Source organism: Heterocephalus glaber, unplaced genomic scaffold, assembly GCF_053883595.1.
Source record: "Heterocephalus glaber isolate CG9 unplaced genomic scaffold, H.glaber_assembly_v1.0 deba00000122, whole genome shotgun sequence".
NCBI classification, from domain to species: domain Eukaryota; kingdom Metazoa; phylum Chordata; class Mammalia; order Rodentia; family Bathyergidae; genus Heterocephalus; species Heterocephalus glaber.
The window spans coordinates 83477915-83550003 of NW_028258138.1; the positions used below are offsets into that span (position 1 = coordinate 83477915).

At 40.7% G+C, this 72089-nt stretch overlaps 1 protein-coding gene across 1 annotated transcript; it reads left to right on the forward strand.

Annotated features, from left to right (window-relative positions):
- The first annotated feature begins 795 nt into the window (after positions 1 to 795).
- On the forward strand, positions 796 to 40342 carry LOC101702005 (aromatase). Its single transcript, XM_087180689.1, has 9 exons — positions 796 to 1038; positions 5487 to 5637; positions 13447 to 13601; positions 17301 to 17477; positions 20212 to 20326; positions 29181 to 29295; positions 29996 to 30158; positions 32174 to 32415; positions 39006 to 40342. The coding sequence occupies exons 1-9, from the start codon at positions 894 to 896 to the stop codon at positions 39240 to 39242; spliced, it is 1500 nt and encodes a 499-aa protein (XP_087036815.1). The 5' UTR covers positions 796 to 893; the 3' UTR covers positions 39243 to 40342.
- Positions 40343 to 72089: the final 31747 nt, after the last annotated feature.

Sequence of the window (72089 nt, forward strand, 5' to 3'; positions counted from 1 at the left end):
CTGAATAGATATACACAACAGCACACTGTTGAGGAGAAACACATTGCAACCAGCAAATCAAGCTGAACAGCAACTGTCCTGCACAGGATGTTAGCTGATTTTGCAATGGGGCTGCTGAGTGCCACCTGATCCTGCTGTCAATGACATACCCTGCGCTCTGTCTACCTCTCTCCAATTCCTTTTTGTTCTACCCTCTCTTTATTCTTTTCCTTTCTTTCTATTTTGCTCCTTCTAATTCTGATGTTAACCCCCATGGAGACTGCTAAATTCAGCCCATGGTGCAAGAGATTGTAGATCCCTATAAAAGCCACTGGGGAAACACTGTCCTGTTCTCACGTTGAATTTCATAGACAACTCAGTGCCACGCTCTGAGAACATCCAACAATTTCAGAGAAGTACGCAGGAACTTAATATTGGGGAAGTATGTTGATCAGGGAAAGTCATTTCTAATTTGCTACTTTTGCTCTTTAATTGATTTGTCTTCAAGACAATAAGACTTCCTACCAAAATCAGCTGATAAAAGTCACAAAATGATTTCTCCTCTGAAAGGGGCTTCATTTTCTTATATTTTGGTAAGTGATTCAGGTCTCAACTGCAAATGCACGTCACTATACCCATTCAAGGGCAAACTGATAAACTTCTATCACATTGTGTGGCTAAGAAAACCTGAGACTACCAAGGACAGAAATATGGGAATTCAAGCCAAAGGATGTTTGGGGTTTGCTTGTTTTGACTTGCAACTGCATATCTGTCTTGCCTTATTGCATTATAAAGCACAGGATCCTCAGAAGCAACAGGAGCCACAGAGAAACCTGATAAGGGTTCTCTCACTTTTGTGCCTCTTGATTTCCACAGAACAGTAAACTACTGCCTCTGATGCCCAGCAGTGCAGCATGGTTTTGGAAATGCTGAACCAAATACACTGTAACGTCGCCAGCATGGTGCCCGAAGTCCTGCCTGTTGCTGCCATGCCAATCCTGCTGCTTGTGGTCTTTCTCCTCTTGATTTGGAACTGTGACAGCACAGCCTCAATTCCAGGTCAGTTGCTTGTTTATTTCTGTGTTTAAGGATGTTGTTTACATGGGCATTTGGTCAATGATGACAAGGAAAATTGGACAAAAGTACAAAAGCAAACCTGGTAAGATCTCTGAAAATCACAGCCACGATAGCAAAATGAGAATTAGGTTAAAAACCTGTCCCAATTATCTACACATTTTAAAATGTCTGAGAAAACTGCTTCCTGTCTTTCCAGCACTTTGGTAGATTTAGCACAGCTTCAGTTGGGGTGAAGCAAGATAAAATTCTAGGGAATTAAAACTTTTGTAAAAGATTCAAACAGGCGGAAATGTCTTGGGATGTCTTCTATCCCACTGTGTTCTCCTCCCTCACTGCCTTGACCCGCTCTTCCGTTCTTGTATATATTCCTTCTCTTCATCTCACTCTTCATCTTCTCACAGCACCAGTGTGGCAACGGCAGGATCGTCACAGGGTCGAATGGGACCTGGGCAGTGGGAGAAGTGTGGGGGTCCCTTCCATTCCCTTGGGAAGTCACACCCCAAAGGAATCTTCAGCCAGCCCTGTGGGTCAGTCAAAAGTGGGGAATAACATAATGACACAGATTATTCCCTAACTTTCCACTCTTACAGCTGGAATTACTTGGTATCAGATTGGTTCTCAATTATGAGAAATTTCAGACTGTTCCTTTAGTTTTCGGTGTCCATCCCTCACGGCAATCACCTGTTCCCACTTCCATAAAATCCCATAAGCCTTGTTGCAAGAACATATTCATTAGACACGTCTATGTGTCTAGGATAGGGCGATTGGGTGTGGGAGCAGAGCCTGGTACAAAATGCTCTCTGGCAGGATTCTTCCAAGACATTTCAAGAACACTGCCTGTCTGCTGGACTCAGCCTGGAAGTATAGGTTCTTTGAATGCTTAGTGGAATGCACTATGTAGTAAATGACCTCCCTGGGGTCATCTCTGGAGAAGGAAGCACAGGTTTGAGAAAACTGTTCATCATCTTTGACTTGAACTCCTTTTCCCATTGCTCATGTTCCTCAATCAAGGTCTTCTCCCTGCAGTGGACTCTTCAGTCAGGGTCAATGAATGTCAGGGTAGAGAAGGGTGGAGGAGGTGGTAGAATGCTTCTTCCTTCTCTTTCCTATCACAGGCTCAGGTGCTAAAGTCCAATCTACCTGTATTATCAGAGGATCTCACAAGGAGATGGAAGTCAGCACTGCCCATAGGAGGAGTAAGCCAGAGGTTCTCAAACTTTTAGAATAAGAATCACCTTGCAGCTAGGGGCTGGTTATCCTGACTCCTGGGCTCTGCTCCAGAATTTTGAATCAGATGCTCCAGGCCCAGGAACGTCCGTTTTTGTTGTTGTTGTTTGTTCAAAGACCCACTCTCCCCATCCCCAGATGCTTATGCTGCAAGCTCTGGTGGCACTGCTCTGGAGCCCCGCGTGAGGAGTGGCTGGGATTGGGAGGGGAGGCCACCCCTCCCCTGTCCACCACTTCTGGGCAAGGACGTCATGCTGTCACATAGTGTCAACTAGATCACATACATATACTACAGTGGCGCTTGGCCATGTCTAAGAATCTGGAGTTCTTAGAAGGCCCCCAGGTCGATATTTAAAAAACTTTTCCCAGAGGGTTTTTCCTAGAAGACAGGGTTGGGAGCCACAGAGATGAGCCCACAACCTTCATCTGAGACACAGGGGAACAGACCCACGGAGGAGATCTGCTGTGACATGAGAAGGCTGGGGGTTCAGAGTGAGGGGTTCAAGTGCAGAGAAGAGAGATGCCTTGTCAGCACCCAAGCAGGAACGAGGACAAGAGCAAAGGGACCACCAGCTCGTCCTCAGGCCCAGGGTGATGAGCATTTTGCTGGCCAGGGAGTTTCTAGCTTCCTTTCACTTTGAAAATCTGGGGTCTGGCCAGCATCCTCTAGGGGCACAAACTAAGTCCCTGCAGTTCCTGGGTGGGGTGATAAGAGGAAAGTCGTTTTGGTAGGGTGGTTCTTGCTGTCTAGTCTTCTGAACTCCCACTATGTCCCTTGAATCACTGCTTCTTGGCTTCTGGGTTTTATCGGGATTATAGCTCAGGGTCATTAAAAGTCAAAGGGCACACAGAAGGGACAGCAATAAAAAGCCTGCACTTGCAGTTTGGAAGGCAGTTTCCTGCCTGTTTTCTCTGCTGAGGCTGGTGTGTGTGCCTGTTTTCTCATTGAAGAACCTGAGGCTCAATGGAGGCAGGGGCTGCACAACTAATCTGTAATAAAATGGGGACTCAGATGGAAGCTTGTTCACCCCTGTTTATCGGGCTGGAGAGTCTGGGGTGAGAGTGTCTCACTCGATGGGAAGGGGTGTTGTAGACTTCAGGTGGGAGAAATGCCCCAACTGCACTCATCTTTGTCCAGGACGCACATAACTGGGCACTTGGCAGCTCTCCCTCCCCTGAAGTCACACCCCCATCCCAACCTTGAAACTGGGTCCTCTGCCTCTGGATGCCACACTCGGGCCTGGCAGCACATCCCCACAGGGGGAACCCCGGAGGAGGACATGGCAACATGTTCCCCTTTTCCTACTAAGGAAGCATTTCACAGCAAAGTGCAGTGTGACGCCAGGTTTGCCACCATAATCCTGACCAAGAAACAGGATGTTAATAGCAGTCCTGGAGATGCTCCTTGTGCCTCTCAGGCTGCTCTCTCCCTCACCCCGAGATGTGAATCGCTTCCTGGATTTTGTGACAATCCCTCTGGCTTGGTTATTGGTTGGCCACCTAATTTCACATCTCCAGACAATATAGTTTAATTTGCCTCATTTAAAAGATTTCGGCAATCAAATCATGCATTGCTTATTCTTCTCTCTTGTTTCTTTTACTCAGTGTTGTGTTAGATTCATCCACACTGTGATTGTGGCATGCTGCTGTAGCTCATTTTCATTGTCATGCGGTCTTGATATTGTCATGTGGTCTTTCATGAACACCTACAGTTCTGTGCTGAGGGGCAACTCGGATGTGTCCAGCCTGTGTCCGGTCTATTTTGGACAGTGCTGCTGTGAACACATGTGGACTCAGGTTTCTGTGCGGTGGACACGGAGATGTGGAATGAACCAGCTTCTTGATTGGGACTGTAGGTGAGAGATCCCAGCAGTTGTCTTCAAGAAGGCTGTGTCTGCACAAAAATGCAGTGAAGGATTTACCTCTTTGGGTGTGAAAGAGGCTACGGTAATTGCTGCATGCTTAGATAAGCATTCCCAAATCTGAGAGGCAGAGAGCAGCTTAAGCTCAATGCAATGGGAATTATTTCTCTACTGTTGATCTCAAGTCCCTATCTTGGAGTCAGTGTCTATATCTAGTAGGGTCTTGACAAATGTTTGTTGGACAAAGGTGACTTACGATTGCTCACTAAGGACCCAAACCACGGTTCTCCTCTGTTAGAACATCCATGTTCTCAACCCAAGCCCACGGTTTATTGCAATCTCCACTCATACTTATTTTTTATTTTTATTTATATATTTATTGTTTTTGGTACCGGGGATCGAACTTGGGTCCTTGCGCTTGCACAGCAGGCGGCGAAACCACTGAGCTAAATCCCGGCCCTCATACTTTTTAAAAAGATTTTTACTTTTATAATTTTTATGTGTGCCAAGCTTTTTTTTTTTTTAAGAGACTGATGTCAGAAGTTTGCCTGGGCTGGGCTCAATGCTCAGGACTCAAAGTTACCTCCTTCCCCCCAGCCTCCCAAGCTGGGACTAGAAGGCAGAATGTACCAGGACACCTGGTACACTGACACTGTTGCAGTCCGCCACTGGTTGTAACTAGCCATGCACTGAGCTAGAACTAGGTCTCTAGACTCAAACAGTAGTCCAGATACTTACTCAGTGCCTAATTCCTTAGCTTTATTTTGCCACTTGACCTTTAGGTGTTTGTTTTTAAGCTGAGTTCTGAGACAGAGACAGAGAGAGAGAGAGAGAGAGAGAGAGAGAGGCAGAGAGATTGATTCTCACATTGGACATTATCTTTGCAGACCTGCTTTCTCACAGTTAAACGGATAACTCCAAAGCAGCCCAGTTCTCATCCATTCATTCCATCAGCAGGGCATTTAAAGCAAAAGCACTCAAACAATTCTGTCAGTTTGACACTTTTCATGGTTTTCTCACTTGTTACCACACAGACCTAAGGACTTGTGTTTGAAATGCACTGACACTGTTTAACTTGGGAAGAAATGAGTACACATCCCCAGGTCACTGAGCCTGAAATGACTGAGAAAAGAGAGCTAGTGTGATGTGGCTACTGGACGCTTTTCACTTGTGGAGGGGTGAGGAGTCTCTTGTCAAGCTTGGTTTGTTCTCGTGTTTGTAAATCATTTTGTTACTGATTCACAGATAAACTGCAGAAGACGTAAAGAACATTTAGATGAAAAGAACAAGTATTTTTGGTGTTGCAGAGATGCTGATTATGTTTTCTGATGACTCTCCTAGGTCCTGGCTACTGTTTGGGAATTGGGCCCCTCATTTCCCATGGCAGATTCCTGTGGATGGGGATCGGCAGTGCCTGCAACTACTACAACCAGATGTATGGAGAATTCATGAGAGTTTGGATTAATGGAGAGGAAACACTCATTATCAGCAAGTAAGTGTGTTAATAATCAGAGAAATTGGGGCTGGGGTATAACTCACCGGTAGAGGATTGCTGACCATTTTCAAGGCTCTGGGTTCAATTCTCAGGTCTTAAAACAACAGCAGAGCACAGAAATACTTTTAAAATCAAGGCTAGGATTTTTCCCATTTAAAAAAAAGATTTTATTTTGAATCCTTGACATCTTTTAAGGCCATTTTTCACAGTTAAGTAAAAGTAAGCAATTCTGATGTAGAAATCTAACTCTGCAGATATATGGATTAATCTTCTCTTGAGTTGAATCCAAAGGTACAGAGATAAAGAGCTCTGAAAAACTGGGAAATTATTAAAACATCTCTTAATGTACAAACTTGGACTCCAGATGCTTTGATCTTGAGTCCCCTCCTTTAGGGAAAGGCATTATTTTTTGGCTTTTCTGAGAAGGACCTTATCTCTGTAAGTAAGTTTAAACAAACAAAAAGCCCCACAGAAAACAAAACCTGAGAAACAGGTATGTGACTAGTAATTTGCTAGTTTGTTTCTAATGGCAGGTTACTGAGTACCTCTGAGACAGAAGAGAGTAGAAAAAGAAGCGATTTGCTCGCCTATCTAGCACTGTTTGGGTGAATCAGCAATATTGCCTGTTTAAAAAACTGATGTTCTCTCTTCTGCATCACTATTTTCTGGATTGCTGAAGCAGATTGAATTCACTCTAGGGACACCCCAAAATGTATTGCATGAGAAGAACAGATGTTATGAAATACTAGTTTTCTTCTTTATTGAATTTAGCTCTTAGCAAAGCCATCTGCCAACACTGTCTCCCTAATAACCTTTCTAGCTACAATTCCTGACAGAACTTTACTCACAAACTAAGAGACCATGACTTGTTAAATTCCTTCATCCAGATAGCTAGACTTGCTCAGAGAAGCACTTCCAGAAGCTGAATGAATTTTCTCAGGGCAAATTACATACATCATTTCATCAAGTACTGTGGTGTTCTCCAAGTCCAGTGCTTTCAAGCAAATGTTAAAAAGAAGGGAGCAGAGGAGGAAAACGTGTCATACTTCCCAATGTTTCAGGCTATCCTGTAGCGTTGTTCTGAATTGATCCAATACCTCAAGTTTTGCCTGGTGCTTTCCTGTTTCATTAAGTTTCCTGTTGTTACACGTGAAAGAACGGCTGAGGATGACCACATTTCTATAACTACACATAAATGGCTACTGGTGGAAATGTCATTTCCTTGAGTTGCTCGTGAAACAGTCAAACACAGTGGTTCTCAGTCCTCCACTGTTCAGCAGCAGCAAACTCAAGAACATGTTACAAATGCACACTCCCAGGATCCATCTGACCTAAATAAGAAAGCCTGGGGAAGGACCCCCCACCCCCGACCCCTGCCACAGCTGTGTTTTCACCAACACTGCAGGTGATTCTGATGCACGCTGGAGGTGAGACCCACTGCTCTAATCACTAGATCATCTTTACTCTTTGGTTTTACTTGTTCTGGTCTATTGAGCCCAGGCCAGCCACACTGAAGTGAAATGGACAAGTTCTCATTTTAAAAATCAGTAAATTGGTCACTTGTGCAACATACCCTACAATAGAGGAAACTTGGATTTAGAGGACTGGCACCTTGGCTGCTGACTGCTCATTCCCCAGCACAGCGAGCTGCCTTCCAGGCCTCCTCAATTCAGATCCCCCTTCCCCGTCTCCCTGTCCCTGGGCAAACAGTTGTATGGTCCTCAGGACCTTCATCCAAAAGGAGGTGTACCTGCATCTCAGACTCAGAGCAGTGGTTCTCGCCCTGTTTGCCCAGTAGAGTCCCTGTGGAGCTACCTGAAGCCCCAGTCTTCAGGCTCTGGAGGTCAGACTCCCTGTGAGTTCGACCCAGGCATCACTGGTGCTTTAGCTCCCCAGGAGATTCCAGTGGGCTACAGAGCTTGGAACTCTCCCACCGGGACAAAAGGAGCAGGAAGAAGGTTCTGGCAGGAGTGCCCTGTCCTGTGGACTATGGGGAACACATAAGCAGGGAGCATTAGTTGTGTCTCACTGCATTTCTCCTGCATCTAGCCACAGTGGTGGTGGTGAAGAATAGATCTGGGCTGAAGAGTGATGGATTTGAGAGCTAAGCACCAGGCAGGAATCCCTCTTAGACAGTAGATCCTTAGGCCATCAGCTGAATTCCCTGATGCCCAAAGACCATTCCTGAAGCAGGACACTTGTGAATGTCAGGCTGGCATCTGACCACTCTGCCCATCTCAACGGGGAAGGCCATGTGAGGGACTGACCAGCTCAGGCATGGACGCACACACCTGCTGCTGGGCCCCAGCCCTCCCAGTTCTTTTTTGTCCTGTTCTCCTCCTGTGCTCTCAGGTTTTTCGCTTGCTGGAGTCTTTGTGTTCTCCTTAATTGCCTCAGAGCAGCTCGATTTTGTTGTTAAGTGCTGAGTGGGACATGTTGGTTCCACCTCCTTTCCTTGCCTGCTCTCCAAGCTGCTTCCAGAACTGCCTGTACCTCTTGAAAAAAGACCCCATTGGGCCTCAGAAAGCTTTTGATTTGTATTTTAATAGTTTGCCAGATTTCTTTTTCTTTTGAAAAGTTTGAGGGCTGTACTCATTACAACTGTGCAGAGACCACAGTCCAACTTTCCCAACCAGTTTTGTCCTAAAGTGGGAGGGGCCACAGCACCTCAGGGGAGAAAGTCAGGCGTGAGGGCTGCTGGCCCACAGCCTGAACCACATACAGGCTTGGCTTGGAGTCATCTGTAGATAAAGCAGGCACAGTTGCCCCAGGCAGCTGCACCCATAGCTATGCTCTAAATGAGAGCCTACAGATGATAGACATGACCGTATATGTCCACTATATGAGTATGTTTTTATATTTTTATCAAAGACACACAAAAATGAGTCCAATAACATCTATAGAGAGAAATTAGCAATGGACAGGTGAGCCAGGGTTATATTTACCCATCTGTCTTAATCATGAGTAAATCTACAAGGGTTTTTAGTGTTCTGTCAACATATATTAAAATTTATTGCACACTAAATAAGTACTCTGTGCTCCCAAGTCTCAATAGTTAACAGTGCCTCTACACTGACAAGTAAACATTTATTGAGTTCTTACCATGTACGCCATGTGTAGATCTAGACTCTGGGTATACAGTGGTATTTTATTTTGGCAATACAATTAGCTAAGCATTTCTACCCTCATGCAGCAATATATTGTTAGTATACCAACAATAAAGAAATGAAATATATAGTTCCGTCACTGATCACTTAACACTAGGGTACGTTCTGAGAAAGGTATCATAATGTGAACATTATAGAGCAGTTATGGTGACCTTTCTAGAGCTTTCAATGATACAAACATTGCGGCATGCATATCATGGCACCACTTCTGTGTTCTATATCTACACTAAGATGGTTTCCATTTCATGTGGCGATGAAATCTCATGCAGCACTGTCACATATGCAGTCCATCACTGATGAACAGGACATCATACCGCACCTACATCAAAAGGGTGACCAACTGTCTCTGTTTGCCTGACACTAGGGGCTTTCTGTGATGGGGGACTTTCTCTGCTCAAACTGGGAGTCTCTGGTAAACCAGAGTTCTTGGTCACGCTACTGTCAGGTGGACAGGAGCTACCTAGAAAAAAAGCAGGGAAGCGCTGGGCAGAGGACTACTTGTCCAAACAGCAGTGACCTCTCAGGAGGCAGTCTGAGGCAGGCCTCTCTGAGAAGACAGCATCTGAATAAAGACCTTAAAGAAGTGAGCCATGCAGAACTGCGTAAAAGCATTCTCAATAGAGAGAACGGCAAGTGCAAAGACTCTCGGGTGGGAGCCTGTCTGAAATGTTCAAGGAACAACTGTCTGCCAGAGTGGCTGAGGGGGAGCACCATGGAAGGGACTGTAGAGTAACAAGACACCAGACCATGTTGGGCCCTGCAGACTTCATGGCAAATCTGCCTTTACCCTGCATGACATGAGAGCCATTGAGGAGCTTGAGCAGAGGAGAGACATATCTGGATCACTCATGTTTCCCCCGACTCATAACGGCTGCTATGTTGAGAATCAGTGGAGAGGGGACAAAGGATGTGGGAAAAAGGAACACAGTTAGGAAGAGATGATGGTATCTGGCCCAAATGAGGGCAGTAGAGGAGGTAAGGTGGGATGAAACTGCAGTCACATGTTGAAGGTAGTTGCCACTGCCTTCAGAACACAACAGTTTGGACATTGGAAATGATAGAAAGAAGAGATAAATGTAGCCCCCCCTTTTTGCCTGAAAAGCTAGGAAAGAAGAGGACATTGGAGCAAAGGTGGAGTGGGGAGATATCAGAATTAAGATCATGACATTGGACTTGCCATGCCCAGGGGACACCTGAGTGGGATGTTGAGTGGGAGCAACTCAGCCTGGGTCCCTCCAGGGTAAGCAGTCAGAAGCTAGGGAAGGAGACTGAGAAGGGACAGGGAGACTGGGCAGGGGTGCAGAAGGGTGTGGCAGTCTGACAGCTAGCTCAGGAATGCATTCAGAGAAGGGAATTGACAGGCCAGCTGAATGGATGGAGGTTTGAGTGTCACTTTTAGAGACATGGTGGGTGACCCTGAAAGAACTGCATCAATGGACTGCTCGGGGCAAGGTTTGCCCAGAGAAGGGAATGAGGCTCAGCAAGGTAGAGACAGCAAGTATAGGCAGCTCTTCCAGGAGTTTGCTATACAGGAGGCAGAAGCGGGGACGTGATGCAGGGCGCACGCAGTCAAAGGAGTTCTCATGCTCATAACAGGAGAAACCACTGCATGTGGGTTGTGGAGGTACAACTACAGAGGGAAACTTTGGATGGGTGAAGAAGGCTGAGCTACGTGAGATGTGAAGGGGTCACAGAGCAAGTGGAGGAGGTGGCCTTGAATAGGATGTGGGACTTCATCATCCTAACAGGAGAGAAGGCTGTGAGTCACAGATCCTGGTGGATGGAGCTTCATGAGGTTTTCTTTTAGTTGCTTCTGTTTTCTCTGGAAAATCAGAAATAAAATCGGCTGAGAATGAGGGGACAGAGGATAATCGTCATAACAGAAGAGCAGAGTGAATGCAAAAGGGAGATCGTGCCAGCTACACTGAGGGTCCACTTGAATTTAACTGAGACCTGTCAGCAGGGGTCAGAATATGCGTGTGTGTGCCTGTGTGCATGCGTGCACCTGAATCCCACTGTGCCAGCAGCGCAAACTAAAGTTGGCTTTAGCCAAATTTCATCACTGGGTTGGAGTGGTGATAGCTGGAGCTTTCTGTTGTAAAGATTGTTTTCCTCTTGTAGTGAGCCTAGACTTTCAGCTGGGTAAATGTCAGAAGGGCAAAGGCATTTGGAAAGGTGATATGAATGAGGGGACCTGAGCTGGGACACAGGACAGGTCTATGAGAGGCAGTTTCTGTAGTTTTAAGTGTTTGTCTCCAGTAATGTCATCAACTGCCTCTTCTTTGTAGAACTCATCTCAGCTGGCCTGGCCATGGGTTTGTGAGTCGCATAAACTCAGAACTGACGGGCTTCTTCCTTGCCCCCTCGGAGCTTACTTCCTGGCTGCTCCTCAGTTTGAAGGGATGACAGTTTGCTCTTTTGCACACATCTTTTGACTTCAGTTTAAAGAAGAAGAATGCCCCCAAGTGACCAGACACCTTCCACTGCCTGCTGTCCCTTCTGAGCTTGGGGACTCAGTGCTGAGAAATCCTCACTCTCCACCAGCGGGACAAGTGTCTCAGCCTGTGCTGCTGGCCGACCCACGCAGGGTCTGGTCTGTCTCATGCCCAGGAGTTCTTTGCTTAGAGAAATCCAGCCCCACTTCCAATTGCCCTCTGCGGCCAGGACCTCATCACTGGCTGTGCCACTTCTGCCTAATTGGCTTTCTCTCTTGCCCAGTCTGAGAATAACTGGGATCTTGGCGCCCCCTAACGGACACATGGGTTTTAAAATCTAGCTCCTCATCAACTAAGAAATATTTAGTTTCGTTTGTTTCACATTGGAGGTTTCTTTTTCTGTTCACATTTTGATTAGCAGTTCCTCAAAGAAACCGATGGGACAATCTGATTAATGCAGTGTACAAAAGTTCTAGCGGCCAAAGCACACAGTATTCTCTTTGTACTCTTAAGTGTTTATATTTTTAGATTAATTTTTGTGAGCAAAGAATGTAAACATTAATTTTGTTTTACTATAGAATGAGAAAGGAGGAAGTAAGAAAAGATATTTCAAGTATTTTTAATTAGTAATAATTTAAGTCCTATTTCATGGCTTTTCCATAAGGAACAAATTTGAATTGTTCATCAAATTAATCTGCTGGAATACAAATGGAAGTATGTAGATTATCTCTTTTGGAGTTTATTGTTAGGAAGAGGAAAACTTGTCTAAAACTAAAAGTTCACTTGCTGAATATTATCTGTGGTCAAATGAAAAGAATATTTAGTTTAACAATCTCTTCATTAAAAATTTTTTCTGAAATAAATATGAAGCAGTTAGTTATTTATATAACAATTATAACTTTATTTTCATTCCTTAGCACTGTATTTTTTCAGGAGCATTCTTTTAAACTTTGTATAAGAGTGTAAAACTCATCACAAATGTGGGAGTTTCACTACCATGAAGCCCACAGTCTAACCTATCCAGCCAGAGAGATCTTTGACTTAGCGTTTTCTATGGGAATGTATTCTGGCAAGCATTACTTGAACAACCTTGCTGAAGCAAAGTCATCCTTTTGTAGTTCTTTTTGGTGTGTTTTTAAATTTTAAGTTTTTATTAGTATATGTCTACCATACCTCACGATTACATTCATCCTGGGGAGTGGTTCAGGTACATAACACATCCTAAGTTCCATTTTTCATTCCCTTTCTCTACTCTCCCTCCTCATTCCCTCCCTCTTGGTCCCCTTCCCTTTTCCAAATGATCTGTCTCTCTGTTTCCTACTCAAAGTCATCCTTTTAGGAGCTAAGTGTCAACAGTAAGAGGAAGAAGCAAGTGTTAAGACAGCTTCTCCGATGCAGCCTGACCATCAGGTCCATATACTCTAGTAGCCACTGCCAATTTTTGAGGGTTATATATTCTGAACAGCTTCACAGTAGGAAGATTTGCTGCTGAAACATACACAGCCTGCTGTATTCTGCTAGAGAAGAGAGGAAAGAGAAGGAAGTAGCAGTGAATACATGAAAACATGCATAAACATACAGTTCACTAAATTAAAAGGTAACAACATATGAAATAAAGATAACACCCACGCTATTTAATGCATCTTGAATGTGCACTGTTGAGCACCATGTAAACTCCACTCTCTAATGGCTCACCAGCTCCTGCAGCACCGGAGAACACTGCAACCCCAGAGACCTTGATATGTCATGATGGAATACAGTGCAGAGGCCACAGATAAGTTCTCCTACCAGCACAGTGAGCCTCCAGGCCAGCGCACCCAGGCCCTGGACAGTCAAGGGGTAGAAGTGAAACCCCACTAGAGGGACCCAGACTGACTTTAGGGCAGTGGGAACTTCTACATAGAACTGCCGGATCAAAACTAACAAATCAAGACTTTTCAGTAACTCTAGCAACCCCCAAATCTGTGGCTCGCTCTTGCAGGAGGAGGAACTCTTTGGAGTAGTGGGATGGTGCCTGGAAGGCTGCGGGCTCTCCTTAACTCTGCTTTTCCATTGGATTCAGTTCCATAACAGACTTGTAGCTCTGACCCGGGGGTGGGTTGCTTGTGACTTGAGTTTAGCAAAGTCAGGGCAATAAGGAATGGTGTGAGCACGTTTTCTATCTTTTGTGATGAGAAGATCACCAAGGTTTGCTCTCTTTTCAGGTCCTCAAGTATGTTCCATGTAATGAAGCACAGTCACTACAGCTCCCGATTTGGCAGCAAGCCCGGTTTGCAATGCATCGGGATGTATGAGAATGGCATCATATTTAACAATAACCCAGATATCTGGAAAGCAGTTCGACCGTTCTTTATGAAAGGTAAGCAGGAGTCGCTACATCCTTGCCTTTGGTTTATGAATATGCCAGTTTAAAACCATATTTAAAATTTTGCTGTTTTACTGGTTTCAAATGCTACTGATAGAAGGACTGTATGCATCTACCATATATTAGATGTTGTGCTAAGCACCTGAAGTTTCAATCCCACAGCAACCTCCTGTGGGAACTACTCTGACCACCTGCTATGGCAGATGAGGAAACTCGGGCATAAATAGGTCCTGTAACTTGCCCCAAATCCCACCATTATACATAGGGGCCCCTGGGTTCAACCCAGAGCCTACATTTATAGCCCCAGCATGGAGGTACACAGCACTTTCATGAGCGGGAAGAAGAGAGACCTGTGCCCTTATGGTCCATTCCAACCAAGCATTTCCTATGTTACCCACGTTCATCAATGTGTTTTCTGAATCACTGACTGACAGTGCAGACATTTTGAGAGAAAACAATTTGTGAATGAAATTGATGAATTTTAACGCATGGAAAGGGATGTATGTGTGGCCATCCAGACCCTGAGTTTTATACTTGAGGAAATAATGTGCTACGGAGGTTGTGACTTTCACTCAGGCAGCACAGCAAATAACAGCGTAGCAGACCTAACTCCAGGCCTCCTTATCTAGGGATTTTCAGCCTTTTCTGTATCACACTGGAGATGCTGAGGTGGGGAACAAACATGGTCAAGCTCTGAGGTTAAAGTCAAGCATCTAGAAAGATCGTCATGGCCTGGAAGCCCCGTCAGCGATGCAATGTGGAGCTAGCAGGCTTTGGGCTGACCCTGTCCCATCAGTTTTCTTTCCCCACCGCCTCCACAGTGAGCCCAGATGCCTCCTGCATGGCTGCTCACACAGGGGGAAGCCGTGCCTCTGTGTGCCTGCCCCACAGGACTCAGCCCCACTCTGCTTCAGACCCCAGTGTCTTCATTCCCTTTGGCTGTGGTAACAAACGGCCACAACTAAGCAGCTACAAGTGACACATTTGCTCTCTTGCACTTCTGCAGGTCAGAAGTCAGCCATGGGTCAGACAGGCCCACGTCAAGGTGCTCACGAGGCTCTTCTGCAGGCTTTGCTGGGAAGCTTTCTCCTGGCTGCTCCCAGCTTCCAGAAGCCACCTCCATTCTGTGGGTGTGGCGTGGCCAGGGCCTGCCCATGTCACATCTCTCTGGCGCTCCCTCGGTTATGCCGTCACATCTCTCTCTGTCCTTGACCTCAGTGAAGTTGTGTGTCCGTTCTGGTGAGGACTTCCAGGATTCGTTCTAGCCCACCCTGAGAATCCACACTGATCTCATTATCTCAAGGGCCTTCACCTTAATCACCTCTGCCAAGTCCTTGATTACACACAATGTATGCATAGCTTGAGAATCAGGACCCAGAGAACTCTGGAGACCAATTTGTCTGCCTACGACTGATGTGGGGGCAGATCAATCTCCCCACTCCTTAGGAACTGCAGAATGGATTAGTGAAAAAAGTACATGAATCAGGCTTCCAGGTTGTGGGATCAAATCCCAGTACTGCCCCGAACTAGATGTGCAACCTGGGGGCCACTCACTTAAGCTCTTTTCACGTTAGTTACTTCCTCAGGAGTTGATAAATATCACAGGACCTGCACTGTATTGTTATGCGAACAACAAATGATATGATGCTGTAAGACCCCATTGAATGTAAATTTTGACATTTGACCCTGGTTTATTTGGAATACGTGAACTAGCATTTAGGAGTAGTTAACTTCCACATCCACATATACCCTCTACCCAAGCTACTGTGGCCATCATCCAAACAGGTGCCAAGAATACAGTGACAAAGAAGACACGGCCCCTGGGAGGTTCAGGCCTGTACATCACCAAATGCTGGCCTAGGCACAGTAATGCTGGTGAGGTGCACAGAGCTGCACGGCAAAGACAAATGGGCCATGTAAAGTCACTGAGGCATCAGGGAAACTTTAAGGAAGACACGCTAGAGGTATAGCATAGGTGATTCAAAAGCAGAGGACAGACCAGCATCACCGGTCAGGGACCTGTACCAACCCACACAGGCGGAGCGCCAAGGTGAGGGCAGAGCCATGTCACCAAAGACTCTGTCTGCTAAGGCGAGGAGTTGAGCTTATTCAAGAGCTATGAGGTCTTGCTCAAGATTTTCAGCAGAGTGACATGAACCGTGTGTCTCAGGAAATCTCCCTCTTACCTGAGTGCATGGCCTAGTGCACGGCAGCTGAGGGCTTGGTGGGTGGGAAGAAACCGTGACTGTGAGTGGTGAGGAGCCACGAGCTCCTGCAGTGATTCGGGGTGGAGGGAGGGAGGAGGCCTTGGTTGTAAGAAATGTTAAAAGAGCTGGGCCTGCAGTGCTTGGATTAATCAAAACATCTTTGTGAACTGTTTAGATTAACTCTATATATGCTACACCACATTTTCTAATAAAAATGTTGCAGAACTGGACTCAAATTAAATACCAACCGTAGAAGGCTGATGGCTTACTGAATGTTCACTCCATGCCTGATAAGTTTATAATCAATGAGAAGTCTAAATATTTCTTGATGAATCTCCCTTTGAAGTCAGATTGCTCAATGGGTATATCATGATATGGTAGAAATAGTGGGAAAGGTTTTGGCCTTTCAACCGGGAGCAGCAGGAAAGTACTGACTCACTGGGAGTGTGCGTAGTGAAACAGGTAAGTGCAACTTCGAGGATGGCTCATCCTCAGAGGTGGGGAGTGGGGTGCAGCAGTGTGGAAACATAGTATGTCCTTCTTGACTATTTGAAGTTACTTGTCTATACTGATGGAACACTGAGAGATTATTCCTAATGCAAGCTTAAAGAAATTTAGAGCAAATACAGAACTGGGGACTGTAGGAATTAAACTCTCATGATAGAGCACAGGACTCGCTAGCCACTGTCCAGGTGGTCCAGAACAGAACAAGTGGGAGGTCGGACCGGTTCACTAACCTACCTGTTTTGTTCATTCATTCTTCTACTTTGCATTCCACTACTTTGTATTGAGGGGCCCTGTGTTTGACTGATTTGATGTACAGTGCTAAGAGGCAATTTTCACTGTCCTTAAAGAGCACTCAGTTCACTGGGGAAGACTGTAGAGCCATCAACAAATTGCTTAGCATGCCACTGTTTGAGTACAAGAAATCTGGAAGTAAGTTGAAGAGAAATTAAAATTAAAAGAAGAATATCTTAGCTCCTTTGTAAGACTAGTTTTTTATACCTTTAGTAGACAAAGCTGGAGCACCTTAATTCAAATAAAAAGAACCAATGTCAATAGTTATGTGATAATATATTGCCACCTGTGGAAACATAGAATAAATATGATGCTAGCCAAATCCAAACTGTCTTTAAAGGAAATGCATACAATAAATATCAAAAACCACTCATCTCTGACTATGATCACAAGTATCAAATATTTCATCCAGAACCTCACAAATGATTTGCCAGAGCATAAAGAAAAGCTTAAATTTGAAACAGTGCCTTTAAAATAATCTTCGTTCATTGACTCATATATTTTTAACCATAAAGGTAAGGATGTATTAGAAGAAAATTGGGAAAAGAACTATAGAATATAAAAAATTCCACGCTTTTCTTTAAAGCAAAATTGTGAGCAATTAAATTCCAAACAAAAAAAAGCCTAAACGGTCTGGTGGTGCGTGCCCTGGAGCTGGTCGTGGCTGATGCTCGTGTGTGTCCTTCAGCTCTAACAGGCCCTGGCCTCGTTCGCATGGTGGCAGTCTGTGCTGAGTCCATCGTGAGGCACCTAGACAGCTTGGAGGAGGTCACCAACACGTCAGGCAACGTGGACGTGCTGACCCTCATGAGATGCATCATGCTGGACACCTCTAACGTGGTCTTCCTAGGGATCCCTTTGGACGGTATACGTGTTTTCATTCTTATGACTTGACATCCTGCCCTTTATTAAACAAAGCAATGAGTGCAACAGCCAGCTAAAGGGGACACACACTGTTATACTGCTCTGGACTAAACATTTTTAATTGTCCTGAAGGTATTTCCCCTAGTGTGTTTGCCCTGTTCTTTTATAGGATGTAAACGTCTAGAACGTAGGGTTGTACTTCTTTTGTCTCTCTCTTCATTGCTCTGGGAAACTGGCTTTTCTCCCAGCCAAACCCTATTGGTCTAGCTGGTCATAAAGATATCTTATCACAAGAACACAGACACATTTAACTCACTCATGTGCAACCTGTGGCCCACCAATTTTTGTCCTACTTTTCTCTGAGTAAAGAGGAATTGTCTTGGGCTACAAATAAAATAAATAATACAGTTAAAGTGTATATGTAACAAAATTTCCTTTAAAAATCATTTTAACGCTTTTAAAAAGAGAGCCGAAAGGAAAAAGAGACTGACACGATTTCCCACTGTTCCCAATGGCGTGACATATACATTCCTACACATATTTATATGTGCACACACATCCTTCCCCAGAGCTACTACATATGAAAACTTGATTTTATCTGTACGTTAAAAATGCTGGTGGTGGTAGTGATGTTGCTTCTGCGGATATAAATGATGATGACAGCTGCCATTACTTTCGTACCCACTGTGTAAAAATAGTTTGAAAATTTGCTTTATGCACGCTTGTCATTTAATATTTGAAACAGCGTGGAAAAGATGTTTCACTTTCTTCACTATGTTCCAGAAATGATTATTAAAACATATGCATGCAACTCCATAAACACCAAAAGTGAACAATCATTAGATGAATTCCAGTCTGCTCTGGAAATCAAATATATCCAGGTTAATGTGCTTTTTCCTGAATTAGTTTATAACAGTGTTCACTGATTCATACATTTATTCAACAGATGCTTACTGGTTGCCTACTTCCTGCTAGGCACTGTTCTAAGTTCTAGGGACAGAGCAGTAAGAAGACAACTAACATCTTTACTTGCAAGGAGCTTACATTCTAGTGAGGATATGGACAGCAAAACAAGTCAATGTTAAAAAAAACTATATATTAGGCAACACTAAGTGCCTTGAAGTAAAACACAAAACAGGGTAGGAGGACAGAAAGCAAGGGGGAACAACAGGAGCGGGTCTGTCTATTGCAGAGTGGGAGGTCAGGCAAGGCCTCTGTGGACAGGACATTTGCACGCCGCCTGAATGAAGTGAGGCCCTGAGCCATGTGCAGACCCGAAGGGAGAACATTCCAGGCAGAAGAACACTGCACAGATTTTAACTCTTGTCAAGCCAGCTGAGCCCTAACGCACTCTGTCTGATTCACCACATTTAGATAAACAGATGCACCACAAGCCCTTCCTTTCTCATGCCTAACGCCCTGCCTTGTCTCCACTACTCTGACCAGTCCTTACAGGCGCTGTAAACAAACTGCACCTGACTGGCTTTTTGATAAAAGCCCCCATTTACTCTGAACATTTTCAGTCACACCCTCTCACCTGATCTCCTTCTAACCTGTTCTACATATACCTCTGCTCAAGCAGGCAGAAACATGACATCACGGCCTCACCCCTTGGTTCACACAAGCCTCTATCATTAGGAAGGATCACGTGAAAACACTGCACCTCTCTCTGTTACCCTGTGGGTTCAGACTCTGACGCCAGAGAACCTGCTATAAGCCCTATGGGGTTCTTCATTTCCCTTTATGCTGAGTACTTGTTAAACTCTTGCCTATGGGATTCAATACAACAAAGGAAGGACATTGCCCCGAGATCAGACAGAACTGGGCTCCAGTCTGACAGCCTACCTGACACACTCGCTGTACAGTGAAGCTCATGTTTCTTAACCTCAATGAATTGCAGTTTCTTCGCCTGCAAAGTGATGAAGACACCACCACTTCCTTGGTAAGATTATAAAGACTAAATTTAAAATCTCTTTTGTAAAATACCCAGCACAGTTAAAGTTCAAAACAAATGTTGGTTCCTTCCCATTTGTATAAATGTGATATAATTTTTTAAATAGCAAAGGTTTTCTTTTCTCTAATATTCAATTTAATTGAAAAGAAATCACTTAGTACTGAACATGTATGAAGCTCTGGAAAAGGTACTGAAGAAATTAAGATGAATTCTAAAATCTTCACAAATATACATAAATATGAAAGCTATGTGATAAGGGCTATGAGACAATGTGTAAAGGACTCTGAAGTGATAATATAATTAGGAGTTACTAATGAGGTGTATAATCCCAGGGAATTGTCCACTTAATATTGGCTCTGCTTACCCAACATCAAATGCAGTGACTGTTTTCAGCGTGACAAGCTCAGCTTTTTGCTCTCCCAGTTTCTAGAATCATGGCCACAGCAGCATTAATTACTAGTACCCTCTGTCCATAAAAACAGGAGAAAGCTGGAGGTTCAAAGGAAGAATGAAACATTTTAGGCTATCTCAAACACAAATTTGAAAAGTCAGAACTCCCTGGTTATCTTGGCCCAATTAGATGTGGAGGGAATAAGTGAGTGCTCGGAATGTCTATTGGCATTCAGGTGCACAAATCACCAATGATGATGGAACTGTGTGTTCTCAGCTTAGAAGCCCACACTGGTCAGTCGGAGAACCTACAGGGTATGTTCGAGCCTCACAGCGCTCTTCTCAGGCTTGCATTTTATTCACTCACTCTGTTTTTGGTTCTGTTTTCTAGAAACTGCCATCGTCGGGAAAATCCAGGGTTATTTTGATGCATGGCAAACTCTCATTATCAAGCCAAACATCTTCTTTAAGATTTCTTGGCTCTACAAAAAGTATGAGAAGCCTGTGTAAGTAGCACACATCTGAACAGTTCACGAGTGCACTCGGACTGGGTTTTGTGTGTCTTTGCTGTGTTGGCCTCTGGTAAGGTTTATGTTCTCCAGAGTCCACAGGACTCTAATGCTTAAGTTTCTGATGAAACACTTAGACCCATGTGGTGGCTTCTGGCCAGACAGCTTCTCACCATGGAGCCCAGTGTGTGGTCTGACAGCTCATCTCTAGAATGAGGTCACTGCTGTTTATTTTAAGCGGAAGAAAAGTGTTGCCTGATGCTATCATTAATGTTTATCAGAGCTTTCTTAGCCTATCTAGAAAACTGGAAGAATATAATCAATTTATAGTTGTGTTGCTTTAATTAATTTACCGAATTTGAGTAACTGACAGTTCCAAATTATATTCATAGTTCCATTATATTCATAATGAATATAATGAACTTCAATAAAAAATGTGGGGATGTTTGTTATATATCTTGTGATTTGGGGGCCCTGAAGCTACCATTAAATAGCTCTGTTTAGTCTTAGACTAGTCCAGTAGAAAATGGGACAAATGACCAATAGCCTACAGAATAGCTAGAAGGTTTTTAAGAGTGTAAGTAGCCACTACACACTGCCCTCTACTCATCAGTGGAAAGCTCCGGGGATCCAGAGGCAGAACATTGTGGTTTGCTTCTTAAATTCTTCACTCAAAAACAAATGGCTTTGGGAAGTCATTTCAAGTAAAAGATAACCTACCTTCCAGAGTAAGGGTATAGATTAAGAAGATCATGTACGCAGGTCAAGTACCCCACAGAGTAACGTACAGTGGCCACTAAATATCATAGTTTCCCCTGTCCCTGTGTTCATATCTTCATGCTGAGTCCCTTGATCATCTTAAACTTTCCACCTCTAAAAGGTCACAAAGTTATATGAAATCCCCACTTTATCCTTTTCATGGATTTGAAATTCAATACTTAATCTCTAGGAAGGAATCCAACTTCACATTGCTTTGCACAGTCTGTGATTGGTATTAGGTAGACAATCTGGAGACCAGTTCTTTATACACTTACTGTTGTTTCCACAGGGCCTGTTTTGACTTGAATCATTTAGATAAAAGGGTTCTCTTTCATTTGGTTAGATTTGGTGGTGGTGGTACTGGTGATCTGAAGAGTCAAATTATGTATTTCTTGGTCATTAGGTTAGCTTTGATCTTAGGGACTGGGCCCACCCAAACTTATAACACAAGACTGTTAACATTTCTCTTCTATTTGTAGAAATCAGCTCAGCAACTTTCGGTCTATATGTGACATTTGCCAATGGTTAGGGTGCTCATTTATATCTCCTATGCCCCAGACTAGTAAAAACCGAGAGAAACCTTTTAATCCCACCCCACTATTCCCTTTTAAAATAATGCCAATACTTTAAAAAAAATATACTTTGAACAGGATACTTGGACACCTGCCTTCATCTCTACTCAATTTTATAGTATTTTGCCGCTTTCAATTCCAAATATAGCAATATCATATTCTTTTTCTTTTAGCAAGCTGAAGACTTTTCAGCCACACAAACCTTAAATAGGTGTTTGTAGAATAAGCTGGTCTGCCAGCCATAATTATCTTAGGGGAAAATGTATTCAGAATTTTAAAAATCCAACTCAAATGCATCCTGTAATAGGTGCTTAGAGCTCAAAGGCTTCCTATTCCCTGAAAACCGCCAGTGATTGAATTCTCCCAGTTTTGAAGAGCATATGAATACAGAGCATGCATCTATGTAGGGGCAACTTTTTACCTGAACAAGAGCATTCACAGGCCACTGCTGCAAAATCTTGGATGATAGCTCAGGGAGGAAGGATCTGCTCAGTAGCGGCTCCAGTTCCATGAAAGAACTTTATGGATTCAGAGTCTAAGGCGATTGTAACACCTCCTGGGCCATTCTGGGGCCAATACTCAGGTAGAAATGCTATCAACACTCCAAGCCTGTGGGAAAGGCGGAACATATCCCAGCAACTGAGTGAATATCTGTCCTTTGTATGTTCAAATTGCTCAAAAAACATGTGCTGAATACCTGAATGGATAGATGAATGAGTGAATGTGAATACATTTTTTGTTAATATCTGGAGGTTTGTGTGTGTGTGTGTGTGTGTGTGTGTGTGTGTTTTGGCACACTCAGAGAGATACACAATACATGTATCCTTGTTTAGCGAAACATAATTGCTATATAGCCTGAAAAATATCTCTCAAAATGTTTAACTACCTTCCTTATGATGCCCTAAGAAACTTTAAAACTGAAGTGGAACAGTTGGGACACTTCTTGAATATTCTTCCCTTACTTCTCCTACTAGCTGCAGTGAGCATTAAGACTATTTGTATCAACAACATCCACAGATTATTTAAGTGTATAGGTGACAATGCAAACAGGGATGTGAAAGAAAGATTTAGTATACATTTATTGTAATTCAGAGTATTTTCTCCTGGGAACATACACACTTAAGGACAGAAAGAAGAATAGCAATTTAGATCTCATGATGGTGCCACTGTCTGTTGAGTCTGATCCTTTCACTTGGCAAGAGGCACAGTGCTCCCAGGCCTAACGAAGGTTACACAGAAGAGAAGGACCTGAGCTAGAACCATACCTTCTGTCCAAGGGGCTCTGCCTGAGATTGCACTGTGCAAATGCTTACTATCTTTGTACAGGCAAGCTCTGTCTCAACAAATACCTTGTACAGAGGTCATATGAGACTAAATGTCAATACCATCAAGGACATTCATTTCACCAAAATTCATTGTCTACAACAGGAATCTCAAACTTGACTGTGTGCCCTGTGCATACCTGTAATCCCTGCTACTCAGGAGGCTGAGGCAAGAGAATTGCAAGTCCAAGGCCAGCCCGGGCAGCTTAGTGAGACTCCGTCTGAAAAGAAAAAATTAAAAGGACTGGAGATGTAGCTCAGTTGTAAAATGCCCTTGGTTTCAATCCCAATCACTGAATAAACACACACACACAAACACACACCCTCAATCTCAATAGCCTTCAGGGCCAGGCAGATCAACTTTTGCTGCTGTATGGCTATAAGAAAACAGGAGATGGAAGTGTTTGTGGTAAACAGAAAAGCATATGCAACCACTCAAAACATCTGGATTTTTAAATGAAAGACTGCACCTGTCAAATCAGAAGTTGCAAGACATGGTTGGATTTAGCCTTTCGTATGAGATGTATGTGACAGGAAGGTTTTAGATTTTATTTAAATCCCCTCAATTTCTTTTTTTAAATTTTATTGGTACATTTTAGGTATTCAATATAATGACATTCATCATTGGAAATTTGCACCTTTACATAATCTCTCTTGGTTCTTAATTTTTCCCCATTCTCCTGCCCTTCATCAACACTTTCATCCCTCCCTATTTTCAAGACTTTGTTTCCATTTTTCATTTTCTCATATTAATTCCATTCCCTTCTTTCCTTTCCCTGACCCCTCCCACTTCCCCTTCCACTTTGCCTCTTTTCTTTTTATTTCACATTATCTATTATACCTTTTAGTCCTTATTTACACTTTCAGTTTCTCATACTAAAGAAACTATTCAGTATTTACACATGTCCTATTTATTTCACTTAAGAGAATCGCCTCAATGTGCATCCATTTAGCTATGTCTCTAATTTCTCGTTTTTTATGGCTGAGTAGTACTCCATTTTATAAAAAAACAACATTTTCTTTATCCAGTCTGCAGTTGATAGGCAATTGGGCTGCTTCCAAGTTTTAGCTATTACACATTGTGCTCCTATGAACATGGGTGCACATATATCACTGTGGTATGATTCTTTTAATTTTAGGGGGAAGATCCCCAGCAGTGGAATAGCAGGGTCAAATGGGACTTCCAGTCCTAGTTCTGAGGTATCTGCATACTGATTTCCACAGTGGTTGCACCAGTCTACACTTCCACCAGCAGTGGAGCAGGGTTCCTCTTTCCCCACAGCCCCGCCAGCACTTGTTATTGGTTGATTTCATGATAGCAGCCATTCTTTCTGGGGTGAGGTGGAATCTCAACGTTGTTTTCATTTGCATCTCTCGAATGACCAGTGATGTTGAACATTTTTTCATATGTTTATTTGCTCTTTCTGTTCGTTTGAGAAATGTCTGTTCATTTCAGATGCCCATTTTTGCATTGGGTCTTTAAATTTGGGAGCTCTGATTTTTTTAAGTTCTTTATAGACTCTAGAGGAACAGCAGGTGAAAATTTTTTCCAGATTGTGGGTTGTCTCTTCACACTGTTGGTGGTTTCTCTTACTGTGCAGAAGCTTTTTAATATGAAGAGGTCCCACTTGTTGGTTGATTGTGCCAGTTCACGGGAAACTGAGATTTTGTTCATAAAATCTTTTCCTACACCAATATCTTCAAGAGTTCTACCTAACCTCTGTTCTAACCAGTTCAGTATTTCTGTTTTGAGATTTAGACCTTTAATCCATTTTGATTTTAGTTTAGTGCATGGTGAGAGATATCAGTCTAGTTTTAATCTTTGGCAAGATGAAACCTAATTTTTCCAGCACCATTATTAAAGAGGCTATCTTTCCTCCAGTGAGCATGTTTGGCTCCTTTGTCAAAGATGAGGTGCCTGAGTGTGTCTGGAGTTGTTTCTACATCTTCTAATCTGTTCCACTGGTCCTCAGTTCTATTTCTTTGCCAGTACCATGCTGTTTTGCTCACAGTAGCTTTGTAGTATGGTTTCAAGTTGGGGGTTGTGACACCCCCTGCCATGTCTCTGTTGCCTAGAATTGCTTTTGCTATTCTAGGTCTCTTCTTGTTCCAAATGAATTTTTGGATTGTTTTCTCAAGGTCCATGAAGTATGCTGTGGGAATTTCAACTGGGATTGCATTAAATCTATATAGTAGTTTTGGAAGCATGACCATTTTCACTATGTTGATTCTTCCTACCCAGGAGGAAGTGATGTCTTTCCACTTTCTGATATCTTCTTTAATCTCTCTTTCAGAGTGCTATAGTTTTCACAGAAGAGGTCTTTGATTTCTGTTAGGTTGATTCCTAGGTATTTCAGTTTTTTGGATGCTATTGTGAAAGGAATTGTTTGCCCTATTTCTGTCTCAGTGAGTCTGTTGTTCGTGTAGAAGAAAGCTATTGATGTTTGTGTGTTGACCTTGTATCCAGCTACATTACTGAATTTGGTTCTTAAGTGTAGAAGACTTTTGGTAGTGTTCCTGGGGTCTTCTATGTAGAGTATCATGTCATCTCCAAATAATGACAATTTGACTTCTTCATTTCCTATCTTTATTCCTTTTATTACTTTCTCTTGTCTGATTGCTGTGGCTAATGTTTCTAAAACTATATTGAACAGGAGTGGGGATAGTGGACATTCTTGACTTGTTCCTGAGTTTATTGTGAAGGATTTCCATTTTTGACCATTTAGTATGATACTGGCTGTTGGTTTTTCGTAGATGGTTTTTATCAGATTGTGGTAGAGACCATCAATTCCAATTTTTTGTAGGGATTTTATCATAAATGCATGTTGGGTTTTGTCAAATGCATTTTCTGCATCTATTGAGATGATCATTTGGTCTTTGTCCTTGGGTCGATTGGTATAGTGCATTACATTTATGGATTTGCATATGTTGAACCATCCCTGCATCCCTGGGATGAATCCCATTTGGTCAGGGTTATGATCTTCTTGATGATCTTCTTCATTCCATTTGCCAGTATCTTATTAAGGATTTTTGCATCTATGTTCATTAGTGAGATAGGCCATAGTGAGATAGTTCTTTTTCGGTTGAGTCTTTCTCTGCTTTGGGGATCAAGGTGATGCTAGCTTCCAGGAATGAATTCAGGAGTATTGCTGCCCTTTCAATTTCATTGAAGAGTTTAAACAGTAGTGGCAGTAGTTCCTCTCTAAATGTCTTGTAGAATTTGGCAGTGAAGCATCAGGACCTGGGCTTTTCTCAGTTGGTAAGTTTTGAATTACATTTTCAATTTAATTGATTGATATTGGGTTGTTTAGAATTTCTAGATCTTCTTGAACTTTAGTAATTGATACGTATCTAGGAATCTGTCCATTTCTTCTCTGTTTTCCATCTTATTGGCCTATAGGTTCTCAAAGTAGGTATAGATGATCCTCTGGATTTCTGCTGGGTCCACTGTAACGTCATCCTTTTCATTCCTAATTCCATGAATTTGGGCCTTTTCTTTCCTTTTTCTGATAAGGTTGGCTAGGGGTTTGTCAATTTTGTTTTGGGGCCGGGGATTTAGCTCAGTGGTTTTGCCTCCTGCTGCGCAAGCACAAGGACCCAAGTTTGATCCCTGGTACAAAAAAAAAAAAAAAAAAAAATCTGAAATTTTGTTTATTCTTTCAAAGAACCACCTCTTGACTTAATTGATTTTTTTTGTATCGTTCTCTTAGTCTCCATTGCATTGATTTCTGCTCTGATCTTTATAATTTCCTCCCTTGTATGAGCTTTGGGTTTGTCTTGATCTTCTTTTTGTAGAAGCTTGAGGTTCAGCGTCAGGTTGTTTAGTTGGGGTTTCTCTGTATTCTAATAGGAGTATTCACTGTTTGCTATTAATTTCCCTCGTAAGACTGTTTTCATTGTGTCCCATAGATTCTGATATATTGTATAGGTATTGTCATTGAATTGTAGGAACTGTCTGATTTCTTCTTTAATTTCCTTGTGATCCACTGGTTGTTCAGAAGTATACTGTTCACTTTACATGTGTTTATGAAATTCTTGTGGTTTCTTTTGTTATTGATCTCCAATTTCATTGCACTATGGTCTGATAATATACAGGGGATAACTTCAGTTCCTTTGCACTTAAACATGTTCTATGAGCAAGTATGTGGTCTCTTTTGGAGAATGACCAGTGTGCAGCTGAAAAGAATGTGTATTCTGATTTCGTGGGGTGGAACACTCTGCAAACATCTGTTAAGTTCCTTTGTTCAAGAGTTTGATTGAGCTCTAGTATTTTGTTGCTTATTTTTTGCCTAGTTGATCTATCTATTTGTGACAGTGGGGTATTGAGGTCCCCCACTACTATTGTATTACTACTTATTTGATTTTTCATGTATGTTAGTATTTGTTTTATATAATTGGGCGCACTAGTGTTTGGTGCATATATGTTCCTGATTGTCATCTCTTTCTCTTGGATTGTTCCCTTTACAAGAATGTAGTGTCCTTCTTTGCCTCTCTTAATCAGTGTTGGTGTGAAACCCACTTGGTCTGCAAAGAGGATACCTACTACTGCTTTTTTTTTGATTCCTGTCACATGGAGTACTGTTTTCCACCCTTTAACTTTCAGTGTATGAGTTTCTTTTTGAATTAAGTGTGTTTCTTTTATGCAACATATTGTTGGATCTTGCTTCTTGACCCATTCTGGCAGTCTATTTTCTTTGATTGGTGAATTCAGATCATCAACATTCATGGTTATAACTGATAAATATTGACTTATACTTGTCATAACTTTTACTTTTTGTTGGATTCTCCCACTTTGTGTTTAATTTCTTGTCCTGCCCAATGGATTCATTCTGCGGGGCTTCCTGGGGTTATGATCCTCGTCTTTTCCTAGGATATTGTCTAACATTTTTCAGAGTGCTGGTTTGGTATTCATGAAGTCCCTAAGGTGCTCTTTGTCATGAAAGTATCTTATTTCTCCATCCATTTTGAAAGACTGTTTTGCAGGGTACATCAGTCTGGGTTGGAGGTTGTTTTCCTTTAGGCCTTGAAATACATCACTCCAAGCTCTTCTTACTTTGAGGGTTTTTGCTGAGAAGTCCACTGGGATTCTGATAGGCTTTCCTTTGTTTGTGATTTGTTCCTTTTCTCTAACTGCCTGTAGAATTTTGTTCTTCTGTTGGGTTTCTGGAATCTTAACTATTATATGCTTATGTGTAGTTTTTTTTTTTTTATCAAGGCTAGTTGGGGTCCTATATGCCTCACTTATGTGTATGTCAAGTTCTTTTCACCTGCTTAGGAAGTTTTCTGCCATCACTTCTGTGAACAGTTTTTTTATACTGTCTGTACTCTCCTGTTTCTTCACTGACTCCAATCAGTCATTTTATTCTTCTTTGCATTGTCTAGCAGCTGCTGGATTGATTTCTCATGGTCCTTTACTATTTTAAAGAAATTTTTCTTTTCCTGGTCACTAATTGCAATCTTATTTTCTATATCTGAAATTCTGTCCTCACATTGGTTCATTCTGCTTCATAAACTTTCAGTGGAGTTTTTCATCTCCTGGAAATCTGTTTGCATCTGTTTTATGGATTCCATTTGTTTCCTATGTTGGGATTCCATCATGTTCCTCAGCTCCTCTATTTTTTTATCTGTGTCCTCTGCAGATTTATTAATTATGTCTTGTACTATGGGCACAATCTCTGCTGTTATCTGAGAAATTATTTCTGATTTCATTTTTTCCACATCATCTTTTGTTGCCAGTTCAGGGGGTCCAGGTGGTTGAGTATCAGAGTGTTCCATCTCGTTTCCCTTTGGGGTTGGTTTAGGTGATCTGGAAGTCTGGTTTTGAGACTTGTCTACGTGTCTTCTTATTTCAAAGGGGGAGGGAATGTGTGTTGCTTGCACAGTTCACCTGCCTGGCACTGGGAGCAGTGGTATGGCGGACCAGAAGGTTTGGTATGAGTTTTTAACTGTAAAGGCACAGCTCTGACTTTGCTACCAGTACCTGGAAATCTTACTTAACTCTGGTACCTTAATATGAAGTATGGTATAAGCATATGTAATTTAAGGATACTTGCGAAGGCATGAAATACAAATTCATCTACCTGTGAGCACTCATGGCTTCAATTATAGCAGAACGCTTCATTCAATAAAGACCAAATGAGTCTGTTTTGCTATCTATCTAAACTGAGTGTAAGATCGTGTTTTGACTTTTTTTTCTAGGAAGGATTTAAAAGATGCCATCAATAATTTGGTAGAAGAAAAAAGACACAAGGTTTGCACAGCAGAGAAACTGGAAGAGTGTATCGATTTTTCCACGGAGTTGATTTTTGCTGAGGTACTAACTAGAACTAACCAGTTCCCCAACCAACATATTATGGTCATCTGTGGATAGGGGAGCACAATCTCCTGTTAAAATAGCTGCATACTTCTCTTTTCAAGTATTTTCTTTAGCAGTCTCATACAAATAGCAGTAAAAATTCTAGTAAGATGGAATTAAAAGAGTGAATCTTCAGTATCGTGATACAAAATAGGAGAGCAGGAAATAGAGAGACCAAAGATACTAAGCACTGTCATCTCTCAATATCCACAGGGCCTTGGCTCCAGAACTCTCCCCAGAAACTAAAATGCAAGGATGCTCAAGTCCCTTGCACAAAGTGGTACCATGTATGATGTAACCTGTGCATGTCCTCAGCATACTTTAATCTCAGCAAATGTAAAATGTTGCTTTAGTATACTGTGTAGGTGAAAATGGTGAGCAAAAGAGTTATACATGTCCAGTATACCCAGTTTAAAAAAAATATTTTCCATGTCCAGTTGGTTCAGTCCATAGATGTGGAACCCAAGGACATGAAGGACCCACTGCATGTAGATAACTGGCTAAATCCTGCATATTTCAGCTGAAGACTGTCCTGTCAAGTGTTCACAGTCAGTGAGACAGACATAATTTCATGTTGTTGATCTCTGAGTGTCACTACTCTTTACTGTGGAAATTTTAACTCAGTTGTCCAAATGTTTCCCCTCTTTCAATTTCTCAGAAACGTGGAGAACTCACAAGAGAGAATGTGAACCAGTGCATACTGGAGATGCTCATTGCGGCACCTGACACCATGTCTGTCACGGTGTACTTCATGCTGTTTCTCATTGCAGAGCACCCTAAAGTTGAAGAAGCAATCATGAAGGAAATCCAGACTATTATTGGTAAGGTTTTATCAGCTCAACAGCAGAGCTTAAGAATAACTCTGAATGTCACCTCCTTTGTCCTCAGAATCTGATGTCAAATACAGAATCGTTCATTATTCACTTAGAGAAAAACAGAGCAAATTGTTGTCACACTTTGACTATGCCACATAGGTTGAGTGATAGTTCTGTGTTTATTTTACTTATAAAAATAAGCCTTGCTCATTGAAAACCTTCAAATATCAAGAGACGTACAAAGCAGAGTGACATTCCCCAGTGCTTTCCACTGTCCTTCCAGCCTCAGTCCCACCACAGGGGTAACCACTGCTCAATGTGTGCTGTGGATTCCACAGGATCATCTCCTTTGTGCACACAAACACAGATGTGTGGGTTTGTCTGTCTTATAAGAAGGTGGGATCATGTACAATGCTCTGCCGGCATCATCAGTCACAACTGGCTTTTGTGCATGCACCAGGAAAACATTTGTCATTTATAGTAGTGCTTCCAGGTTAGAAGCAGCCAGATCACAAATTAACTTCCAGGTGGTGGCAGCAGGAGGGGAAAAGGGTAACAGCAAAAACAGGTGAGGGATGGTTTTCCTTCTTTGCCCCACCAGGGATGCTGCCCCCTCATCTGCTGGGGAGTCAGCCTCTCATCTTCCATGTCCCCCTCCTTACAGCCCTCTGTGTCACCCCATGCCAACTCCTCAAAGAAACATGGCCCCAGTCATCAGATATCAGAATTGCCTTCGGGGAGAATGCAGAAGTCCTTTTAAGTGCTTTTTGTTTTTGTTTTTGCTTTGCACGGCTCAAGCTTAAATCAAAGATCATCATATAAGCTGGACTCCAGCTCTTTTTTGCTTTTCATTGAAGACAGGGTCTCGCTAAGTCACTAAGTTACCTGCACAGGGTTTGAACTTGTGAACCTCCTGCCTCAGCCTCCCAGAGTGCAGGGATTACAGTCCAGGCTTGTGCTACATTGTTTGTGCTTCTTGATGTTTCCAAGACCCTTCAGCACACCCCTGAAGGACGGAGAAACAGCACAACATTTGCACATGTCCTTGCTCCCTCCTGTGCTCAGCAGACAGATGAGGTCCCTGCACTTCAGCAAGTGCCTTTGGTCACTTTGATCCTTTTCCCTTCTGCCTCCCACCCCACTTAGCCACTCTCACTAGATCCTTGGTGCAAGAGCACCACATGGGGGGCAGGTGGGTTCCAATTCTGTAAAAGCAGTGGCCCACTGAGAGTCCTCTGCAGCTCTGCCATGGTTGGTACTAATCCAATCCTCCTGACTGGCATCAACCCAGGCTTAAGCAGAGATGCCCATCAATACCAACCACCTCCCCAGACCTGTTGTGCAGCACCTATTTTGCGCTAGTGTGGGTGGATTCTTGTCACTCCACTGTAACTGGCTGCTCCTGATGTAATACAGAGGGACCATTGGTGACTTGTGTGGGCAATGACTGCACAGATCACCAGAGGAGAAAATTTTGCTGAAATGGACTAAACTGACCGTGCTTCTCTTGACTGCAGCAGCAGCCTGCCCCTGCTTCTCTGGGATGACTGTGGTACTGCTTTTCTCATGAGTCGAGGGAGGACATGAACATTCCCCAGATTTTACAGCAGAGGACCAAAACTCACAGCCCTCAGAGCAGTCAGAAAAGCAACTGTGTGGAGCACACTGTGTGTGTTTGACATGGATCTGTACAGTGGGCGTCCCTCTTAAGGGGTGAGCAAACCCTCAGCGTCAGCCTTTTGCTGCACGTGGTTCAGTGATACCACATTTTCTGATTTTTCATGAAATTTCAGCTTATCTGTGAAACTCCCCAGGTTTGAAGATTAACTGGCTTCATATCTGAGTTTTAATAAAAATCCATGTGGCTCAATGGTTGTGGTTGCCAGAATGCACTGGAAGTATTGACATGATTTTCTTTTTTCAACCAAGAAAACTGTTCTGTGAAAGAAATAGGAGCCTTAAGGCCCACCAGATATCGAAACTAGCATTACCTTCCTTTTCCTTTTTAACTGTGTCCCCAGGTGAAAGAGACATAGAGATTGATGATATGCAGAAATTAAAAGTGGTGGAAAACTTCATCTATGAGAGCATGCGATACCAGCCTGTGGTGGCCTTGGTCATGCGCAAGGCCTTAGAAGATGATGTCATTGACGGCTACCCAGTGAAGAAAGGAACCAACATTATCCTGAATATTGGAAGAATGCATAGACTGGAGTTTTTCTCCAAGCCCAATGAATTTAGTCTTGAAAACTTTGAGAAGAATGTAAGAGTCCTTCCTTAAGATCCATTGTACTACTCCTGACAATGTCTGGTGTTAAATCCTTTCTCGTTCGGTGTGTTTGTACCTTGCACACTTTAAGCCTTTTACTGTTTCCCTTCTGCTGACTCCTGCTCCTTTCCCTAATTTGGAACATGGCACCATATTTGGCCTTGCAGACAGGATGATGGGTTCCCAGCTCTCGAAAATATCTAAATGGTGGCAATTGACTGGGTAAAAAGTGAAAAATCCAGGCCCTTTTTGGCCATGAGGTCTGTTTCATTGAACCTAGGTAATTTGCTTTTCCTTTAAGAAATCTCTTTGTCATCCTCATATGTAGCTGGAAGACCATCTCAGTAGAGGAAATCCTCTAGGCTGTAAGTGGGAATCAAATGAGACCAAAAGATCGACTTTGTTCACTCTGCCTTTGGTTCATGAAATGTCTCCATGTACAGTATGTCTCTTTCTAAATCAGACTAATAACTTCAAGACATTCAGCTTTTATTTTTTTGGATTTTTCCACTTGGAATTTTTATCTTTATTAGTTCATGCTTCCAGCATATAGTAATTATATTCCTCATAGCGATTTGGTACCTGTTCGTAACACATATTGTATTTACTTCCTCTTCCTCTCTCTTTCTTTCCCCCTCTATCTCTTGGTCCCTTTTCATTTGCAAATGTTCTATTTCCCTGTTTGCTGTTATCTATCTTTTATTTTGTTAATTTATACTTTTGACCTCTCATATAAGAGAAACCTTGAGATATTTACACTATGTTTGATTTCCCTTAGCATTATGGTTCAAGGTGCATCCATTTTCCTACAAATGACTCTAACATAACCCTTTTTTAGCAGAGTAGTACTCCACTGTGTATAAGGACAACATTTTCTTTATCCATTCCTGTGTGGATGGGCATATAGGTGGCTTCAAGATTTAGCTATTATGAGTTGTGCTGCTATAAACATGTATTACTGTAATGCGGTGTTTTTAAATCTTTGGGGTAGATACCTAGAAGGGAAAAACCTTGGTTGAATGGAATTTCTACTTTTATTTCTTAGAAGAATCTCCATACTGATTTCCATAGTGGTTGTAGTAGTTTACATTCCCACCAACTATGTATAGTATTTCCCTGAAAATAAGACCAGCTATTTTTTTCTTTTGGTACCAGGGATCGAACTCAGGACTTTGTGCTTGCTAGCCAGGCGGTAGAACCACTGAGCTAAATGCCCGGCCCTAGACTAGCTCTTATTTTCATTTTTGCTCCTGCTGGGCACAGTGGAACATGCCTGTAATCCCTGCATTCAGGAGGCTGAGACAGGAGGACAGCCATGAGTTCGAGGCCAGCCTGGGTTACATAGTGAGTCCAAGGCCAGCCTGAACTACATAGTGAGACCTTGTCTCAAAAAAAATTTTTTTTTTGCTCCAAAAGATGCAATAAGGCTTATTTTCAGGGGATGTTCTATTTCTTCATGTATAGCAATGTACATTTATTCATGTACCAAACTCTACAGTTATTCATGTACCAAAATCTACATTTATTCAAAGACAGTCATGTCATCTTCTTTGAGAACACCATCATGACTCTCTAAATCCTGAATTCTGGTCTGAATTTCTTGTGACTGCATTTCCTGTAGAATCACTGGCACCAGTCTCTCATCTCCAGCAATATAGCTCTCCTTAAATAAGCACTTCTTGTCCATGTAGCCTGCTTGTAGTGCTTTGGCAATACAGCTGTCAATGATTTTACCCCATGAACTCTTCACCCAAGTCACAATCTCTTTCAGGCTGGGCTTCACAGTTTCCATTAAATTCAGTGTTAATTGAAGACTTATGCGACAGGAATGTCAGCAAAAGTGATGACAGTTAAGAATGATGGTCCACACAAAAGTAACAAAAAATTGCAGGCACCAAAATTCAGAAAACATTTCTTTATTTTGCCCAATTGTATGAAGTATGTCTGTTATAATGCACAATGTATTAGATTATGAAGATTCCTATTAAATATAACTATGTCTGTTCATTATCAAATGTGCACACGTTATTTTTGCATGGTCTCTGTACCCCAGTGGTCATTTGGCAGTAAGTCTCAAGTTCACCTGTTTGTATAGGGGTTTACTTCTCATCCGAAGGTTCCCACTTGGGTGTTTACAAATATTTAATTATAATTTATATTATTATTTAAGTATTGATGTTAATAATCCTATATATCTAATTATATATTAATACCGTTATTTTATAATTCAATACATCCATCCTGTGTTGTAAAGGACATACTAAATGCATCTGTCTGGTTGATGATCTTAACTGAGGCTTATTTTAGGGGCAGGGCTTACATTACAAGCATCCTAAAAAATTATGCTAAGTCATATTTTCCAGTTAGATTTTATTTTGTGGGAAATATAGTAGAAGTGTTCTTCCCCGGCTTGCCAGCATTTATTATTTGATTTCTTAACTCTTTCTGGAGTAAGATGGGAGTCTCAGTGTTGTTTTTAATTTGCATTTATCTAACGGCCAAAGATGCTGATCATTTTTCATGTATTTATTGACTATTTGTGCTACTTTTAAGAAGTATCTATTCATTACAGCTGCTCATTTTTTGATTGGGTCTTTTATTTTAGGGGACCTTTTTTGGAGTTCTTTATATAGTCTAGATATTATCTCTCTGTGATAGGAGTAGCTAGAAAAAATTATTTTCTAATTCTGTAGCTTGTCCTTTCATTCTTTTGGTTGTTTCCTTTGCTGTGCAGAAGGGTCTTAATTTGATAGAATCCCATTTATTGATTCTTGCTCTTATTTCTTATGCAATTGGAGTTCTGTTCAGAAAGTCCTTGCCTACACCCATGACTTCAAGAGTTTTACAATTTTTTCTTCCATTGGGTTTATTTTTTCTGTTTTAATATTTAGATATTGGTCAACTTTGATTTTAGTTTAGCACTTGGTGAGACATATGGGTGTAAATCCATTCTTTTATTTCTGTATAGCCTGTATTCCCAGCACCATTTGTTAAAGAGGCTATCTTTCCTCCAGCTTATCTTTTTGGACCTTTTATAAATATCAGAGGGTTGAATAAGCCTGAGTTTTGTTTCTGCATCCTCTATTCTGCTCTATTGATCTGTCTGTTTGTGCCAGTACAATGCTGTCTTGACCAATGTAACTTTGTAATATAACTGGAAATCTGGGATCATGGTGTCTCCTGCTTTGTTCTTGTTACCCAGGATTGCATTTGCTATTCTAAGTATCTTCTGGTTCCATATGAAGTTTAGGATTGTTCTCTCTAGTTTTTTGAGGAATACTGTTGGTATTTTGATTGGGATTACATTAAATCAATATACTAGATTTGAGGGATGGTCACTGACAATACTGTTCTGCTTATCCAAGAACAGAAGATATCTTCCTATATTCTGATGTCATCCTTGATCTTTTTCAGAGTGTTGTCGGTTTTGTTGTAGAGGTCTTTCACTTCCTTAGTTAGGTTACTCCTAAGTATTTAACTTTTCCTGAAGCTATTGTGAAGGGTATTGTTTTCCTTGTCTTTCTCAGCAGGCTCATCATTGGTGTATAGGAATGCTATTGATTTCTGAGTGTTGATTTTGTATCAAGCCACTTTGCTGAATTTGTTTATTACAACTAGAAGTCTTTTGGTGGAAATTTTTGTTTCTTCTAAGTAAAGGATCATGTCATTTATGAATAAGGGTAGTTTGACTTCTTGCTTTCCTGTATGTATCATATTTGTTTTTTTCTCTTGCTTGATTGTTCTGGCTACAGTTTTGAGTATTATATTGAAGAGGAGTAATAATGGTAGAATCTTTGTCTTGTTCATGAATTTATAGAAAAAGCTTTCCATTTTTTCCCATTTAATCTGATGCTAGCAGTAGGTTTTTCATGAATAGCTTTGGTAAGATTGAAATAAGGTTCTTCTATAGGGTTTTATTATAAATGGATGTTGGATTTTGTCAAAGGCTTTCTCTGCATCTATTGAAATGGTCATGTGATTTTTGCTCTTACTTCTGCTTATGTGCTGTATTACATTTATTAATTTGTGTACGTTGAATTGTTCTTGCACCCCTAGGATGAGCCTACTTGACCATGATGTATGATCTTGTTAATGAGATGTTTCATTCTCTTTGTCAGTATCTGATTTAGGATTTTAGTATCTGTGTTGATGAAGGAGATTGGCCTGTGGTTTTCTTTTATACTTGAGTCCATGTTTGGTTTTGGAATCAAGGAAATGCTAGCTTCCAAGAATGAATTTATCAGTATGCTTTCCCTTTCAATTTCACTGAAGTGTTTGAGGAAGACTGGCATTAGATCTTCCCTGAAGTTCTTGTAGAATCAGTTGTGAATTCATGGGATCCTGGGCTTTTCTTTTTTGATAGATTTTTTATTACTGCCTCAATTCCACTGCCTTTTAGTGGATTATTCAGGCTTTTTATATCTTCTTTGCTCCATATTGGTAATTCATATGTATCTAGGAATCTATCCATTTTTTTCTGTATTCGCCAATATATTGGAGTACAGTTTTCTGCAGTGAATTATGAGCTTCTAGATTGCAGTGGTGTCCTTTGTGATTTCACCTTTTCCATTTCTAATTGCACTGATATAGGTGTTTTCTTTCCTTTTTTGGTAAGATTGGTTAAGGGTTTGTCAATTTTGTTTATTCTTTGAAAGAACTAGCTCTTTGATTCAATTTCATTAATTTCGGTTCTCATCTTTATGGTTTCCTTCCTTGTACTAGCACTGGATTTGAATTGTTTTTGTTTTTCTAGGGTTTTGAGGTGCATCATATGGTTATTTATTTGGACTTGCTCTGCTTTTCTGATGTGGGTATTTATAGCTATAAACTTCCCTATTGGGACTCCTTTCATTGTATCAAATGAGTACTGGTATGTTCCACTGAAATTACCATTCATTCTAGGAAAGGGCTAATTTCTTCCTTAGTTTCTTCTGGGATCCATTGATTATTGAAAAGTATATTGTTTAATCTCCATGTATCTGTATAACTTCTCTGGTTTCTTTTGCTATTGTATTCTAGTTTCATTGAGCTGGGAGCTGATAATGTACATGGAATAATTTTTATTCTTTTACATTTATTGAAGCCTGCTTCATGGGCTAGTGTGTGGTCTATTTTGAAGAAAGTTCTGTGCTAATGAGAAGAATGTTAACTCTGTTGCTGGATGGACCATTCTATAGATATCTACTATATCCATTGTGGAAGGTGTGGCCCAACTTTGGTATTTCTTTGTTGAAATCCTAATTGATATGTCTATATGTAATACTGATCTATTGAGGTCCTTCACTTTAACTGTGTTGATGTTTACCTGATATTTTATGACCAGTATTTTTTAATGACATTGCAAGTTCTGATATGTGGTGCACATATGTTTATAACAGTTGTCTCTTCTAGTTGAACTGTTCCCTTAACCAATATGTAGTAACCTTTGCCTCTTCTGATCAATGTTGCCTTGAAGTACACTTTGTCTGCAACACAATACCTACTCCTACTTGTTTTCAGGCTCATGTAGCATAGAATATCCATCCTTTGGTTTTTAGTCTTTAAATTTCTTTTTGGATTAAAAGTGTTTCTTATACATAACATAGCATTTGGTTTTGCATTTTGACCCAATTTGCCAATCCCAATTTGTGTCTTTTGATTATGGAGCATTCTTACTGAGTTGTTACTGAAAGGTACTGATTTATTCCTGTCATTACATTATTTTCCTGGTGCTGATTCCTTTTTTCCCAATTCTGCTTAAGGGCTTATCCTACCTGATGCATTCATTCTGCTGGACTTTTTCACATCATTCATTTCATCGTCTCTTTCTAAAATATCCTTGAGAGTTTTTGGAGTGCTGCTTTGATGGGTGTGAAATTTCAGCTATTTTTTGATTAATCACTGATGAATGTTGACGATTGTGCCTCCATTTTGTCAAAATTTAGGCAACTGTATTTTTATGCCTAAATATCCGGTTTTCGCCTTCACCTTTTTGTTTATCCAGGCTAGAAACACAATGTTAATCTACTATGCTTATTTAGCCAATTTCTACACAGGTAATCCAGATAATGCCATACGCGCACACACACACAAAAAAATGTATGAGCAACTACTATATACCAGGGATATTGTAAACATGACAAAAAGATGTAATCTTCATTAATTTTCAGCATAACTAAAAAGAAATGCTTGGCATTGACATAACAATTTACATTGGTTGCCTATATTTGTCCATTTTCATGGCAGCACCTAAAATCAAACTTTACATGGGTCAAAAAAATCAGTCATAAAATGTGGTTCTACAGAGCTGGCTGGGCTTCCTAACATTATTTATAATAAGCTGATTTGCATCCCTTTACTGCAGCTCACCATGAAACACAAAAGTGGAGCCTCTGAGGTTGGGGTCTGTATCACCAGAGGTTAATCTCTGGATGAGAAAAGTGCTTATTTCGTCTGACTCCTTCATCTCAGTGAAGAGGTAGCATGGGTAGCTAAGACCTCAAAACTAACTGTTGTGGCTGACCAATGTCTTCAGAGTGAATCAGACACTGTATTGCGAGACTCTGGCCTTCCCCAGTGTGGTAATTCTTTCATCATTTTTCTAGGTTCCTTACAGGTATTTTCAGCCATTTGGCTTTGGGTCCCGTAGCTGTGCAGGAAAATACATAGCCATGGTGATGATGAAAGTCATCCTGGTGACACTTCTGAGACGATTCCATGTGAAGACATCACAAGAAGGGTGTGTGGAAAGCATACAGAAAACAAACGACCTGGCCACACACCCAAATGAGATGGATGACCTGCCGAAAATGATTTTTACCCCAAGAAATTCAGAGAAGTGACTCAAACCCTAAAGAAGGCTGGTCAGTACCTAATCCAGAGCATGTCTCATCAGTTCACATAGGAACTATCATCGTTCAGATGGTGTCATCCTCACAGTGAACACTCCAGACCCAAGATGTTACATAAGCCTACCACCTATGGCACGTCAGCATGACGATAACCTTCCTTCAACCTTCTACCCTTGTCCAAACCAGAGAACCCAGGTGCAAGAGAAAGGAGTTTGTGGGAGAAACGGTCAGTGAAAACAATGCAGCACTAAACGATAATCTCCACATGTGCTTAGGGAAGAAGAGGACATCAGCAAAACCTATATGTTTCCTGCTGGATCTCCATTGCCCTCACCAATGTCTGAGCACTTGGGGCCTAACATGCCTGCTGGGGCAGATGAAGGAGCTTCCACTTGTTTTTTGGTGGCCAGGATGGCAACGTTCATATCCTCTGATTACTCAGAAATTCAGCATTTGACTTTTCCCAAGAGTTATGTCCAGTCACCTCATACGTGTCCACATGTGATCTTTCTGTGATAAAAGTCAAGTCCCTTTAGTCTCTCAATTCATGCCTCAAACGCTCGCCACTGCAAAAGTAGGTATAGATTTGGGTAACACAAGCAAACTTAGTGACAGCCAGAAAAAAACAAGACTAGGACTCTATATGCATTAGGGGAAAACAAAACACAATGTACTTCAAATTCAACAAAAATCCTTTTTGTGTTTGCACTGTTGCTTAGCTGCATTAGTGTGGCTAAGACATGGCTTTCGAGAGTGACATCACTCTTACATGGCCTCAGTGGTTTCAGGAGGCAAAGTCATGTAAATCCGTGTCTGCAGCTACAGCCCAGTATATTCTGCCTTCTAAGGAGTGCTGCTCTCTCTTGTTATCCTTCTCCCTTGACAGTGTCTCCCACCCTTTCTTTCCATGGCCCCAAAAGTTATGGTCAAAAGATCAGTAGAACCCCTGCACATCATTTCTTAAATCCTACCTCTGATTTTTACAAATTTAACAAGTATTCAATCTATTCAATCATTGTATGTAGCCATGGATAAAATGGACACCTTGGAATTAGCTCTCTAGAAGGAAATCAATAAATGGGTTAATTTTCAAAAATCATTTTGCTTGTCTTATTTAGTCATTCTGAGTGCATTTACTGTATGTTACTTGAAGTTGAAAAACGCAACTCATTTAAAATGTTTAAATGTTTCCATTGAAACCCTGGGCATTGCATCCCCTCTGAACACTCTCCTCAGCCAGCTGCTTAGGAACAAGACAACAGATAAGTATAAAATGAGTGCAAGTCCCCTAAAAGCAGGTGCTATTTTCTTTCTTTTCCAATCCATCCCCACCCACATCTCCTCAGGCCAACTCTCCATAGTTATTGTCAAGATCAGTTCTGAATACACAGTCTTGCCACAGATACTCTTACCTGATCCTGAAAACAAGAAAATAAGAGGCAAACATTGTTCAAATTCAAAAATGAGCATTGATCAGGAAATAAATGACAAGTGAAATTATTTAGATTATGTATATGATCTAAAGATGTATGGAATATTCTGTGTACTTAAAAAGGTCTATATTCAGGTCTAGAGAATCTTCCAAGTAATTTAGACCCCTGAGAGGAAGGCCTAGATTCCTGGATTTGAGATGCAATGATTCCAAGCTAACTCACTTGAAGATTATTAATGCACCATTTACACTGCCTTTGGCTGGAGTTGCTTGATAAAGAAAAAGAGAACTTGAATCGGTGTCCTTCACCCATCTAGTACTCTTGGAAGATCTACATGTGTGTATATATATATTACAAGGCCTATATCTATATACATATCTATAATCTCTATATATACAAGGCCTATCTATGTCTGTACAGTGAAATGATGATGGATTGAGGTAAATGCATACACATAATGCAGGCACAAAAATATATTGGTGGAAAACTGGAAGTTAGGTGTTGGGGGACATGAAAAGGACAGGAGGAAGACAAGTGCTCCTTTGAACAATCCAGCGAACATTCCTAGAAGCTCTTCATTTGTGTAACTGTTGAACTTTTCACTCTGCTTGGCCTGTGTAGACAAATTTCAAGTTCCTTATGCTTGTTCTATAGAACCTGAAATACCTTTGGCTTTTCAGTAAGCTCATGTACAAATCAGAATTTTGCGTCATTGTTAAGTACTTCTCTGTCATCCTGGAATGTATTGGAGATCGTATTTTCACCAGTTCTCAAAGAACTGGGATATGCAAATTACCAGTATGATGGATGCATTACCAGTATGATGGATGTTCTATCACTGTCAACTTGTAAGGACAAATGTACCCTCCTAATGTTTCAGGTGTACCAGAACCCCTCCCCAGTGCCCTCAATGAGATGCCACTTTTCTCTCTCCTAAGTGAAAAACAATCATATTGAAAAAAATCTCTCATTATAGAAAAATGCCAGCTGGTAATGGTTACTTTTTATTTCTAAGCAGTCTCATTCACTACTTCAAGGTGCTAATAGTCCATGTTAATGTGTGGCACTGTCCCACTAGAAGAATGCTAATTGGACCTTTTTCTGCTCTGGTATTATTTGGGCTCTGGAGCAGACTCTGACCTAACCTGTAGAGAAACTTGCTAAATTAACCTTGGTAATGAGTCTAACGTAATTTGTGATACTTACACAATCATTTCATTTAACTCTCCCAACAAGACTACTTCCCCACTTTAAAAAACTGCTCAAATATTTTATTCCTTTTATCTGCTCGGTAGTTCCCTCTCCTACCTACATATACTCCAACACATAGGGCCAATCTCTCAAATTCTGTTATCAAACCTTGCCTCCAAAAATTTTTTGATAACCACAGTGGTGGTACACACCTGTAATTCTAGCGTTCTGGGCAGCTAAGGCAAGAGGATCACAAGTTCAAGTGTAGCTTGGGGAACTTATCAACTTAGAACATATTCAAAATTAAAAGCAAAATTTATAAAAAGACTCAATGAATTTATAAATTTATAAAAAGCTCAATGAAAAGGCCCTGTATTCAACTCCTATTACTGCTAAATAAAGAAGTAAATATTAAAAATTTAATCTGCTAAATTTATTTGCCTAAGTTATGGATTGAGCCTATGGTTTAAAGTATCTCCAATTAATCCATTTTAAGTACAATGTTCTGTTTGTACCTCAACCCACACACGCAGTGCTGAAAGCAGACAAGTTCCCACTGTGCTAATACAGAAACTGAAGCACAAAGAGGCTGAGCATTTTGTCTAAAGTGGGAGGCACAGCACTTCCCCAGAGAGCCAAGACCAGGAGCTGCTTCATTTCACCTGACTTTGCTTCTCTTCATAATTCTGCATATCTTCAAGATTATTTAGATGCCCTTTCACGAATCCAAACCTCAGGAGACTCATCTGTAAGTATGGACCGCACCAAAGGACCTCGATGGTCATTTCCAATGCATTCATTAAGGTACCATTTTGACTCACAAGCATAACACTATTCTATCTAAGCCCTAAGAGTACATTTAGCATACATGATACTGTCACTGTTAGGTCAAAATGTAATTTGGTCACTGAAGGGTCACTTAGGCATCCATTGCACACCAATTGGTACAGAGCAAGCTCCCAAACACAACTGTCTATAGCCCTAACTTATTAATGGAGAATAAGGATGTTCATGGAACATATTTCTCTTACACTATTTTATTCCCTAATTGTACTTTATTCCCTATTTTTTCTGATGAGATAATCAGTGTAGTTGCAAACTACCTTTTCTTTTTTTGAGTGATTCCACACTCTATTCAATTGAATCACCAAGAGCTCAATAGTATCTCCTTTAACTGCTGAAATTAGCACTTTTTCTAGGAAAAGCAATCCATCTGCCATGATCTTTCTCAAATGCAGCTGGTACTTTTACTACTCATGTAGCTTTAGAAACTACCATAGACAGGCAAAGAAAATGAACCCTCACTTTGGAGAAATCCCTGCGTCAGGCCATGTAGGGATGCGTGAAAAACATTTGCATATGATGTTTGAGGGAGGTCATGAGGAGAGAATTCTTGTAAATCATTAAGAAGGTACATTGATTATCTCATTTAAACCTCCAGCATCGTGCAAAGTACTGCTCATCCCCCATTTTGCAGGTATAAAACTCACTGCCAAAATGTAACTTGCCCACACTCACTTAGGTAGAAATATGAATTCCCTTGGTGTTTCCAATGATCAAAAAAGCTATGCTTTTTGCTGTAAGCTACACTAAACCTGTGATTCAGTGCTTTGTAAAGTCAACTATAGTAGAGGAAGGAATGTCTTCAATTTGCAGGAGACAGGGGAATAGTGGCAGCCTGCACTCACAAGTCCAAACCAGTAGAACACACTGACATTCACTCCATGGAGGCAGTGGACATCTGCCCTAATGGTCAGCGTGAGCCCTAGAGAATGGCATCTGTGACATGGGAGAGCTGAATTCATGAGATTGGGTGAAACACTCCAGCACCTGGCTCATAAGAGAAGGAGCCACCCAGCTGAGTGGATGGAGGATGTGACTACCAGCCAGCAGTGAGCACAATCAGCCAGGCAGAGGGCAGCACCAGAAAGGGAAAGGACAGGCTGTGGGAAACAAAGGCAGTTGAATTCTGTGGCAAGAAAAGAGCTCAGGTGCATGAAGTTTTGCCTTGGAGAGGGTCTTATTTGGGGCTCTATTGCAGGGACCACCAGAAGGAAGTCTGGGTGCTCAAGGCTGCTAATCCCAACAGCAACCCAGCTAGCAACCCCTTGGCTCTGCTGGGAGGCATTCAGAGGAAATAGGGCATTTTGCAACACTGGCAGCCAAGTCTCCAAGGGCGGGGTCTGGTCATCTAAGGAGCTTTGGCCCTCAGTTCTAACCTACCCAAAGCCTAAGCGAAGGAGAGATTTGGTGGACTGCCTGGTTGTTCCCAGCACCCACAGTCCTAGGTACTCAGGAGACTGAGTGGCAGGTGTGGGCCAGTCCCCCCAGTGGTGAATCTCCCCAAGTGTTCATCTGCTACCAGAGTGGCAGAGCTCAGCCTCCACACTGACCTCATTGGTTTTTTCCTCCTTGGACAGAGGCACAGAAGGAAAACACTGTAGTTAAAAATATCGAGAAGAGGGTCAGGGATTTAGCTCAGTGGTTCCACAGCCTGCCTCTCAAGCAAAAGGACCCAAGTTTGATCCTTGGTACCAAAAAAAAATATGGAGAAGAAAAGATTTTCATATCCCTCTTTAACCAGGCAATGTCCAACAGCGAACGTCTTGGAAGAATACTTTTTCCCATTATAAACACTCTGCAAGTAGGAATACGGACCAAGTAGTTATGGTTTTGCTTTCTTTTTGTATGTGCATGGGAGTAGTGGGGACATAAGTATGTGTATATATATATATGTATATATATATATATATACACACACACATACATATATGTGTAAGTTACTGCTTTGCTTCTAATGTTTTTCCTTGTTTTGTTCTGTTCTCTCACAATAAGAGTTGTTTCATAGAGTTTTCCAAGTATTTCTGTTAGTTCATTAGTGGATTTCAATCTCCCTGTCACTTCCTTATTTTCAGTCATGTTCCCATCTTTTCTTTCTTTCTTTCCATTCTTACATCTTCTTAAATCCCCCCTCCATTCTCCTTTCCTTCTGGTATATAAATATTATGATTAATATCTGTTTTTTCTTAGTCTTATAGTGTTAGTCTCCCTTTCTTTTTCTAGGTTACTGAAATAATAGAGGACATTTTCCAGTATGGGAGATGGAACCCAGCAAGGGACTTTACAATGAGGTAAATCCACAAACCTTTTTCAATTTGAGACAGGGCCTCACTAAGTCACTAAATGCCCAGACAAGTCTTGAACTCCAGATCTTCCTGTGTCACCCTCCGAGAATGATGCAATTATAGGCATGTGCACACACTTGAGTATTTTAAAACAAATTTTAAATTATATGTTCCAATAGGATTGATTCTTTAGATATTGGTGTTACTGGTACTTAGTCTCTCCTCAGAAAATAATGCTAGGATATCTTAGTTACTTTTCTCATTGCAGAGACAAAATAACCAACATACAAAAGTTAAAGGAGGAAAGGGATATTTCAGGTCACAGCTTGTAGAGGTTTCAGTCCACATTTGGCAGTCCACATTTGCACCACAGTAGAGGGGCATCACAAAGGGGAAACAGTCCATGGTGTGGCAAGTAGAAAGCAGCAAGTGGCAAGCAACAGCCAGCAGCAATAGCAGAAGCAAGCCTGCCTTCCCTCTCTCCCTTTGTATTCCATTGAAGCTATAAGCCTATTGACTGGTGACAGCCACATCCAGGGTGTGGCTTCCATTATTCACATCCTTAATCCTAGTATCACATTCTTAATCCACATTCACACACACACTAATCCAGCCACCTTCAAAACTTTCCACCTTTGACTACATGAGGCTTTGGGGGAATATCTAGATACAAGCCATAAGATAGGGATTTAACCTAATACTTGGTTGAGTGTGTGCTTTCACAATGAGACACACCTACTGCCAAGAGCACAGTACAAAAAGAAAGTCACTCACTATAAAGATTTCCTCACAACAGTGTTAGAGATATCCATCCCAGCTAATCTGCAAACTTCAACATAAAAACACAAGAATCCTGAGAACACAAGGAAACAAGATACCTGTGAAAAACTCATAACCCCCCCTCAAAAAACTTGTCTCATTGATGTTGACATGGAAGAAATTCCAAACAATTTTAAAGCTGACAGTTAAAATGGTCAATGAGATCAAAGAAGAAGCAATTAAGCAGCTGAATGAATGACTTATTAAAATGATCAATGAGCTCAAAACAGATGTAGTCAGGTAAATGCATTAAGGATGACAAAACAGTACAGAAAACATCACTTCAATAAAGAGATAAATGTTTTGAAAAAGAGCTGAAATAAAAACCTCAATTAGGACCAGGGATTTAGCTCAGTGGTTCTGCCACCTGCCTTGCAAATGCAAGGACCCGAGTTTGATCCCCAGTACCAAAAAAATAAACCCTCAATTAGTCAAATGAAAATCTCAACTGAAAATCATGGCAGTAGACAAGATGAATCAGAGAAAGAATATCTGTGTTTGAAACAAGATGAATATACTACAACTATCAGATAGTACTAAAAAAAAAGTAAGAAATAATGAAAAGATTATCCAAAAGTACTTGAACAACCATAAAAGAAAAATTTTATTTTTTTAAATTAATTTTACTGGTACCTTTTAGGTATACAATATAATGACATTCATCATTGGAAATTTGTACCTTTATATAGTACATCTTGATTCTTATTTAAAAGACATAGGATAAAAATTTTAAAATTCATTGGACTTCAGGTGGGTGAGGAAGTACAGGCTAATGGCATTTTAAAAAAACTATTCACTGAAGTCAGAGGGAAAAAATTGCTAAATCTGGGGAATGAGATAATACCAAGATTTTTGGAGGCATTCAAACCCCAAATACACATGAAAAGAACCTTTCCATCACTTATTATTGTTAACCTGTAAAAAATTCAAAACAAAGAAAGAATACTAAAAGCAGTTAAAGAGAAACCCCAAATCACTTAAAATGGCAAGCCCCTCAGAATAACAGCAGATTTGTCAAAAAAAATTTCTAAAGACCACAAAGGCATTGAATGATGTATTTTAAGCCCTGAAAAACAATAATTGCCAACCCAGATTACTATATCCCACAAGACTATCCTTCAAAGTCTAAAGAAAAATAAAGATTTCCAAGATCAGTGTAAATTAAATGCATTATCACAAACCCAGCACTGCAGAAAGCTCTTAAAAGAATCCTCCACAGAGAAGAAGGCAATCACAGCCACTAGACTAAAGGAAAGAGTAAATGTCATTGGGTGAATAGATAAATGTATACATTATCAGGAATGAAAAAATGATAGAAAAATGACAGGAAATGGTGCCAATCTCATACAATAACACATAATTTTCCAAATAAAAAACAAAGACTGGCAGATAGGTTCATAAAAATAAGACTGAGCTATATGTTGCATAAAAGAAACACACCTCACCTGTAAAGACATCCACACACTGAAAGTGAAAGAATGGAAAATGATGCTCCCACCAACTGAAGCCTGAAAACAACCAGGAGCAGTTAACACTTATATCTGACAAAATAGACTTGAAACTAAAATAATTAGGAGAGGAAGAAGGCCATTACATGTTGGTAAAGGAAATAATTCACCAAGAAGAGATGACAATTGCAAATATAAAATAGACATATATAGTATATATTACAAATATATCATATATTACATATATAATCATTGGCACTTCTAATTTCATAAAACACCATTCAACAAAAAGTGTCAGAGAACTCACTGCAATCATAGAGGATGATATCAAGACCCTACTCACAAAAAGAAATAGGTCACATAGACAAGAAAATGAATAAAAGATTATCAAAGTTAACCACACTATTGATCAAATATACTTAACAGACATCTACAGAGTGTTACATCCAATAACAGCAGAATATAATTTCCTTTTAGTAGCCCATGGAACTTTCTTCAAAATAGCCCATATTTTAGGCCATAAAGCAAGCCTAAATAAATACCAAAAAATTAAAATGTCATGAATCCCATCAGATTACAATAGAATGAAGCTGGAAATGGACAGCAAAGAAACTACAGAAATTACACAAACACATTGGAGATTAAGTGATACACTTTGAATGATCAGCAAATCATTGAAGATGTCAAGGGAGAAGCTTAAAAAGTCCTGTATTCAAATAAAAATGGAAATAAAACATTAGAATCTATGGGACACAATGAAAGCAGCTCAAAGAGGAAAATTTATAGCTATGAGTGCCTATATCAGAATAACATAAGTGATTACAAATAACTACCCTAATATGACTCTCAGGGCTAGAAAAACAAGAACAAACCAAACCCAAACACAGTAGAAAAAAAGAAATAATAAAGATCAGAGCAGAAATTAATGACATACAGCTAAAAGAGCATTACTAACCACCAATAAATCAAAGAACTGGTCTTTGAAAAGACAAAGAAGATTAATAAAACCTTTTCAAATTTACAAAAGAAAGAGAGAAGACTGAAATTAATAACATTAGATGCAAAAGATGAAATTAGATACGATAAAATCTGAAGAATTATCAGAAATTATTTTGAACATTTATACTGCAATAAATGTTAAAAATCTAGAAGAAATGGATAAATTCTGTATTGTTCAGCTTTCCTGTTGCTGAGACAACTCAATATTCACAATGTAAAAATAGGAGAGGTTTATTATACTTCATAATTTCAGAGGTTTCATTCCATGATCAACTGGCTCCAACTTAGAAACACTGTGATGGGATGGCTTGGCAGAGGAATGCTATTCACTTCATGGCAGCCAGGAAGCTGAATGGGTTGGAAAGAGCACCAGAGAGGAAAGGGCCTATTTACTTTATTATCATTATTAATACAGTATTGTATCGGTTCATGAATACTTCTGTTTACAAACAATTTGGTTCTCAAACAGAAGCATTCTGCAATATTTTGCTTCAGTTTGAGAACTCCACATCAGGTGATGAACAGAGCTATGGCCATCTTCCCTGCAGGAACACAAATGCGGCCATCTTTCTTAGAATTGTGGAATGCATTAAGTTCATCAACTGAGGTACCACTGTATTTCATTTGTTTTACCTTTAATCTTTATGGCCTTTAGTCTTTTAGATTATTCTACATTTTTATTGTTGCTTTCTTTTCTTTTTTTTTTGGTACTGGGGATCGAACTCGGGACCTTGCACTTGCGAGGCAGGCGGCAGAAACACTAAGTCAAACCCCCAGCCCTGCTGCTTTCTTTTCTATTGTTAATGGTGATAGAGTTGTTACTATTAATTCATTTTTACTGTATTTAAATATCTTCTATGTAATTGCATCATTGTTGCTACTATGGTTTGTCTGCTCTGCTCTAAGTAGTACTGGAGAGAGGGCCCTCCAGAAAAAGTTGACCAATAAGATTCTAACTTAAATGTGGAAGAAACATCATCCCAGCGCATGCACAAACCTTAACACAGGAATACAAGAAGTGTAAAAATACAAAGCAACATGATTCCTAACATGTCAGTAATTGAATGCAAATACAGTAAGTCCCCAACTTACAAACATTTGAGTTGCAAACAGATATAAATAGACCTCACATTCCAAACATTCATAGATGTGAACAAGTCATGGAAATAGCTCATATATCTGCTGGACATTGTCACAGTTGTGTTGCTGTGTGCTTACTGTACAGTGTGATAGTGTACAGTAGTACAGTGCTCAATCAGAGACTAAGATTTCCTGAAGCAAGAGAAAAAAACAGTGGTGATTTGGAGGCTTGGGTTTTTTTAATGCTTTACATTTTATATTGTGTCAGAGATGTATAATACTCACTTTGTCAGATTTGTGAACAAATCTGACTTACAAATGTTCTCCCAGAACAGACCTCATTCATAAGAATTCAAGAGTGATTTTTAAAAAATCATTGATGATGTCAGACTATAAACGAACAGTTCAATGGTTAAGGAAAACAATGCAGGATATGAAAAACCAATCCAACAAAGATATAGAGATTCTGAAAAAGAACCAAACAGAAACCTAAGGAGAAACTGCTGTAAATCAAATCAAAGACTCAGTGGAAATCTTCACCAATAGATATAATCAAGCAGATGACCAAATCTCAGGTCTCATTCATTACCACTTATACAGTAACAAAGAAAAAAAGGTAAAAAATTATGAACAAAACACACAGAACTCTAGGAATAGTAAAAAGGCCAAACCTATGAATTCTTGGTATAAAAGAGGGTACCAAAGACTGAAGACTTAAGGCGTAGAGAATCTATTTAGTGAATTAATAGCAGAAAACTTCCTATATCTTTGGAAAGATATGGACATCCAGGAACAGAAGGGATTTATAACCCCAAAGAGATATGACCCCCAAAAAAATCTCCCCACACTGTATCTAGTTAAAATCCAAGAGTGCAGAATAAAAGAAATGGAAAGCTCCAAAATTAAAATGTTATCACTTTTAAAGATAAGCTTGTCAGAATAATGGCAGATTTATCTATAGACTACAAAAGCCAGGAGGGCATGGTCCTGAAAGAAAATATCTGCCAACCTAGACTACTATATCCAGCAAATGTTATCTTTCAGAATTGAAGGAGACATAAACACCTTCCAAGGTAAGCATAAACTAAAAAGAATTTATGACCACTAAGCCAGCACTGCAGAAGATATGCAAAGGAACCTTATATATGCAAGAGGAATAGGAGATAAGCTAATTAGGATGAGTAAAGAATGAAACATTAGGGCCAGGGATTTAGCTCAGTAGTTTCGCCATCTGCTGCACAAGCGCAAGGGCCCGAGTTTGATCCCCGGTACCAAAAAAAAGAGAATGAAACATTAGAAATTCAACAAAGTAACAGGAATCATTACCTACCTTTCAATACTAACACCGAATATAAATCATTCAACTACCCAATTTCCAAAAAAAAAAAAAGTCTCTCACTGGAGTAAAAAAGAAAACCCAACTCCTTGCTGCCTGAAAGAAACATACTTCTCCAGCAAAGTTATAGAATAGACTAAAAGTGAAAGTATGGAAATAATATTACATGTGAATGAAATCTGAAAGCCAGCAATTGTACCTGACTCATACCTGGCAAAGCAGATTTCAAAAAAAAAAAAATTAGAGACAAAGAAGGCCACCATATATTGGTATAGGACACAACCCACAGAGAAGATACAGTGGTAGCTTAGGTCACAAATTTAATTCTTCCCATGATTCTGATTGCAAACAAATTGGATGAGAACTAAATCAAATTCAATGGTTAGGTTCAATGTTGACCTTATGGGAAAGTTTGATTCAATTCTCATCCAATTTGGTTTGTGACCACAATCATGAAAAGAATTAAGTTCATAAACCAAAGTACCACTGTATAACAATTCTAAATATATATGCACCAAGTATAAGTGTACCAAATTTCATAAAACAACCACTACTGAACATAAAGGGACACAAAGATACTAATATAATAATTTGTGATTTCAATACTGTCACCAAGAAGTAAGTCATCCAAACAAAAATTATCAAAAAAAAAATCATTGTTTAACTACACCATAGATCAAATGGTCTTAACAGATATCCACAGAGCGTTCCATCCAACAATTGTAGAATACAACTTTTTTAGCAGTTCATAAAAGTCTCCAAAACAGACGATATTTTAGGCAAGTAATTTAAGCAAGTATTTAAAGCAAGTAAGCCTTTAAAAATACAAAAAAATAAAGAAATTCTTACATCTTACCAAATCATAATGCAATAAAACTAGATATCTACAGCAAGATAAACTATACAAACACATAAAGATTGTAGAATTCATTTTGAATGTTCACTGGGTCACTGAAAAAATTAAGAGGAAAACTTTTAAATTCCTAGAGTCAAACAAAAATGGAAACACAACATACCAGAATTTCTGGGATACAATGAAGGCAGCTCTAAGATATACGTTTTTAACCTTTGAGTGCCTACTATCAAAGAATGAGAGACTACAAATAAATAACCTAATAATGCATCTGAAGGTCTTTAAAAAACAGGAACAAATACAAATCAAATGCAACAGAAGGAAAGAAATAATAAAGATCAGAGATGAAATCACAGATTAAAAGCACAACACACAAGATCAACGAAATGAAGAGATGGTTCTTCAAAAAGACAGAAAGGTTGATAAATCCTTAGTCAAACTAACCAAAAGAAAGAGAAGACCCAAATCAATATATTAAAGATGAAAAACTGGATGTTACAACAGAAACCACTGAAATCCAGAGAAACATCAAGGACTATTTTGAAAACTATATTCCAATAAATTGGAGAATCTAGAAGAAATGGATCAATTGCTAGACACATGTGACCTACTAAAATTGAATGATATAAAATACCTAAACAGAATAAAAAGCAATGAAATTAATCATAATGAAGCAGAGACAATGAAGCTAACCATGCCAAAGGTCCAACACAATGAATTTATCAGATAAGGCTAACAATTAAGGAGAAGGGAAAGAGTGGAAGACAGCAACAGGTACATAATACAATGACAGAAATAAATCAATAACTATCAATGTGAATAATCTCACTTTGGCAATCAAAAGACAAAGATTAGCAAAATGGATCAAGAAACAAAATCCTATGGGCTGGAGATTTAGCTCAGTGGTGCTGTGCCTGCTTGACAAGTGCAAGGTCCTGAGTTTGATTCTCTTCTGAAAAAAAAAAACAAAAACACACACACACAAAATAAACAATCAAAATCCAACAATATGCCATATATAAGAAACACATTTACTATGAAGAGAATTTCATAGACTAAGAATCAAATGATGGAAAACAACATTCCATGAAAGAACCAGAAAACAAGGAGGAACAACAATCCTATTTTCACACAAAGTGAACTTTAAACCAAAACTTGTCAAAGAAGGCAAAGAAGGACATTACATTTTGGTTAAAGGAAATATTCAACAGGAAGAGATAACAATTGTAAATATACATGCACCAAACAACAGTCCACCCAACTTCACAAACACAAAAATAACACTAATAGTCATAAAAGATCAGATAAACATCAATGCAATTATAATGGCTCGCCTCAATATCCCACTATCACAAATAGACAGATCATCCACACAAAAAACCAACAAATAAAGATCAGAGTTGAACCAACCCTTTGAACAAAACTGCCTTAACAGATATATCCAAAGCATTCAACCCAGTAACAACAGAACAGACATTTTCAGCAGCACATGGTATTTTCTTCAAAACAGACCACATACTAGCTAATAAAGCATGCTTAAGTAAATGCAAAAGAATCGAAATTTTACCATGCATATTATCAGTTCACAGTGCAATGAAACTAGAAATCAACAGCAAAAGAAACCACAGACACAAACTATGCAAATGTGGAAATTAAACAACACACTCTGGAATAATGAAAGTGTCACAGAAAAAATTAAGGAAAAAATAAGACAGTTCCTAGAATTAAACAATAATGCTAGTACAACATACCAAAATGTATGGGACACAATGAAAGCAGTCCTATTCTGGAAGTTTACAGCTGTGAATGAAACCAGAATAAGCCCAAATAAATAACCTAATGATGCACTCCAAGTCCTAGAAAAAAAGATCAACCCAAATCCAGAGTTTGAACAAGAAAGGAAATAATAAAGATCACAAACCTATTTGCCAAAAAACTGAAAAACTCAGAAGAAATGGAGAGATTCTCAGATACATTTGAATTACCAAAACTGAACCAAGAAGCCTTAAAAATCGTGAATAATACTATAATAGGCAATGAAATTGATGCAGTAATTTAAAAACTACCAATTAAGACAAGCCCAGGATCTGATGAATTCTACAAGATTGTATACCAATATACCTCACACTCCTTAATGAAATCGAGAGGGAAATCTCAATTTCACCCAAAATCCTTCTTGGAATCTAGCATTACCCACATTCCAAAACCAGACAAGAATCCAAACAAACAAACAAACAAACAAAGAACTACAGGCCAATTTCACTAATGAACACAGATGCAAAGATCCTCAACAAGATACTGGAAAACAGAATGCAACAAATCATCAAAAGATCATACACCATGAACAAGTAGGCTTCATCCTAGGTATGCAAGAATTGTTCAATATATGTAAATGAATAAATGTAATTTATCACATAAACAGAAGGAAGGATAGAAATCATACAATCACCTCAATAGAGTTAGAAAATGTCTTTGACAAAATCTAACGTCCATTTACGATAAAAACTCTGAAGAAAATAGGTACAGAAGGAACTTATCTCAATCTGACAAAAGCCACTTAAGAAGACACTACTGCCAATGTCATATTAAACAGAGAAAAACTGAAAGCTTTCCTTCTAAAATCAAGAACAAGACAAGGATGTCCACTATCACCACTGCTGTTTAGCATAGTCCTCAAAATATTAGTCAGAGCAATCAGGCAAAAGAAAGAAATGAAAGAGATAAATACAAGAAAGGAAGAAGTCAAAGTATCATTATCTGCAGATGACATGATCTCTACCTACAAAACCCCCCAAAATTCCACAAAAATATTCCTAGAACTAATAACTAAATTCAGCAATGTAGCAAGATGCAAAATAAACACACAAAACTCAATAGTGTTCCTATGCACCAATAATGAATTCACTAAGAAATTAGGAAGACAATACTATTCACAATAGTATAGGACAAATTAAATATTAGGGAATTAACCTAATCAAGGAAGTAAAAGACAATTAAAATTACATCAAACTAAAAAAGGAAATTGAGAAGAATATCAGAAAATGCAAAGATACCCCTGTTCCTAGATAGGCAAAACCAATATAATCAAAATGGCTATACTTCCAAAACAGATGTGCAGATGTAATGCAATCCCAATCAAAATAGCACCAGCATATCTCATAGATCTAACAAAAACAATCTTAAAATTCATATGGAATAAGAAGAGACCCACAAAAGCAAAAGCAATCCTGGGTAACAAAAGCAAAGCAGGAGATATCACAATCCCAGATTTAAAATTATACTGCAAAACTACTCTGATTAAAACAGCATATTATTGATGTTGTTTCACCGAGAGATTTTGAGGCTGTATTGTAAAATATACCTAGTGTTTACTGAGTTTGGGTTAATAACTATGCTTATTTAGTATGTGAAATAAAATAAATTGTACCTATTGTTAATGCTTAAAACAAGGACACTATCTTAAAAAAAAAAAACCCAGCATGGTATTGGCACAAAAACAGGCATGTGGAACAATGGAACAGAATAGAAGGAGCAGAAAAAAACCCAGGCACAGGCACATTCAGCTATTTGACCTTCATCAAAGGGGCCAAGATATACACGGGAGGATACATAGCCTCTTTAATAACTGGTGCTAGGAAAATTGGATATCTACATGTAGAAGATTGAGTCTAGATACACATATCTCATCTAAAACCAAGATGAATCAAAGATCCAAATGGTAAAACAAAAAATCTGCTGAAAGATAAAATATGTAAAATTCCTGAAGATATAAATGTATGCAAGGACTTTCTGAACAGAACCCAAACGGCACAAGAAATAATACTGAGAATCAAAAAATGGGATCACATCAAATTAAACACCTTCTGCACAGCAAAGGAAACAACCAACAGGGCCGGGGAGTTAGCTCAGTGGTTCTGCCACCTGTCTCGCAAGCGGAAGGTCCTGAGTTCAATCCCCGGCACCAAAAAAAAACAAACAAACTTGAAACAACCAACAGAGTGAAGAAGCAGCCTACAGAATGGGAAAAAAAATTCTCCAGTTCTTCCTCAGAAAGAGGACTAAAATCTATAAACTCAAAAAACTTAAACCCCTCAAAGGAAAAGATCCAATCAAAAAATGGGCAACTGAAATGGATACACACTTCTCAGAATGAGAAGTACAAATGACTAATAAACAGACAAAAAATTGGGAAACATCTCTGGCCAATAGAGAAATGCAAATTAAATCTAAATTTAGATACCATCTTACTCCCAGTAATGAATAGCTATCAACAAAAAAATCTAATGATAACAAATTCTAGCAATGATGTGGGGAAAAAGGAACTCTTCTACATTGTTGGTGAAAATATAAACTAGTACAACCACTATGGAAATCAGTGTGGAGATTCCTCAAAAAACTAGAATTAGAAATTTCATTTCATCCAGCAATCCCCTTTAGGTATCCCCTTTTAGGTATCTTGCCAAAAAAGTTGAAGTCATCATATTGCAGGGGTACATGCATACCATGTTTATAGCAGCATGATTCATTATAAGCTAGATCATGGAAACAGCATATATATCCATCAGCAGATGAGTGGACAAAGAAAATGTGATATTTATATATAATGGAATACTACTCTGAGATAAAGATAAACTCGAAGCATTCATAAGCATGGATGAAACATGAGAACATAATGTTAAGTGAAATAAGTGAGACACATAAGTTTAATATCATGTGATTTCTCTCATATGAGAAACTCAATAAATATATATATATGGAGAGAGAGAGACAGACAGAGACAGAGAGAAGACAGAAAGAGGACAGAGGACAGAGGAGAGGAGAGGGGAGGGGAGGGGAGAGAAGAGGAGAGGAGAGGAGAGAGAGAGAGAGAAAGAGAGAGAGAGAGAGAGAGAGAAATACTGTAAATAGGAAGAATGGAGAAGTACACATAATTTCCCAAATTATCTATTCAATTGTTTCAGAAATATTTTGCTTTATATGCTAATTTATTTCATTTATACTAGTAGTTTCTCTTAGTTCATTAAAGTTTTGTTTTTATCTGCTTGTTTCTTCTTTATAAGAGTCTACTACATTAAAAGAAAAAGAAAAAGCCATTATGTCAAACTATTTTAAAAAGCCACAAATATTGCAAAGACAATCTCTTTAATAATGGTATTGAGGAAAGTGGATATCCACATGTAGTAGACTGAAAATAGGTCTTTATCTTTTATCCTGTAAAAATATAAATTGAATAGTGAGTCAAAAGTATAGATGTAAGATCTAGAAATTTGAAGCTGCTAAAATAAAAAAGCCACTAGCACAAAGACATGCTGAATAGGACTCTAATAGGCAGGAAATAATGGCAAGCATTAACAAATGGAACTACATCACATTAAAAAGTCTCTTCACAGCAGGGGAAAAAACAAGAGTGAACTGACAGCCTACCAAATTGGAGAAAAATCTTTACCAGTTACTCTTTGGAGAGAAGATTAATATCTAGAATAACCATAAGGAAATTACAAATCAAAACTATAAAGAGATTTGATCTCACCCCCTACTTCAAGAATACAAAAGAATCAATGAACTTTGGTAAGGATGAAGCAAAAAAAGGAACCCTTCTACACTTCTGAGGGTAAAGTAAACTACTACACTATAGAAGTTGGTATGGAGGTTCCTAAAAAGACTAAAAGTAGAACTGCAATATGACTTAGCTATACCAGTTCTTGGTATATACCCAAAGGAATTCAAGTTAATATACTGTAGACATTTCTGAGTACCCATGTTTATTATATGCTAGAAAATCTAGCATATACTCAATAGTATTATTAAGCCTTATAGAAAAACAAAATTGTCACTTGCAGGAACATGGCTGGGACTGAAGATGGTGATATTAGATGAAATAAACAGACTCAGAAAGATAAGTATCTCGTTTTCCCTAATATGTACAATCTTAAAATATGACAGAATGTAGAAGAGAGACTAGTATTAGACAAGAAGGGAATAGGGAGAAGGTGATGGAAAGGTAATAAAGTGTAATGGATTAAATGGTAATGTTATGTGCATGTATATAAAATGCCATTTTCAAATGTGTTATTTGGTAAAAATAATATGAACTAATAAAAATATTTTTAAATCATCACATTAGTCAGAGGTTAGTTACTACATCAGACTCCATCTTCATGCTGAACAAGATCCCATCTAAGATGCTGATTTCTGTTTCTTCTCGCTTTCTACATCCTGAGTTTGGTCTTGCCAGTGGGCAAGTAGGAAGCTGCCCACAATACTAAGAAGTGTGGCCTAGTTTACTTTCTGAACCAAGATTCTCATTCTCAACAAATACACATATGGATCACACAATGGTGGAGATGGAGATGGAAGTTATAGGCAATAGGGCCACATAAGGGAGATGTGGAACTGAAGAGGAGGTTTGGATTGAAAAGGTGAAATTCTAGAAAGATGCACCTGAATGTGGGAAGTAGATAAAAAAGATACAGAGGTGGATACTGGGGACTGGAGGGCCATTAGACATTTTATATTCTAATATCTCTTTTTGCAAACAAGGAGACATGTGCAGAGAGAAGATCCATCATGTGCACAGGTGATCTTGCTGAAACTGGAAACCAATCCTGCTAAATCTTGACCCAATCCCTTAAAATATGACCTCTGGCTGCCTACACTCTGCCTCCATCCTACATTGAGTGACTACGCAGACTAGAATTGCCAGGACAACAACCAATTTCACACCCAGCCTACATTAAGGCACTCCTGTTAGTCACAGTTTGCACTGGGGCAACACCGCACTCCCCTAACACCACAGAAGGGCCAGGCAGTGGCCCCAGCCTCACTCCCTCATTTGAGACCTCCTGCAACAAGCTGGGAGAGTCCTGAATGCTCACATCGCCCAGTAGGGGGCAGACATGGACAAAGTTTGCCAGAGGGGACTCCAGGCAACTGCAGAAAGGAGCCCAGCTTGCCTTGGTTTCCAGCACAGCCTCTTGCTGACTGTGCTGTCAGCTAGGAGCTGGTAGTGGAACCAGCCTGGTCGGCATTACTGACTGGCAAATGAGGATACCACTAAATGCCCCTTTGCCCTATCATTTCAGATTCCTTAGTGGCTGGCTCCAATCAGGGCACTGGGCTCAACCTTCTGGAGACTGGATTAGAGGTTATCCCTTAACAATACATAAAAACTCTGTATCTCTCTCCTCACCCGTGACCTCCAAAGGGTTCAATCCCAACCTGGCCATTGAAGAGCTGTGGCTTCAGGAACCTTATTTTCTGTGCTTTGGTTTTCACATTTGAAGGTGCAAGATAGCACAATCTCCAATTATTGAGGTTGTTGAGCAACACAAATTGAAAATCACCTCTGCATGGTAAGTACTCAGTGTATATTAGCCAGCTGTAATACTGACTTGACTTTATGAACTTTACTTTTAAATACATATTTCCTGAGGACTTTCTGTCTAAGACCCTATACAAGGTGTTCAAAAGATAGAAAAATGAAAACACCCTCTCAAAAATATTATAATTCTCATTTCTTACTTTTTATTTCCTTTTATCTCTCATCTTTTTTCTTCTCAGTAATACCAGAATCTTCTTTGTTTCTCATACGGCCCCTTTTCTGGCTCTTGATTGTTTTGGGGTTGTTGTTGTTTTGATGCTGGGGACTGAATCCAGGGCTCACACATGCTAGGCAAATACTCTGCCACTGAGCTATACCCCCATCCCCTATCACTTTTTGAGACAAATTGACCAAGTTGTTCTCAACTTGCAATCCTCCTGCCTCAGCCTCTGGAGAAGCTAGGATTATAGGAGTATGCCATGTCTGGCTTTTTTATTTCAATCATTATGAATACACTTACACAGAATCATAGGCTGGTCCTTGCTGTTGTTTTGATCTTTGTGCCAGTGGATTTCCATTCTCCCTTCCAACTGGTTCTCATCTGCTATTCATCCTCATAGTTTACTAAGTCACCATAGCAATGGTTGACCTCTTCTGGTCAATCCAGGAGTCTTGGCTTGCTGCCTTCCTAAGAGGTCAGAGTGGGGCAGCTGGGAAAGGAGGGCTGCCATCCTCATCCCTCAAATTACAGGTGAGGACGTGAAAATCACGCCAAAGAGGATGGGAAAGAACCAGAAACAGTAACGATTAAAACACCTCTGAAAAGACAGGGTCTTGGGTAAAGGAAGACAAACAGTGAAAATCAAGACACTGCTCAGAGCTGGTCTCCTGGGTGGGCAGAGGAGAAATGGAAGGGAGAGCTGTGGGATGAGAACTGAAAAGCACAGTCAAAGGAGGAGCTGCTTTGTACAATATTTATTTCCAGAGCAGAGTCCCATTAGGGTCACCACTAGCAACAGGGCTCCCACCAAGGGACAGAGACAAGCAGGGAGCAGAAGCCATTGCCTCTGTTGAGGAAAGACACGACTGACTGTGTCTGAGGTAGCAAAGCTTGTGAGGTCAGCTAGCAAGGCGGCTGAGTCTCCAGGTCCCTGTGACCCTGAGCTGCTTGTGGAGCTGATGCCAGGTCCTCTCATCTGTGACCAGTCTGTGGCCAGGATGTGTCCACAAAGAGCCAGACACCTACATGTGTTACCAGTACCACAGGACAGAGATTGGCCTTGCTCAGCATATGCCAGAGGCCTGCAGATGGGATGGCACACTTGACTGGAGGAAGCAAAACTACAAAACAGAAACTGCTGATGTGACAAAGGAGAAAGCAGAATGGCCCACCTGCTAAGCCTGGGTCAAGAAAATGTCTTGGCCAAACAACTTTACAGCTTTTCTTCCAAAAGCTAAGAGATCCCACAAAAATATGGACATCTGTGGGCTGAAAGGTATGTGGCAGAACCACCAGCTCCAAACTCCCATATGTCTATCAATTGCAGAATGGATACATAAGTGTTTACTCATAAATTCAGCAATGAGAATTAACAAACTACAACTACATTCAACAACATGGAGGAATATTACAAAAAGAAGGTTTGAATGATAAAAATACACACATACATACATGTGGACTCTGTGATAGCCTTCACACAAAGATTACAACTTCACAAAATTCCTCTATGTTTTTAGAGAGACCAGGGTAGTGCTCACTCTGTGTGTGTGGCTTGGAGGAGTGACCTGGTGGGGCATGAGTTGGTTTCTCAAAAGCTGGTCATGTTCTGTTCCTTGTGCTGAGTGCTTCTTGCATGTATATTTGTTCACTATGTGAAAATTCACTTAGGTATGCCTTTAAGTATATTTTAATAAAGCTAAAAACAGACAACAAGAACACAGGAGAAAAAAGCAAACACTGGGGACTCAACATAGTGGGGACCAGTGGCAGCTGTGGACCATGAACCCATGGCCCAACTCAGTGCCAAGTGGGTAGAGAATGACCTAGGAACAAAGAGTTACTTCCTGTCCAGCACTGGCCTCTTAGGTGGCTGGCCTAACTCATAGTGCAAGAGTTGGTTGGACTGAAGAAACTAAGCAGCACAAGCAGCAACTGCCATTTCATGAGTGATAGCTGAGTGTGGCAGTAGAGCTGGACTGCCCGGGGTTAAGACCTGATCCAATGACATGACCCTAGTTCAGTGCTTTAATCATCCTGTGCCTCAGTTTTCATACCTGTAAAATAGCAATGGTAATAGGATGGAGTCCATGAAATTACAGCTGTGCCTTCCACAGAGCAAATAGCAAGTAAGTGTGCGATTCTGTCATGACCATGTTCTAGGCACTTTAATGATCACATCCAGGGTAAGAGGTTTACCAATTCAGGGATCAAGTGATTTCCATGGGGCTACACACTGGTTGATGCAGAACAGAGATTTGAACTCATGGTCTGGCCAATTCCATTCTAAGACTTCCAAAGAAGAAGGAAAACTCATTTCCAGAAAATAGGAAATAGCATACAGAGGACAAACCAAGGAAAATAATTTATATGCAAGAAAAAAATGTAAGATTTTGAAATAAGCAAAGGAGATTACTACATGGCCTTTTAATGGATGCTGGAACTTTCTCACATTATCTCACTCTATGAGTTTTTCATTGCCTTTGAATTATTTTATAACTGTATAAATTATAAATAACTGATAGCAATGCAAATAATTTTTGTCTATAAACATGTAAGTTCTGCACACCCCTAAATAATAAAGCAAGTTCCAAGCCCCTATATAAAGTAATTTCAATATTCCTTTACTCCATATAAATTTATTGTTCTTTTAACATCTCCTTTGAACCAAACACAACATATTACCAGTCCCTTCATTCAATTAGTGAGTCAAATAATATCTTTGATAGGTATTCATTTTCCCTTGTGGGAGAACCACAGAACTTTTTATAAAAATTACTCTCCAACAAATGGAAAGTGGTCAGGTTTATATTCACAGCCCTGGGTTTCCTGAGGAAGGCTCTCTTTGCTTTACTAAAGTCTGTGGGCAGGAGGCCACGTGGACACCACAGGGCAGGCGAGAGGCCAGAACCTCTGGTCTGCTCTGCTTTCTGGCCGGGGCTGGCAAGAAGAGTGGAGAGCTGGCTGGACTTTAGCAACAACTCTGGCCACCCTGGAGGCAGTGAGGGTGAGCAAGGAGTCCTGCCAAAGCAGAGCTGTATCACCACCCCAGCAGTCTGGTGGCTCAGGGACCAGGCTGGATCATTTGACTGTGGTAGCATAAAATGAAAAATGGCCCTCACTGAGGAACCATAAACACAGCTTCCTGAAGGACTGAGATTTTAAGTGCTTTCTTTGCTTGTTGCCTTGTTCTGTGAGTTTGGAAAATTATTCAAACTCCTTGCTATAACTTAGATCTTAAATGTCCCCCAAAGGTCCATGTGTTGATAAAGGCTTTGTCCCCAGCATGGCATTAGTGGAAGGTGACGGGACCTTCAAGGTGGGGCCAACTTCCTTCCTGCCTGCTGGCTTCCTGTTTCAGGTGTGATCTCTTCTTCTCCAATACCAATGCATTATGGGACTCAGCCAAGGGGGCCTTAGGCAGAGCCAACACCACATAGTTCAACTTTCAGTCTTTACATGGTGAGCTAAATAGACCTTTTTTCTTCACATCAAAACCAAAAAGGAGATGGGGGTCTATTGGGAGGTGTCCAGGTGTGTCCTTGAAGGGAACTGTCAGTCCTCCATCATGCCCTTCTTCTTCTTGATTTTGCTTTCTGGCCATGAGGTGAGCAGCTTTGCTCCTCGTGTGCCCCCTGCCATGGTGTGCTGCCCACAATGGGGCCAACTGATTACGGAGTGGAACCTCTGAAACCATGAGTCAAAACAAACCTATCTTTATAAGTTGATTATCTGAGGTATTTGTTACAACAGCAGAAAAATGATCAATGCAACTTTGCTGGTGGGGGGAGTAGAGTATGAAAATTAAGCAAGGTAATTTTATATATGTCTAAAGCTCTTAGCACTGCCTCTGCCCTTAGCACATGATAAACTTCCATTGTTACTGGCAGCAGGAGACTATAGCTTCTGGTAGAAGATACAGTGAATAAGTGCTTGTGGCCCTTAGGCTTTTGGTTGATGGAGCACTATTTATGACTATTATTTCCTTTAAGATAAAAGAGGCAACAGAACCACACATGGTGATACATGACTATAATCCCAGAACTCTGGATGGCTGAGGCAGGAAGATCCCAAGTTTAAGTCCAGCTTGGGCAACTTAGTGACTTGAGACACTGTCTCAAAAAATAAAAAAAGGCTGGAGATGTAACTCAGTATAAAGGCACTAGGTTCAATCTCCAGTACAGGGAAAGAAAAAATGAAGAGAGGGAAGGAGAAAGGGAGGGAATATAACCCTCCTAGGTAAAAAATAAACCAATCCAAAAAGAAGTCAAGCTCTCGTGAATTTATCACAGCAAGAAGTAAATACATTATGATTCCTAACACCAGGAACAAAGGTGAATAAAGGCTATTTTTAAGAGAAAGAGCAGGCAGTGCTGAAAACAGTACTACCTGACACCTACTGAGCATTTCTTTCCCCAGACCATTCCTAGGGTCATCATGCCACCATTTTCAGTCCTCACTGACCACATGCTAAAGGCAACCTCACAGGGTAGGTGGAGAAGGGGACTTCCTGCCCCTCTGTACTCGGGAAGTGAAATAGAGCTGAGATTTAAACCTGGATTAAGCCAATCAACTCTACTGTATGTGGAAGACCCTGGGAGGCCTGATCCTAGATCCTAGGATTCAAGGGAAGTCCAAGGTATAGGAGAGGTTAAATATTTTATTCATTCAACAAATATTTACAAAGAGCATATTATGTGTCAGGCTGGGGAGAAAAATACAGGAATATTCCCTACAGTCACAGGGCTGAAATTCCAATGGGGCAGGTAGATACAGAACAAGTAAGTGAAATACATAGTATGTTAAATAGGGTTAAGTTTTATAGAGAAATTAAAGAAGAAGAAAAGGATCCAGGGCAGGGTGGAGGCTGGAAATGTACTTAGGAGGTCAGAAAAGGCCTCATTCAGGGGTGTTAGTGGAAAACTTGGAGAAGGTGAGGTGGTTGGCCATGCAGATACCTGGAAGAACAATCTAGTTGGCATGAATATCAGTGTAAAGGCCCCCTGGGGTGAGGTGCACTTGAAATGTCTGAGGAACAAGGGAAGTGAACTGACTGAAAACCACGTGTGGCAGCCAAGGGCAAACACACTCGTGACAAAGCTGGAGTGTGGCAGGAGGTGTAGGCCAAGGATGGCCTTTAATGCTGAGTGAGCTACGGAAGGTTCTGCAGACAGTAACACAGTATGACTTATGTAAAAGAACTACATTGGCCACCACATGGACAATGAAATGTACTGGAGAACCAACAGATCACTTAGTGGCCAGTGAAGACAACTGATTAGAGGACAATTTGATTAGAGGCTGGACTACATGGTAACTGTTGGAATAGACGAAAAGTGGTTGGATCATGCCCCCCTTTTGAAAATAAAGCCAATGGGACTTGAGACTCTTCAGAAACTACTGAGATTATCCTAAAGATATTCCAATGTGAGTTCCAATCCCAACCGCCTCTCTTGGAAAGCCTTTCTTGGTGTCTTCAGGATAAGAGAGCGCTCTGCCTGTAGAAAGAAGCCTTCCTCTGCCAAATGTCAGGGAACTCTGCCATATTTCCCTCTGTCCCCTGGGCCCATCTCTGAGTTACAGAGACTAACAGGTAAGGAGCATCACATATTTCTCAGAACTGGGGCAAATACCACCAAAAGTGATGTTCCAACTTCTACTGCTGCAGTAAAAACCAACCCCAAACCCTGTGGCATATATCTTAATGAGCACTCAGATTTTGGGAGTCAGAATTTAGACAGGGCACCATGAGAATGGCTTATCCCTGCTTCATTATGTGTAAAGGCCTGGGGATGGTGGGTCCAATGTAAGGCAGCAATCATAGGGAAACGGCTGGAAAAAGAAAGCAAAAGGGAAATCTCTGGGGATGAAGCAACAAACTAGCCACAAGTCTTCTCTCTTCTGGTATTCTCTAAAAGGCATGAAATCAGGGCTTTTGTAAACTCCATGAGATGAGCTCCTCAATTTCAAGGCCCACTGGTTGCTAACAAGTGCCCAGCTGTTGGGGCCTTCTGCATGTGCTGGAGTCAGGACCTATTAATGCCATTCTGACTGGATTCCAATCCTGATAGCACTCTCTTGGGGGGCATTTCAAACTGATGATCTGCTCATCTACTTGGCCGTCTCCCTACAGCTAAGGAAACCTCTCAGCAGTGATCAGCATTTGAGAGTGGATCCTCTTTTGTTATCACCCATTCAGTGTGTTTATTTTCATGATTCCATTTGTGGAAAGCATTTAAACAGCGCCATTTAGAAGAAAACAAAAGTCACCAGATGGAAAAATGGAATAAGAAACACACACGAAAACCCTCCAAGCAGTCTAGGCAGAGTGGCATGAGTGACTGCCATGCTGATGTTGTGGATAATGCAGCTGTGCTGGGAAAGCTGTCTCCTTTGACAACCTAGCATTCTTGAGAGGAAACTGACCACAGGTCAGGAGAACTCTGTCCTGCTAACACTTCTTGAGAAAGTCTGACAAGCCTGTCTCTAGTAAGAACGGACAGTTATGAGGATGGCCAAACATACCGAATTATGAAGTAGAGACAATAAAAATAATTGTGTTATGTACATGTACCAACTCCCCATGAGAAATGTAATCTTTACGTACTACAAATATGTACTAATAATAAAAACTCAGAAAGAAAGCAAGAGGGATGGAAGCTGTTTCTGAAGCTGTGACAAACTCCATCTCTTGTTCCTGCAGCAAACACACCAGGATTTTGGCTATATGAAGGGTTACCAACTTGAGGACTATGCCACAGGTGGCAAAAAGGCCAGCTTTCATTTACAAGTAGCTTCCAACTATGGCTTCTTCTCAGACATTCATTCTCCCAGTGGCCAACACAGGGTGAAAAGACTGGTGTGCAAAGGTGCTTAGGATTGTTGACACTAATGTTCCTGGACTGATCTTAACTGGAGCCCTACTCCCATACACAGCCACTCTGGATGTAACATGCCCAGAAGAGGAAAACGGGTCATAGACAGCAGCATTGGGACATTATGTAGCTTGGCAGCCCTGAAGTGGTAGGGATACTGGGCCCAGTGTCAGATGATCCGTACCCTGGAACTTAAACAGTTCTGTGACACTCAGTGATTTAACCTCCTTGACCTCTGTTCTCTCCAGCTGTAAATAGCAGCTCCTGCCTCCTATGGCTATCTTGAGGATGAAAAGAATAGAAAATGCCAGCTGATGAATCATCAGTTCTCTGTAACTGGCAGGTCTTGTTACCCCTGTGAGAATGCAACTGCGATTTATTATACTGTGAGCAAATATGGGCCAATAACAGCTGTTTCAGCTGTTTCCATTGTCACTTTTAGGGGGTGTGAACATGACTGTAAATGGATTTGGAACAATGACTGTTGGAGAATCCACGGGGATTTCACATTAAGGAACTAATCATATTAAGGACAAGAGGGGAGGGGAGGGCTCCAGGTAGATGGTCAGAACAGCGGGAGAGCGTGAAAAAGTGACTAGAACGTCCAGCTTCTACACAGAGGGCTTCTCAGGAGAACAGCCCATTTGTCCTGATGAGGATGCCGGAGCCAGAGGGAAAGGCAAGCTCCAGCAGGCAGAACTCCGTGACTCCTGGAACAGAACAGGCACGCTCAACTTTTATTAACCACACAGTCACAAGAAAGAGATATTTCACAGGCTGGGGCTATCTGAGCATAAAGGAGACTAAAGACCACAGGCAAGACATTCTGTTTCAGGCCATGTGTCCTGGCTGACTATCCCTCCCTGAGCTTTGCCATGATGAGGGTCCAGGAGCAGGGTAGTGGAGTGCACATGCTCCTAAATCCACCAATGCCCATATTTGAAATGTAAACGTTAAGAACACATCTGAAAGTTCAGGGCAAGTGCCCTGGGGGACTGATCATGAACTCCACCCTTTTCACATAATGGGATGACCACATACATCTGGAAAACTACAACACCTTAAACAGCAAACTCCAGAAGTGGGGTGTTTGAGGAAAAGAGGCAAAATGGACAGAGATTTTGGTGCAGGTTGTAGTGAAAGAGCTTTCTTTCTAAAAATGTTCCGATGAGCACACCCTAGAGCTGAAAAGCACCCAGAGAAGGGTCTGGGCTACCAGCAAGACTCCAAGGGGTGAGTAAGATGTACCTGCCATGAATTCCTTGAGCCCAGGAACCATTTCCAATCTACATATTATCTTGGTTTTAAAAAAAAAAAAACTTAGGACCCCCCTGCAGACAGGCAGGTTTGCCCACGCCCTACTGAGGTCCCCAGTCCCTCGGAACATGCTGAATCAGCCCACTGCAGACAGGCAGGTCTGTGCACGCCCTACTGAGGTCCTGAGTCGCACGGAAGACGCCAAATCACCCCGCTGCAGACAGGCAGCCACCTGGTTCCACACTACAAAGACGCAGAGGACACCAGACCACCAGACCAAGGTACTGAGTCACGCTGCTCCTGGCCCAGAGGTAGGGGCTTCTGAGCCATCGTCCCACTGCTCCTGGTCCAGAGGAAGGGGCTTCCCGGTCACCATCCCTTCCGCTGCTCCCAGCCCTGAGGAAAGGGCTTTTGGGCCACCTTCTGTCCCGCTGCTCCTGGCCCAGAGGAAGGGGCTTCTGTGCCACCATCCGTCCCACTGCTCCCAGCCCAGAGGGAGGGGCTTCTGAGCCACCATCCCACTGCTCCTGGTCCAGAGGAAGGGGCTTCCCAGCCACCATCCCTCCTGCTGCTCCTAGCCCACAGGAAAGGGCTTTTGGGTCACCATCCCTACCGCTGCTCCTGGCCCCTGTCCCACCTCTCCCACCTCAGAGGAGGTAATCTGTGCAGGTGTTAACAGCCCCCTGCCCCAGTCGAAATGAGAAAACATGAAAATAACTCTCAAAACCAGACTTCCAGATCACCTACAGCAACCCCAAAGGGAAATGAGATGGAACACTCTGATACTCAACCACCTGGACACACTGAACTGGCAACAAAAGGGGATCTGGAAAAAATGAAATCAGAAATAATTTCTCAGATAACAGGAGAAATTGTGCCCCTAGTCCAAGACATGATTAATAAATCTAGAGAGGAGCTCAGGAACATGATGGAATCCCAACATAAGAAACAAATGGAATCCATAAAACAGATGCAAATAGATTTCCAGGACATGAAAAACTCCATTGAAAGTCTACACAGCAGAATGAGCCAATGTGAGGACAGAATTTCAGATATAGAAGATAAGATTGCAATTAGTGGCCAGGAAAAGAAAAATTGCTTCAAAATTATAAGTGAACATGAGAAATCAATCCACCAGCTGCTAGATGATGCAAAGAAGAATAACATAAGACTGACTGGGCTCAATGAAGAAACAGGAGAGAGTGCAGATGACATAAAAAATCTCTTCACAGAAATAATGGCAGAAAACTTCCCAGCAGGGGAAAAGAGCTTGACGTACAGATAAGTGAGGCACATAGGACTCCAAATAGCCTTGATTTAAAAAAAAAACTTTGAAAACATTAATTTTGCATTTAGTTATCCCAAAAATACAACCTCACCTCTCTCCTACCTCAGTTTCCTCTATCCCCCAAGCCACAACACACAGAGGAAACTACATATCTTAGATAATGTATTACTGGCTTGGCCTGATAAGAGTTAAGTCCCCCTCTAGAATCTACTAACCACGCCCATCATGACATGCCCTTATGGTTGGTTTCCACTCCATCTCACGAGTCTTATACTATAAGCCTATGGCACAATCAGGCCTCACTAACAGAATTCCCTTTAAAAAAGAACAAATGAAAATATTTTGCAACAGCCCAGTATGTTTATTATATCCTGGAAAAACATACTGTTGTAACTCTATTTAATGTTTATTCCACTCCAACCAAGCAAACCACACCTTTTACAACCAGCTTGCTATTGGCTCATTATTGTCATCCTTTTTCCTTACTTGCAGTGACCTTGCCAGCACATGCAAGAGCTGTCATGGAAAGAGCACTTACTCTGGAGCCAAAAATGACCAGAGTCACGCCCTGGCTGCACTTACTCAGTTGTTGACCTCTTTCTTTACTTGAAGAATGAGGATAATAGTACCCACCTCATGCAGATATCATGAGGATTAAATGAGATAACTTCTAGCCCCCAGGTTCTACAGTTTAGCAGCCACACCATAGAAGAATCCAGAAGGCAACCTCCTTGCCAGGCCACGACCAAACCACAGTCAGCTGAATGGACTTGGGGAGCTGAGTAAGCATTGCTGGTCTCCAGATCTATAGCACAGATCCTCATGGTGAGGAGGGATGGCAGCAAGCAGAGATCTGTGATGTGTAGATATGGAGTAGAAGTAATATAACAGCACAATGGGAATCTCTCAAATCCCGGCCTCCCTTTTTCCCCCACTAACAAAACCCCGATTTTTGTGGAGGTGTCAATGTGCCCAGGTGAACACTGTGTTTCTCAGGCTACCCTGCAGATAAGGACAACTATGAAACTAAATTCTGGCTAGTGGTATATAGGCATAAGTTACTATAAAGGGGGGAAAGCTTATTAAGGAAAAAGATTATTCAATTCAAAAGGAAGCTCTTTTGCCTTTCCTCCTCCTTTTTTTGCCAACTGGAACTTAGACATGGTTATAGGAGCTGCAAAGACCATCTTGAAATCAAGAAGCAACCCAAAGGATGAGAGTGAAGAAAGATAAAAGAGAAGTGAGATGATGATGTCCACACCTAGATTTATTTTATATAGATGAAAATTAAAGCCCTATCACTTATTTTGGGCCTCTGTTACCAGCAGTATGTGACAGCTAGCCTTCAAGGTGGTTTCCAATGAACTTACCTCCCAGGAATCATATCCTTGTAGGAGGTATGATCAAAATACACAGCAAATGTTTAAATTTTGAAATTTATTATAGTAAAAGATATTGCCATTAATCCCCCCTCGAACTGCTTTCCTTCACTTACAACACATGTATTTCATTGTTCTTGCCATTTTCTGAAATAGTTGTGGAAGTCCTCCTTCATGTCTTTATGAACTGTGAACAAAAATATGGTGAATGCTGCTACTGAATGCCATCCATTGGAAAGGCAGGCCCATAAAAACATGACAGTGTGTCTTCATCCACATTATTCACTGGATCTGGCACTATGCACATTCTGGCTTTTCCCCCCAAGGCAAAATGACCATGAAAGGTAAATATTTTGAAGTGATTCAGGACATCGAGGCACCCACAAGAGAGCAACTAAAGACACAAAAGAAGACTTCTATAACTGCTTCAAAAAGTGGCAGTAACAGTGGGATACATGTGTTTAAAGTGAGGGGAAGAATTCTGAGGGGGATTAATGCAATGTGTCTTTTACTGTAATTAATTTAAACATTCCCCATACTTTTCTATCACATCGTGCATTATTGTTTCACAAGGTGGATAGAGCTGATCTGTGTAGCCAACAGAATATTGAGAAAATAACAATGTGTGACTTCTGAGGCTGGGTTATAAAAAGCTTAGTGGGTTTTACCTTACTTTCTTTGGAACCACTCACTGTGGGGGAAGCCAACTGCCATGCCATGAAATACTCAAACAGCCCTATGAAAACATCCATGTGGCAAAGAACTGAGGCCTCCTGCCAATAACCAGCATCAGCTTGCCAAGCATGTATGTGAGAGTGAGCTCTTAGAAGCACAGCCTCTTGCTCATCAAGCTTTCCAGTGGTGGAAACCCCATTCAACATCTTGACTACAACTTCAATGGATATCTACAGTCAGAACCACAAGGTAAGCTGTTCCCAAGTTTCTATGAGAAATAATAAACATTTATTGCTATTTTAAGATACTGAATTTATTTTACAGCAATAAATACTTAATATATAAACCTACTTAATTCCAACTGATTGGGAGCCTAAAGATCATCTTAGCATGATTACTTCTGATACTGGGACAAGCCATCCTCTGCAACCTATAAACGCCCACCCTCAGAGCCACAGCTACCCTCTTTCCCTCCTTGCTTCCTCCTGAACACATGAGAAGCACTCAACATCATTCCTGTGGACAGAGGCAGACACTAGTAAGAGCTATAATCAAAGAAGTGAGTCCACTCCATTCTACTCGAGATCACTACCAGCTCTTCCCCCTCCCAACTTGCCCAGGAACACTTCTCTACCCTCTCCCCTGTCTTCTCTCCAGGTATGCTCGGCCCCACCATCGATGGTACAGTGGACCTGAAGTATTCTGGGCCATGGGGTAGGTTATCCTGGTGAGACAGCTGGCCAAAATTTGGGGGAACAGAGGAAAGTTCTTGCCGGCAACTGCCTTTGCTGGGCTGTCTTCCCAGGCTTCACTCAGTACTCAATTTGCTCATTACATTGGTTTCCTCAGGACTCCTAGAATCAGAGAAATTGATCTGGAAAAGATAAACTCCTCAGCTCTCTTCCTGGTTTTTCTACTCCATTCTTCTCTCCAAAGCTATAAAATTGTTTCCAATCTGAGAGGTCAAAAAATATGCTCACTGATGTTTGAAAACTCTTTTTATGCTGATATTTTCGAAGGTGAGAACCAGAAATGTGTTGCTGCTCGCTTTCTGGTTCTGTAGTGGGCCTTCTCCCCTCAAAAAAGAAGGTAACTATTTTCTAATTGCCATTTAGGCAAAGAAGGAAAGTCCTCAGAATAGCAGTAAAGAAACATGACAAGCATGGGACAGGGTTAGAGTATACTAATATCTTGAACACAGATCGTATTAAGGTTCTCCAAGGAAACAAATAGGAAATAAATAGGAAACCAATAGGAGACAAGATAGATGCACAGATTTTTTAATGAGATCTGATATGGCTTGGGTTTAGATTTCCCTCCCAAAGCCTCACACAGTCATAGGTGGTGCTTTTCAGAGGTTCCTGGATCTAGAGTGTGTGATTCTGGGACTGATTCACTGTGCAGTGCTAAGATTAAGGGTGTGAGTGCTACCTGCCCTAGCCTGGGTAAGATATAAGGGACAGAAAGAGGCTTGTCACTGGTTGATGGCTTCCCTTTGCTGTCCTCTATTTATGAACTGTTTCTCCTCTGAGGTGGCCCTCT

Coding starts and splice junctions, on each gene's coding strand:
- LOC101702005 (XM_087180689.1), top strand. CDS start 894: ATGGTTTTGGAAATGCTGAACCAAATACACTGTAACGTCGCCAGCATG. Junction 29,296..29,995: donor CGGAGTTGATTTTTGCTGAG/GTACTAACTAGA, acceptor TCAATTTCTCAG/AAACGTGGAGAACTCACAAG. Junction 30,159..32,173: donor GGAAATCCAGACTATTATTG/GTAAGGTTTTAT, acceptor CTGTGTCCCCAG/GTGAAAGAGACATAGAGATT.